Raw genomic sequence first — 72,089 nt, 5'->3', positions numbered from 1 at the left:
GTTTTAACCAGTTGGTGGCGCTACCACTGCGATCAAAAATAAGTTGGCAGCCGTCTTCAGGGCCTGAATATCCTCAAATGTGAAAAATTTCGAGAAGATGGATCATCTGAATCATTTTGCAGGAACTTTTGTTGCCACGGAGAATAATCAGACTCTGCGGCACCGTAATAGCCACGCCCTTCGAAGGAAAGTCACAAAAATAGGGATAGAGTAAGATCAATGTCTTGAGTCTTTTCTAGCCAATTTTCAATCGGATTCGTTAAAAGGGCACCGTGCAGTACGTCAAAATGTAAAAAATGATATTGATTGGCGCAAGGTGTATAACTGAATATAAACATATAGATGTCTTCAGGTACCGACTCTTTATGTACATGTGAAGTTTTGGATTTTTAGCAGCATGTGCAAGAGAGTTATTAAGCATTTTGTCCATTGCGGCGAAGGAAATCTTAAGTGAAAACTTCGAAGCCCCGCCCCCGTCATATAGTATTTCGGAAACAAAAAATTTTAGCCCCAGTGTTTGTCCCAGGTCTTAAGATGCTACAGACAGAATTTTAAGGCAATCAGATGAAGCCTTTAGGATCAGGGTGCAAAAGAATGACCCCTGTAAACATGCAAAAAAGGGCAAAAGTCGGACTTTCAAAAATTCATAACTCACTTCCTGTTCATATTTGACGTTAAAATATCAAATTTTTCGCCATGCCCGATGAGACTGCCAAGTTTGGTGAATTTTTGTGCATGTTTCGGGGGTCAAAAATGCAATCGAACAATCGGAAAAATAATAATAATAATAATTTCTACAAAAACAATAGGGACTTCGCAGCGGTCGCTGCTCAGGCCCTAATAATAATAATAATAATAATAATAATAAAAGTAATAATATTTTCTACAAAAACAGTAGGGACCTCGCAGCCGTCGCAGCTTGGGCCCTAATAACAATTTCTAGAAAAACAATAGGGACCTCGCAGCGGTCACTGCTCGGGCCCTAATAATAATAATAATAAAAATAATAATAATTTCCACAAAAACAATGGGGACCTCGTAGCGGTCGCTGCTCGGGCCCTAATAATAATTTCTACATAAACAATAGGGACCTCGCCGCGGTCGCTGCTCGGGCCCCAATAATAATTTCTACACAAAGTCCATTGTGGTGACCCGCCCCTTTTAAGTAAATTCAAAATGGCCGACTTCCTGTAAAACCTAGCTCATTGCTCCAAGAGACTTTTTTGTAGGTCTTGGTCTTATACATACAGTGAACCCTCGCTACTTCGCGGTTCACCTTTCGCGGGTTCAGTGCTTCGCGGGTATAAAAAATATTCGGGGGCATTGTAGTTTCGCCGAGCGGCACGACGGGCGCTGGAGCGGTTAGACGGCCGGCGTGCGCCGAAGAAGAGCGTGGGCGAAGAGGAGAGTGGACGAAGAAGAGCACGTTCCCCCGGACACGATCGGTGGCGACGTTTCGCGCGGTTCGGACCGTACCAGAGCTCCGGCCGGCGTGCGTGGCAGTTAAGCCGTAGAGGAGCACCTTCCCCGGGCACGGGCGGTTCCAAGCGGCCCCTAAGTTTAACCGAATGGAAGCTCCGGAGGAGGCGGGCATGCTCGCGTCACAGTAAAGCCGAATTGGAACACCTCTTCCGCCCGGGCACGAACGGAGCGCGAAGCTGTCAGTTATGAATGAATAAATGAATAAATAAATAAATAAATAAAGAATGCCACCTTTCATTTCACAGGGCACACCGGACGGCGTACCAGCAGGTAAAAGTCGGAGTAATTAAATAAATACAAAAAGAATGGCTGGGGAATAAAAAAATAATACGTTTTAATAATAATTTGGTTTTTTTGTTATAACATGAATTTCACACTCTCTCTCTGTCTATATATACATATATATATATATATATATATATATATATATATATATATATATATTTATTATATATATTGTATTTTTTTTTAAGCATTTTTGAAGGTGCGCCGCTACTTCGCGGATTTTCAGTTTTCGCGGGTGGTTTCTGTCCCCATTAACCGCGATAACCGAGGGTTCACTGTACTCCATAAAATTTACAAAAAGCAAGGTGAAACACTCAACCAGGGCTGCTTTTTTTAACATTTCTCGAGGGCCATGGCGAGCCATTTCAAAAAAGCTGCACAACTAACGTATAAAATATTGATAAATTTGCTCTGCCTGATGTGTGTGTAAAGTTTCACGAGTTGTCGTTCATATTTAGAACCTCATAATCAGCGTTGTTTTATTGCCGAACAGTGCAATGCCACTCCCACAACTTTTCACGAAAAAGGATGAATTTCGTATTGTGACATCCTCATGGCCGAAACAGTCCTCCGAGCATATATGAGGGCGACCTTGTTGAGTTGCACGGAGAAAAACATCCAAGAAAATAACTTGTATTAGCTTTTACCAGTTGGTGGCGCTACTACTACGATGAAAAATAAGTTGGTAGATGTCTTCAGGGCTGAAGTATCCTCAAATGTGTACAACTTCGAGAAGATAGGATCATCTGAGTCATGTTGCCGGAGCTTTTGTTGCCACAGAGTACAATCTGACTTTTCAGCACCGTAATAGCCACGCCTTTTGCCAAAACGTCACAAAATTCGGCAGAGAGTAAGATCATTGTCTTGAGTCTTTTCTGACTAATTTTCAGTCGGATTCGTCAAAAGGGCACCGTGCAGTATGTGAAAATTAAAATAAAAACACATTTTTGATTCCACTTGGCGGCGCTGTGTGTATAACAAAATAATAACATTAAGATGTCTTCAGGTCGGGACGTTTTATTTACAGGTGAAGGTTTGGATTTTTAGGAGCATGTGCAGGGGAGTTATTAAGCATTCATTTATTTGTATTAGGTTCATTTTGTCTTCTTATTATTGATATTTGACTGATTCATTAAAAGCAGACAATTATGTTTTAGGTTAATTTTTTACCTGACATGTTTCGGCGAGTCTTTCGCCTTCTTCAGAGTGTCGCATGATGGTGTCTTGAGACCCGTCTTTATCAGCTGATGTTCCATGAGGGTGTGACTTACCTGTCAAAAAAATTAAAAATCAGAGCAGTAAAAGAACAAGCACAACATGAACATTACAAATCAGCAATCACTGACCACTGCAAAAGGGAAAACCACATCATGGACCGGGAGAAGGGCAGGGTCATCCGCACCGAAGAGAACAAACAACAGCGCTGGATCAGAGAGGCCATTGAGATCTGCAAGCGAGGCATAAAAACCATGAACAGAGACAAGGGAGCCTTCATCCTCTCTACCACCTAGAGCAGCATCTTGGCGGAGTGAACGGACAGCGGGGGGTGTGACTTGCCTTCATTCTTGTGACAGGTAAGTCACGCCCTCATGGAACATCAGCTGATAAAGACGGGCCACAAGACACCATCATGTGACACTCTGAAGAAGGCGAAAGACTTTCGTATTGTGACATCCTCAAGGCCTAAACACTCATCCGAGCAAATGTAAGGTAGATTTTGTTAACCTGCCCGGAGAAAAACATCAACGAAAATAATTTGTATTTGTTTTAACCAGTTGGTGGCACTACCACTGCGATCAAAAATAAGTTGGCAGCCGTCTTCAGGGCCTGAATATCCTCAAATGTGAAAAATTTCAAGAAGATGGATCATCTGAATCATTTTGCAGGAACTTTTGTTGCCACGGAGATTAATCAGACTCTGCGGCACCGTAATAGCCACGCCCTTCGAAGGAAAGTCACAAAAATAGGGATAGAGTAAGATCAATGTCTTGAGTCTTTTCTAGCCAATTTTCAATCGGATTCGTTAAAAGGGCACCGTGCAGTACGTCAAAATGTAAAAAATGATATTGATTGGCGCAAGGTGTATAACTGAATATAAACATATAGATGTCTTCAGGTACCGACTCTTTATGTACATGTGAAGTTTTGGATTTTTAGCTGCATGTGCAGGAGAGTTATTAAGCATTTTGTCCATTGCGGCGAAGGAAATCTTAAGTGAAAACTTCGAAGCCCCGCCCCCGTTCATATAGTATTTCGGAAACAAAAAATTTTAGCCCCAGTGTTTGTCCCAGGTCTTAAGATGCTACAGACAGAATTTTAAGGCAATCAGATGAAGCCTTTAGGATCAGGGTGCAAAAGAATGACCCCTGTAAACATGCAAAAAAGGGCAAAAGTCGGACTTTCAAAAATTCATAACTCACTTCCTGTTCATATTAGACGTTAAAATATCAAATTTTTCGCCATGCCCGATGAGACTGCCAAGTTTGGTGAATTTTTGTGCATGTTTCGGGGGTCAAAAATGCGATCGAACAATCGGAAAAATAATAATAAGAATAATTTCTACAAAAACAATAGGGACTTCGCAGCGGTCGCTGCTCAGGCCCTAATAATAATAATAATAATAATAATAAAAGTAATAATATTTTCTACAAAAACAATAGGGACCTCGCAGCCGTCGCAGCTCGGGCCCTAATAACAATAGGGACCTCGCAGCGGTCACTGCTCGGGCCCTAATAATAATAATAATAATAATTTCCACAAAAACAATGGGGACCTCGTAGCGGTCGCTGCTCGGGCCCTAATAATAATTTCTACATAAACAATAGGGACCTCGCCGCGGTCGCTGCTCGGGCCCCAATAATAATTTCTACACAAAGTCCATTGTGGTGACCCACCCCCTTTTAAGTAAATTCAAAATGGCCGACTTCCTGTAAAACCTATCTCATTGCTCCAAGAGACTTTTTTGTAGGTCTTGGTCTTATACATACAGTGAACCCTCGCTACTTCGCGGTTCACCTTTCGCGGGTTCAGTGCTTCGCGGGTATAAAAAATATTCGGGGGCATTGTAGTTTCGCCGAGCGGCACGACGGGGCGCTGGAGCGGTTAGACGGCCGGCGTGCGCCGAAGAAGAGCGTGGGCGAAGAGGAGAGTGGACGAAGAAGAGCACGTTCCCCCGGACACGATCGGTGGCGATGTTTCGCGCGGTTCGGACCGTACCAGAGCTCCGGCCAGCGTGCGTGGCAGTTAAGCCGTAGAGGAGCACCTTCCCCGGGCACGGGCGGTTCCAAGCGGCCCCTAAGTTTAACCGAATGGAAGCTCCGGAGGAGGAGGGCATGCTCGCGACACAGTAAGCCGAAGAGGAGCACCTTCCCCGGGCACGGGCGGTTCCAAGCGGCCCCTAAGTTTAACCGAATGGAAGCTCCGGAGGAGGAGGGCATGCTCGCGACACAGTAAGCCGAAGAGGAGCACCTTCCCCGGGCACGGGCGGTGCCAAGCGGCCCCTAAGTTTAACCGAATGGAAGCTCCGGGGGAGGAGGGGGGGCGTGTGTCACAGTTAAGCCGAATTGGAGCACCTCTTCCGCGCACGAGCGGAGCGCGAAGCTGTCAGTTATGAATGAATAAATGAATAAATAAATAAATAAATAAAGAATGGCACCTTTCATTTCACAGGGCACACCGGACGGCGTACCAGCAGGTAAAAGTCAGAGTAATTAAATCAATTAAAAAAGAATGGCTGGGGAATAAAAAAATAATACGTTTGAATAATAATTTGGTTTTTTTGTTATAACATGAATTTCACTCTCTCTCTCTCTCCCCGTATATATATATATATATATATATATATATATATATTTATATATTTATTATATATATTGTATTTTTTTTTAAGCATTTTTGAAGGTGCGCCGCTACTTCGCGGATTTTCAGTTTTCGCGGGTGGTCTCGGTCCCCATTAACCGCGATAACCGAGGGTTCACTGTACTCCATAAAATTTACAAAAAGCGAGGTGAAACACTCAACCAGGGCTGCTTTTTTGAACATTTCTCGAGGGCCATGGCGAGCCATTTCAAAAAAGCTGCACAACTAACGTATAAAATATTGATAAATTTGCTCTGCCTGATGTGTGTGTAAAGTTTCACGAGTTGTCGTTCATATTTAGAACCTCATAAACAGCGTTGTTTTATTGCCGAACAGTGCAATGCCACTCCCACAACTTTTCACGAAAAAGGATGAATTTCGTATTGTGACATCCTCATGGCCGAAACAGTCATCCGAGCATATATGAGGGCGACCTTGTTGAGTTGCACGGAGAAAAACATCCAAGAAAATAACTTGTATTAGCTTTTACCAGTTGGTGGCGCTACTACTACGATGAAAAATAAGTTGGTAGATGTCTTCAGGGCTGAAGTATCCTCAAATGTGTACAACTTCGAGAAGATAGGATCATCTGAGTCATGTTGCCGGAGCTTTTGTTGCCACAAAGTACAATCGGACTTTTCAGCACCGTAATAGCCACGCCTTTTGCCAAAACGTCACAAAATTCGGCAGAGAGTAAGATCATTGTCTTGAGTCTTTTCTGAATAATTTTCAGTCGGATTCGTCAAAAGGGCACTGTGCAGTACGTGAAAATTAAAATAAAAACACATTTTTTATTCCACTTGGCGGCGCTGTGTGTATAACAAAATAATAACATTAAGATGTCTTCAGGTCGGGACGTTTTATTTACAGGTGAAGGTTTGGATTTTTAGGAGCATGTGCAGGGGAGTTATTAAGCATTCATTTATTTGTATTAGGTACATTTTGTCTTCTTATTATTGATATTTGACTGATTCATTAAAAGCAGACAATTATGTTTTAGGTTAATTTTTTACCTGACATGTTTCGGCGAGTCTTTCGCCTTCTTCAGAGTGTCGCATGATGGTGTCTTGAGACCCGTCTTTATCAGCTGATGTTCCATGAGGGTGTGACTTACCTGTCAAAAAAATGAAAAATCAGAGCAGTAAAAGAACAAGCACAACATGAACATTACAAATCAGCAATCACTGACCACTGCAAAAGGGAAAACCACATCATGGACCGGGAGAAGGGCAGGGTCATCCGCACCGAAGAGAACAAACAACAGCGCTGGATCAGAGAGGCCATTGAGATCTGCAAGCGAGGCATAAAAACCATGAACAGAGACAAGGGAGCCTTCATCCTCTCTACCACCTGGAGCAACATCTTGGCGGAGTGAACGGACAGCGGGGGGCGTGACTTGCCTTCATTCTTGTGAATGGTAAGTCACGCCCTCATGGAACATCAGCTGATAAAGACGGGCCACAAGACACCATCATGTGACACTCTGAAGAAGGCGAAAGACTTTCGTATTGTGACATCCTCAAGGCTTAAACACTCATCCGAGCAAATATAAGGTAGATTTTGTTAACCTGCCCGGAGAAAAACATCAACGAAAATAATTTGTATTTGTTTTAACCAGTTGGTGGCGCTACCACTGCGATCAAAAATAAGTTGGCAGCCGTCTTCAGGGCCTGAATATCCTCAAATGTGAAAAATTTCAAGAAGATAGATCATCTGAATCATTTTGCAGGAACTTTTGTTGCCACGGAGAATAATCAGACTCTGTGGCACCGTAATAGCCACGCCCTTCGAAGGAAAGTCACAAAAATAGGGATAGAGTAAGATCAATGTCTTGAGTCTTTTCTAGCCAATTTTCAATCGGATTCGTTAAAAGGGCACCGTGCAGTACGTCAAAATGTAAAAAATGATATTGATTGGCGCAAGGTGTATAACTGAATATAAACATATAGATGTTTTCAGGTACCGACTCTTTATGTACATGTGAAGTTTTGGATTTTTAGCAGCATGTGCAAGAGAGTTATTAAGTATTTTGTCCATTGCGGCGAAGGAAATCTTAAGTGAAAACTTCGAAGCCCCGCCCCCGTCATATAGTATTTCGGAAACAAAAAATTTTAGCCCCAGTGTTTGTCCCAGGTCTTAAGATGCTACAGACAGAATTTTAAGGCAATCAGATGAAGCCTTTAGGATCAGGGTGCAAAAGAATGACCCCTGTAAACATGCAAAAAAGGGCAAAAGTCGGACTTTCAAAAATTCATAACTCACTTCCTATTCATATTAGACATTAAAATATCAAATTTTTCGCCATGCCCGATGAGACTGCCAAGTTTGGTGAATTTTTGTGCATGTTTCGGGGGTCAAAAATGCAATCGAACAATCGGAAAAATAATAATAATAATAATTTCTACAAAAACAATAGGGACTTCGCAGCGGTCGCTGCTCAGGCCCTAATAATAATAATAATAATAAGAGAAGATAAGATAAGATGTCCTTTATTAGTCCCACAATGGGGAAATTTGAAAGTAATAATATTTTCTACAAAAACAATAGGGACCTCGCAGCCGTCGCAGCTCGGGCCCTAATAACAATTTCTAGAAAAACAATAGGGACCTCGCAGCGGTCACTGCTCGGGCCCTAATAATAATAATAATAATAATTTCCACAAAAACAATGGGGACCTCGTAGCGGTCGCTGCTCGGGCCCTAATAATAATTTCTACATAAACAATAGGGACCTCGCCGCGGTCGCTGCTCGGGCCCCAATAATAATTTCTACACAAAGTCCATTGTGGTGACCCGCCCCCTTTTAATAAATTCAAAATGGCCGACTTCCTGTAAAACCTAGCTCATTGCTCCAAGAGACTTTTTTGTAGGTCTTGGTCTTATACATACAGTGAACCCTCGCTACTTCGCGGTTCACCTTTCGCGGGTTCAGTGCTTCGCGGGTATAAAAAATATTCGGGGGCATTGTAGTTTCGCCGAGCGGCACGACGGGGCGCTGGAGCGGTTAGACGGCCGGCGTGCGCCGAAGAAGAGCGTGGGCGAAGAGGAGAGTGGACGAAGAAGAGCACGTTCCCCCGGACACGATCGGTGGCGACGTTTCGCGCGGTTCGGACCGTACCAGAGCTCCGGCCGGCGTGCGTGGCAGTTAAGCCGTAGAGGAGCACCTTCCCCGGGCACGGGCGGTGCCAAGCGGCCCCTAAGTTTAACCGAATGGAAGCTCCGGAGGAGGAGGGCATGCTCGCGTCACAGTAAGCCGAAGAGGAGCACCTTCCCCGGGCACGGGCGGTTCCAAGCGGCCCCTAAGTTTAACCGAATGGAAGCTCCCGGAGGAGGAGGGCATGCTCGCGACACAGTAAGCCGAAGAGGAGCACCTTCCCCGGGCACGGGCGGTGCCAAGCGGCCCCTAAGTTTAACCGAATGGAAGCTCCGGGGGAGGAGGGTGGGCGTGTGTCACAGTTAAGCCGAATTGGAGCACCTCTTCCGCCCGGGCACGAGCGGAGCGCGAAGCTGTCAGTTATGAATGAATAAATGAATAAATAAATAAATAAATAAAGAATGGCACCTTTCATTTCACAGGGCACACCAGACGGCGTACCAGCAGGTAAAAGTCTGAGTAATTAAATAAATACAAAAAGAATGGCTGGGGAATAAAAAAATAATATGTTTTAATAATAATTTGTTTTTTTTGTTATAACATGAATTTCACTCTCTCTCTCCCCGTATATATATATATATATATATATATATATATATATATATATATATATATATATATATATATATTGCATTTTTTTTTAAAGCATTTTTGAAGGTGCGCCGCTACTTCGCGGATTTTCAGTTTTCGCGGGTGGTCTCGGTCCCCATTAACCGCGATAACCGAGGGTTCACTGTACTCCATAAAATTTACAAAAAGCGAGGTGAAATACTCAACCAGGGCTGCTCTGCATGTTGTGTTGGGCCACCTGGAACAACAGCGGAGCTATGCAAGGATGCTCTTTGTGGACTACAGCTCGGCATTCAACACGATCATCCCAGACATCCTCGTCGCCAAACTGGACACTCTCGGCCTCCCTGCCCTCACACGCATCTGGATTAAGGACTTTCTGACCAACAGACCCCAGACTGTGTTGCTCGGCCCCTACACGTCCTCCACCCTCATGCTGAGCACCGGTTCCCCCCAAGGATGCGTGCTGAGCCCTCTCCTGTACGCCCTCTACACCTACGACTGCAGCCCGGCCCACGGCAACAACACCATCGTCAAGTTTGCTGACGACACGACAGTGGTCGGTCTGATCTCGGAAGGTGACGAGACAGCCTACAGAGAGGAGGTAGGGAGACTGACAACTTGGTGCAAGGACAACAGACTGCACCTTAACTCTGCTAAAACAAAGGAGATTGTCGTCGACTTCAGGAGGAACAAGACGCTGCCGCCCCCCCCCCTGCATCGAAGGCGTGTGTGTGGAGAGGGTCCACACGTTCAAGTTCCTGGGAGTACAGATCTCCGATGACCTTTCTTGGAGTCACAACACCACAGCAGTGGTAAAGAAGGTCCGCCAACGTCTGCACTTCCTGAGAGTCCTCAGGAAATTCAACCTGGACAGGAAGCTGCTGCTGGCCTTCTACCACTCGTCCATCGAGAGCCTGCTGACGTACTGTGTCTCCACCTGGTACAGCGGCTGCACTGAGGCGGACAGAGTGAGGCTCCAGAGGACAGTCAAAACAGCGCAAAGGATTATTGGCTGCCCTCTCCCCTCGCTGTCGGACATCTACACCGCCCGGTGCCTCAGAAGGGCTCTCAACATCGTCAAAGACAATACCCACCCAAACTCACACCTGTTCGACCTGTTGCCCTCTGGCAGGCGCTACAGATGCATCAAATCAAGGACCAATAGACTGAGAAACAGTTTCTTTCCGAGAGCCATCTCCATACTGAACTCTCACACACACACGAGACCACCCTAACCTTGCAAAACAGCATTGTGATGTGTTTCTATATGCCCTATTCAGTACTGAATTCCATTGCACTGTCTTATTTATTTATCTAATTTATATATTGTCTGTATTATTGTTGTATTGCACTGGAGAGGGGAGCCCTCTAATCTCGTTGCACACTTGAGTACAATGACAATAAAGGGATTTCTATTTCTATTCTATTCTTTTTTTAACTTTTCTCGAGGGCCATGGCGAGCCATTTAAAAAAAGCTGCACAACTAACGTATAAAATATTGATAAATTTGCTCTGCCTGATGTGTGTGTAAAGTTTCACGAGTTGTCGTTCATATTTAGAACCTCATAATCAGCGTTGTTTTATTGCCGAACAGTGCAATGCCACTCCCACAACTTTTCACGAAAAAGGATGAATTTCGTATTGTGACATCCTCATGGCCGAAACAGTCATCCGAGCATATATGAGGGCGACCTTGTTGAGTTGCACGGAGAAAAACATCCAAGAAAATAACTTGTATTAGCTTTTACCAGTTGGTGGCGCTACTACTACGATGAAAAATAAGTTGGTAGATGTCTTCAGGGCTGAGGTATCCTCAAATGTGTACAACTTCGAGAAGATAGGATCATCTGAGTCATGTTGCCGGAGCTTTTGTTGCCACAAAGTACAATCGGATTTTTCAGCACCGTAATAGCCACGCCTTTTGCCAAAACGTCACAAAATTCGGCAGAGAGTAAGATCATTGTCTTGAGTCTTTTCTGACTAATTTTCAGTCGGATTCGTCAAAAGGGCACCGTGCATAATGTGAAAATTTAAATAAAAACAAATTTTTGATTCCACTTGGCGGCGCTGTGTGTATAACAAAATAATAACATTAAGATGTCTTCAGGTCGGGACGTTTTATTTACAGGTGAAGGTTTGGATTTTTAGGAGCATGTGCAGGGGCGTTATTAAGCATTCATTTATTTGTATTAGGTTCATTTTGTCTTCTTATTATTGATATTTGACTGATTCATTAAAAGCAGACAATTATGTTTTAGGTTAATTTTTTACCTGACATGTTTCGGCGAGTCTTTCGCCTTCTTCAGAGTGTCGCATGATGGTGTCTTGAGACCCGTCTTTATCAGCTGATGTTCCATGAGGGTGTGACTTACCTGTCAAAAAAATGAAAAATCAGAGCAGTAAAAGAACAAGCACAACATGAACATTACAAATCAGCAATCACTGACCACTGCAAAAGGGAAAACCACATCATGGACCGGGAGAAGGGCAGGGTCATCCGCACCGAAGAGAACAAACAACAGCGCTGGATCAGAGAGGCCATTGAGATCTGCAAGCGAGGCATAAAAACCATGAACAGAGACAAGGGAGCCTTCATCCTCTCTACCACCTGGAGCAGCATCTTGGCGGAGTGAACGGACAGCGGGGGGCGTGACTTGCCTTCATTCTTGTGAATGGTAAGTCACGCCCTCATGGAACATCAGCTGATAAAGACGGGCCACAAGACACCATCATGTGACACTCTGAAGAAGGCGAAAGACTTTCGTATTGTGACATCCTCAAGGCTTAAACACTCATCCGAGCAAATTTAAGGTAGATTTTGTTAACCTGCCCGGAGAAAAACATCAACGAAAATAATTTGTATTTGTTTTAACCAGTTGGTGGCGCTACCACTGCGATCAAAAATAAGTTGGCAGCCGTCTTCAGGGCCTGAATATCCTCAAATGTGAAAAATTTCAAGAAGATGGATCATCTGAATCATTTTGCAGGAACTTTTGTTGCCACGGAGAATAATCAGACTCTGCGGCACCGTAATAGCCACGCCCTTCGAAGGAAAGTCACAAAAATAGGGATAGAGTAAGATCAATGTCTTGAGTCTTTTCTAGCCAATTTTCAATCGGATTCGTTAAAAGGGCACCGTGCAGGACGTCAAAATGTAAAAAATGATATTGATTGGCGCAAGGTGTATAACAGAATATAAACATATAGATGTCTTCAGGTACCGACTCTTTATGTACATGTGAAGTTTTGGATTTTTAGCAGCATGTGCAAGAGAGTTATTAAGCATTTTGTCCATTGCGGCGAAGGAAATCTTAAGTGAAAACTTCGAAGCCCCGCCCCCGTCATATAGTATTTTGGAAACAAAAAATTTTAGCCCCAGTGTTTGTCCCAGGTCTTAAGATGCTACAGACAGAATTTTAAGGCAATCAGATGAAGCCTTTAGGATCAGGGTGCAAAAGAATGACCCCTGTAAACATGCAAAAAAGGGCAAAAGTCGGACTTTCAAAAATTCATAACTCACTTCCTGTTCATATTAGACGTTTAAAATATCAAATTTCTCGCCATGCCCGATGAGACTGCCAAGTTTGGTGAGTTTTTGTGCATGTTTCGGGGGTCAAAAATGCAATCGAACAATCGGAAAAATAATAATAATAATAATTTCTACAAAAACAACAGGGACTTCGCAGTGGTCGCTGCTCAGGCCCTAATAATAATAATAATAATAATAATAAAAGTAATAATATTTTCTACAAAAACAATAGGGACCTCGCAGCCGTCGCAGCTCGGGCCCTAATAACAATTTCTAGAAAAACAATAGGGACCTCGCAGCGGTCACTGCTCGGGCCCTAATAATAATAATAATAATAATTTCCACAAAAACAATGGGGACCTCGTAGCGGTCGCTGCTCGGGCCCTAATAATAATTTCTACAAAAACAATAGGGACATCGCCGCGGTCGCTGCTCGGGCCCCAATAATAATTTCTACACAAAGTCCATTGTGGTGACCCGCCCCCTTTTAAGTAAATTCAAAATGGCCGACTTCCTGTAAAACCTAGCTCATTGCTCCAAGAGACTTTTTTGTAGGTCTTGGTCTTATACATACAGTGAACCCTCGCTACTTGGCGGTTCACCTTTCGCGGGTTCAGTGCTTCGCAGGTCTAAAAAATATTCGGGGGCATTATAGTTTCGCCGAGCGGCACGACGGGGCGCTGGAGCGGTTAGACGGCCGGTGTGCGCCGAAGAAGAGCGTGGGCGAAGAGGAGAGTGGACGAAGAAGAGCACGTTCCCCCGGACACGATCGGTGGCGACGTTTCGCGCGGTTCGGACAGTACCAGAGCTCCGGCCGGCGTGCGTGGCAGTTAAGCCGTAGAGGAGAACCTTCCCAGGGCACGGGCGGTGCCAAGCGGCCCCTAAGTTTAACCGAATGGAAGCTCCGGAGGAGGAGGGCATGCTCGCGTCACAGTAAGCCGAAGAGGAGCACCTTCCCCGGGCACGGGCGGTTCCAAGCGGCCCCTAAGTTTAACCGAATGGAAGCTCCGGAGGAGGAGGGCATGCTCGCGTCACAGTAAGCCGAAGAGGAGCACCTTCCCCGGGCACGGGCGGTGCCAAGCGGCCCCTAAGTTTAACCGAATGGAAGCTCCGGGGGAGGAGGGCGGGTGTGTGTCACAGTTAAGCCGAATTGGAGCACCTCTTCCGCCCGGGCACGAGCGGAGCGCGAAGCTGTCAGTTATGAATGTATAGAAGAATAAATAAATAAAGAATGCCACCTTTCATTTCACAGGGCACACCGGACGGCGTACCAGCAGGTAAAAGTCGGAGTAATTAAATAAATACAAAAAGAATGGCTGGGGAATAAAAAAATAATACGTTTTAATAATAATTTGGTTTTTTTATTATAACATGAATTTCACTCTCTCTCTCTCTCTCTCTCTCTCTCTCCCCCCGTATATATATATATATATATATATATATATATATATATATATATATATATATATATATTTATTATATATATTGTATTTTCTTTTAAGCATTTTTGAAGGTGCGCCGCTACTCCGCGGATTTTCAGTTTCCGCGGGTGGTCTCGGTCCCCATTAACCGCGATAACCGAGGGTTCACTGTACTCCATAAAATTTACAAAAAGCGAGGTGAAACACTCAACCAGGGCTGCTTTTTTGAACATTTCTCGAGGGCCATGGCGAGCCATTTCAAAAAAGCTGCACAACTAACGTATAAAATATTGATAAATTTGCTCTGCCTGATGTGTGTGTCAAGTTTCACGAGTTGTCGTTCATATTTAGAACCTCATAATCAGCGTTGTTTTATTGCCAAACAGTGCAATGCCACTCCCACAACTTTTCACGAAAAAGGATGAATTTCGTATTGTGACATCCTCATGGCCGAAACAGTCATCCGAGCATATATGAGGGCGACCTTGTTGAGTTGCACGGAGAAAAACATCCAAGAAAATAACTTGTATTAGCTTTTACCAGTTGGTGGCGCTACTACTACGATGAAAAATAAGTTGGTAGATGTCTTCAGGGCTGAAGTATCCTCAAATGTGTACAACTTCGAGAAGATAGGATCATCTGAGTCATGTTGCCGGAGCTTTTGTTGCCACAAAGTACAATCGGACTTTTCAGCACCGTAATAGCCACGCCTTTTGCCAAAACGTCACAAAACTCGGCAGAGAGTAAGATCATTGTCTTGAGTCTTTTCTGACTAATTTTCAGTCGGATTCGTCAAAAGGGCACGTTGCAGTACGTGAAAATTAAAATAAAAACAAATTTTTGATTCCACTTGGCGGCGCTGTGTGTATAACAAAATAATAACATTAAGATGTCTTCAGGTCGGGACATTTTATTTACAGGTGAAGGTTTGGATTTTTAGGAGCATGTGCAGGGGAGTTATTAAGCATTCATTTATTTGTATTAGGTTCATTTTGTCTTCTTATTATTGATATTTGACAGATTCATTAAAAGCAGACAATTATGTTTTCGGTAAATTTTTTACCTGACATGTTTCGGCGAGTCTTTCGCCTTCTTCAGAGTGTCGCATGATGGTGTCTTGAGACCCGTCTTTATCAGCTGATGTTCCATGAGGGTGTGACTTACCTGTCAAAAAAATGAAAAATCAGAGCAGTAAAAGAACAAGCACAACATGAACATTACAAATCAGCAATCACTGACCACTGCAAAAGGGAAAACCACATCATGGACCGGGAGAAGGGCAGGGTCATCCGCACAGAAGAGAACAAACAACAGCGCTGGATCAGAGAGGCCATTGAGATCTGCAAGCGAGGCATAAAAACCATGAACAGAGACAAGGTTGCCTTCATCCTCTCTACCACCTGGACCAGCATCTTGGCGGAGTTAACGGACAGCGGGGGGCGTGACTTGCCTTCATTCTTGTGACAGGTAAGTCACGCCCTCATGGAACATCAGCTGATAAAGACGGGCCACAAGACACCATCATGTGACACTCTGAAGAAGGCGAAAGACTTTCGTATTGTGACATCCTCAAGGCCTAAACACTCATCCGAGCAAATATAAGGTAGATTTTGTGAACCTGCCCGGAGAAAAACATCAACGAAAATAATTTGTATTTGTTTTAACCAGTTGGTGGCGCTACCACTGCGATCAAAAATAAGTTGGCAGCCGTCTTCAGGGCCTGAATATCCTCAAATGTGAAAAATTTCGAGAAGATGGATCATCTGAATCATTTTGCAGGAACTTTTGTTGCCACGGAGAATAATCAGACTCTGCGGCACCGCAATAGCCACGCCCTTCGAAGGAAAGTCACAAAAATAGGGATAGCGTAAGATCAATGTCTTGAGTCTTTTCTAGCCAATTTTCAATCGGATTCGTTAAAAGGGCACCGTGCAGTACGTCAAAATGTAAAAAATGATATTGATTGGCGCAAGGTGTATAACAGAATATAAACATATAGATGTCTTCAGGTACCGACACTTTATGTACATGTGAAGTTTTGGATTTTTAGCAGCATGTGCATGAGAGTTATTAAGCATTTTGTCCATTGCGGCGAAGGAAATCTTAAGTGAAAACTTTGAAGCCCCGCCCCCGTCATATAGTATTTCGGAAACAAAAGATTTTAGCCCCAGTGTTTGTCCCAGGTCTTAAGATGCTACAGACAGAATTTTAAGGCAATCAGATGAAGCCTTTAGGATCAGGGTGCAAAAGAATGACCCCTGTAAACATGCAAAAAAGGGCAAAAGTCGGACTTTCAAAAATTCATAACTCACTTCCTGTTCATATTAGACGTTAAAATATCAAATTTTTCACCATGCCCGATGAGACTGCCAAGTTTGGTGAGTTTTTGTGCATGTTTCGGGGGTCAAAAATGCGATCGAACAATCGGAAAAATAATAATAATAATAATTTCAACAAAAACAATAGCGACTTCGCAGCGGTCGCTGCTCAGGCCCTAATAATAATAATAATAATAATAATAAAATTAATAATATTTTCTACAAAAACAATAGGGACCTCGCAGCCGTCGCAGCTCGGGCCCTAATAACAATTTCTAGAAAAACGATAGGGACCTCGCAGCGGTCACTGCTCGGGCCCTAATAATAATAATAATAATAATAATTTCCACAAAAACAATGGGGACCTCGTAGCGGTCGCTGCTCGGGCCCTAATAATAATTTCTACATAAACAATAGGGACCTCGCCGCGGTCGCTGCTCGGGCCCCAATAATAATTTCTACACAAAGTCCATTGTGGTGACCCGCCCCCTTTTAAGTAAATTCAAAATGGCCGACTTCCTGTAAAACCTAGCTTATTGCTCCAAGAGACTTTTTTGTAGGTCTTGGTCTTATACATACAGTGAACCCTCGCTACTTCGCGGTTCACCTTTCGCGGGTTCAGTGCTTCGCGGGTATAAAAAATATTCGGGGGCATTGTAGTTTCGCCGAGCGGCACGACGGGCGCTGGAGCGGTTAGACGGCCGGCGTGCGCCGAAGAAGAGCGTGGGCGAAGAGGAGAGTGGACGAAGAAGAGCACGTTCCCCCGGACACGATCGGTGGCGACGTTTCGCGCGGTTCGGACCGTACCAGGGCTCCGGCCGGCGTGCGTGGCAGTTAAGCCGTAGAGGAGCACCATCCCCGGGCACGGGCGGTGCCAAGCGGCCCCTAAGTTTAACCGAATGGAAGCTCTGGAGGAGGAGGGCATGCTCGCGTCACAGTAAGCCGAAGAGGAGCACCTTCCCCGGGCACGGGCGGTTCCAAGCGGCCCCTAAGTTTAACCAAATGGAAGCTCCGGAGGAGGAGGGCATGCTCGCGTCACAGTAAGCCGAAGAGGAGCACCTTCGCCGGGCACGGGCGGTTCCAAGCGGCCCCTAAGTTTAACCGAATGGAAGCTCCGGAGGAGGCGGGCATGCTCGCGTCACAGTAAGCCGAAGAGGAGCACCTTCCCCGGGCACGGGCGGTGCCAAGCGGCCCCTAAGTTTAACCGAATGGAAGCTCCGGGGGAGGAGGGCGGGCGTGTGTCACAGTTAAGCCGAATTGGAACACCTCTTCCGCCCGGGCACGAACGGAGCGCGAAGCTGTCAGTTATGAATGAATAAATGAATAAATAAATAAATAAATAAAGAATGCCACCTTTCATTTCACAGGGAACACCGGACGGCGTACCAGCAGGTAAAAGTCGGAGTAATTAAATAAATACAAAAAGAATGGCTGGGGAATAAAAAAATAATACGTTTTAATAATAATTTGTTTTTTTTGTTATAACATGAATTTCACTCCCTCTCTCTCTCTCTCTCCCCGTATATATATATATACATATATATATATATATATATATATACATATATATATACATATATATATATATATATATATATATATACATATATATATATATATATATATATACATATATATATACATATATATATATATACATATATATATATATATATATATATATATATATATATATATATATATATATATATATATATATATATATATATATTTATTATATATATTGTATTTTCTTTTAAGCATTTTTGAAGGTGCGCCGCTACTTCGCGGATTTTCAGTTTCCGCGGGTGGTCTCGGTCCCCATTAACCGCGATAACTGAGGGTTCACTGTACTCCATAAAATTTACAAAAAGCGAGGTGAAACACTCAACCAGGGCTGCTTTTTTGAACATTTCTCGAGGGCCATGGCGAGCCATTTCAAAAAAGCTGCACAACTAACGTATAAAATATTGATAAATTTGCTCTGCCTGATGTGTGTCTCAAGTTTCACGAGTTGTCGTTCATATTTAGAACCTCATAATCAGCGTTGTTTTATTGCCAAAAAGTGCAATGCCACTCCCACAACTTTTCACGAAAAAGGATGAATTTCGTATTGTGACATCCTCATGGCCGAAACAGTCCTCCGAGCATATATGAGGGCGACCTTGTTGAGTTGCACGGAGAAAAACATCCAAGAAAATAACTTGTATTAGCTTTTACCAGTTGGTGGCGCTACTACTACGATGAAAAATAAGTTGGTAGATGTCTTCAGGGCTGAAGTATCCTCAAATGTGTACAACTTCGAGAAGATAGGATCATCTGAGTCATGTTGCCGGAGCTTTTGTTGCCACAAAGTACAATCGGACTTTTCAGCACCGTAATTGCCACGCCTTTTGCCAAAACGTCACAAAACTCGGCAGAGAGTAAGATCATTGTCTTGAGTCTTTTCTGACTAATTTTCAGTCGGATTCGTCAAAAGGGCACCGTGCAGTACGTGAAAATTAAAATAAAAACAAATTTTTGATTCCACTCTGGCGGCGCTGTGTGTATAACAAAATAATAACATTAAGATGTCTTCAGGTCGGGACATTTTATTTACAGGTGAATGTTTGGATTTTTAGGAGCATGTGCAGGGGAGTTATTAAGCATTCATTTATTTGTATTAGGTTCATTTTGTCTTCTTATTATTGATATTTGACAGATTCACTAAAAGCAGACAATTATGTTTTCGGTAAAATTTTTTACCTGACATGTTTCGGCGAGTCTTTCGCCTTCTTCAGAGTGTCGCATGATGGTGTCTTGAGACCCGTCTTTATCAGCTGATGTTCCATGAGGGTGTGACTTACCTGTCAAAAAAATGAAAAATCAGAGCAGTAAAAGAACAAGCACAACATGAACATTACAAATCAGCAATCACTGACCACTGCAAAAGGGAAAACCACATCATGGACCGGGAGAAGGGCAGGGTCATCGGCACCGAAGAGAACAAACAACAGCGCTGGATCAGAGAGGCCATTGAGATCTGCAAGCGAGGCATAAAAACCATGAACAGAGACAAGGGAGCCTTCATCCTCTCTACCACCTGGAGCAGCATCTTGGCGGAGTTAACGGACAGCGGGGGGCGTGACTTGCCTTCATTCTTGTGACAGGTAAGTCACGCCCTCATGGAACATCAGCTGATAAAGACGGGCCACAAGACACCATCATGTGACACTCTGAAGAAGGCGAAAGACTTTCGTATTGTGACATCCTCAAGGCCTAAACACTCATCCGAGCAAATATAAGGTAGATTTTGTTAACCTGCCCGGAGAAAAACATCAACGAAAATAATTTGTATTTGTTTTAACCAGTTGGTGGCGCTACCACTGCGATCAAAAATAAGTTGGCAGCCGTCTTCAGGGCCTGAATATCCTCAAATGTGAAAAATTTCGAGAAGATGGATCATCTGAATCATTTTGCAGGAACTTTTGTTGCCACGGAGAATAATCAGACTCTGCGGCACCGTAATAGCCACGCCCTTCGAAGGAAAGTCACAAAAATAGGGATAGAGTAAGATCAATGTCTTGAGTCTTTTCTAGCCAATTTTCAATCGGATTCGTTAAAAGGGCACCGTGCAGTACGTCAAAATGTAAAAAATGATATTGATTGGCGCAAGGTGTATAACTGAATATAAACATATAGATGTCTTCAGGTACCGACTCTTTATGTACATGTGAAGTTTTGGATTTTTAGCAGCATGTGCAAGAGAGTTATTAAGCATTTTGTCCATTGCGGCGAAGGAAATCTTAAGTGAAAACTTCGAAGCCCCGCCCCCGTCATATAGTATTTCGGAAACAAAAAATTTTAGTCCCAGTGTTTGTCCCAGGTCTTAAGATGCTACAGACAGAATTTTAAGGCAATCAGATGAAGCCTTTAGGATCAGGGTGCAAAAGAATGACCCCTGTAAACATGCAAAAAAGGGCAAAAGTCGGACTTTCAAAAATTCATAACTCACTTCCTGTTCATATTAGACGTTAAAATATAAAATTTTTCGCCATGCCCGATGAGACTGCCAAGTTTGGTGAATTTTTGTGCATGTTTCGGGGGACAAAAATGCAATCGAACAATCGGAAAAATAATAATAATAATAATTTCTACAAAAACAATAGGGACTTCGCAGCGGTCGCTGCTCAGGCCCTAATAATAATAATAATAATAATAATAAAAGTAATAATATTTTCTACAAAAACAGTAGGGACCTCGCAGCCGTCGCAGCTTGGGCCCTAATAACAATTTCTAGAAAAACAATAGGGACCTCGCAGCGGTCACTGCTCGGGCCCTAATAATAATAATAATAAAAATAATAATAATTTCCACAAAAACAATGGGGACCTCGTAGCGGTCGCTGCTCGGGCCCTAATAATAATTTCTACATAAACAATAGGGACCTCGCCGCGGTCGCTGCTCGGGCCCCAATAATAATTTCTACACAAAGTCCATTGTGGTGACCCGCCCCTTTTAAGTAAATTCAAAATGGCCGACTTCCTGTAAAACCTAGCTCATTGCTCCAAGAGACTTTTTTGTAGGTCTTGGTCTTATACATACGGTGAACCCTCGCTACTTCGCGGTTCACCTTTCGCGGGTTCAGTGCTTCGCGGGTATAAAAAATATTCGGGGGCATTGTAGTTTCGCCGAGCGGCACGACGGGCGCTGGAGCGGTTAGACGGCCGGCGTGCGCCGAAGAAGAGCGTGGGCGAAGAGGAGAGTGGACGAAGAAGAGCACGTTCCCCCGGACACGATCGGTGGCGACGTTTCGCGCGGTTCGGACCGTACCAGAGCTCCGGCCGGCGTGCGTGGCAGTTAAGCCGTAGAGGAGCACCTTCCCCGGGCACGGGCGGTGCCAAGCGGCCCCTAAGTTTAACCGAATGGAAGCTCCGGAGGAGGAGGGCATGCTCGCGTCACAGTAAGCCAAAGAGGAGCACCTTCCCCGGGCACGGGCGGTTCCAAGCGGCCCCTAAGTTTAACCGAATGGAAGCTCCGGAGGAGGCGGGCATGCTCGCGTCACAGTAAGCCGAAGAGGAGCACCTTCCCCGGGCACGGGCGGTGCCAAGCGGCCCCTAAGTTTAACCGAATGGAAGCTCCGGGGCAGGAGGGCGGGCGTGTGTCACAGTAAAGCCGAATTGGAACACCTCTTCCGCCCGGGCACGAACGGAGCGCGAAGCTGTCAGTTATGAATGAATAAATGAATAAATAAATAAATAAATAAAGAATGCCACCTTTCATTTCACAGGGCACACCGGACGGCGTACCAGCAGGTAAAAGTCAGAGTAATTAAATAAATACAAAAAGAATGGCTGGGGAATAAAAAAATAATACGTTTTAATAATAATTTGTTTTTTTTGTTATAACATGAATTTCAGTCTCTCTCTCTCTCTCTCTCCCCGTATATATATATATATATATATATAAATATAAATATTTATATATTTATTATATATATTGTATATTTTTTTAAGCATTTTTGAAGGTGCGCCGCTACTTCGCGGATTTTCAGTTTTCGCGGGTGGTCTCGGTCCCCATTAACCGCGATAACCGAGGGTTCACTGTACTCCATAAAATTTACAAAAAGCGAGGTGAAACACTCAACCAGGGCTGCTTTTTTGAACATTTCTCGAGGGCCATGGCGAGCCATTTCAAAAAAGCTGCACAACTAACGTATAAAATATTGATAAATTTGCTCTGCCTGATGTGTGTGTAAAGTTTCACGAGTTGTCGTTCATATTTAGAACCTCATAAACAGCGTTGTTTTATTGCCGAACAGTGCAATGCCACTCCCACAACTTTTCACGAAAAAGGATGAATTTCGTATTGTGACATCCTCATGGCCGAAACAGTCATCCGAGCATATATGAGGGCGACCTTGTTGAGTTGCACGGAGAAAAACATCCAAGAAAATAACTTGTATTAGCTTTTACCAGTTGGTGGCGCTACTACTACGATGAAAAATAAGTTGGTAGATGTCTTCAGGGCTGAAGTATCCTCAAATGTGTACAACTTCGAGAAGATAGGATCATCTGAGTCATGTTGCCGGAGCTTTTGTTGCCACAAAGTACAATCGGACTTTTCAGCACCGTAATAGCCACGCCTTTTGCCAAAACGTCACAAAATTCGGCAGAGAGTAAGATCATTGTCTTGAGTCTTTTCTGAATAATTTTCAGTCGGATTCGTCAAAAGGGCACTGTGCAGTACGTGAAAATTAAAATAAAAACACATTTTTTATTCCACTTGGCGGCGCTGTGTGTATAACAAAATAATAACATTAAGATGTCTTCAGGTCGGGACGTTTTATTTACAGGTGAAGGTTTGGATTTTTAGGAGCATGTGCAGGGGAGTTATTAAGCATTCATTTATTTGTATTAGGTACATTTTGTCTTCTTATTATTGATATTTGACTGATTCATTAAAAGCAGACAATTATGTTTTAGGTTAATTTTTTACCTGACATGTTTCGGCGAGTCTTTCGCCTTCTTCAGAGTGTCGCATGATGGTGTCTTGAGACCCGTCTTTATCAGCTGATGTTCCATGAGGGTGTGACTTACCTGTCAAAAAAATGAAAAATCAGAGCAGTAAAAGAACAAGCACAACATGAACATTAAAAATCAGCAATCACTGACCACTGCAAAAGGGAAAACCACATCATGGACCGGGAGAAGGGCAGGGTCATCCGCACCGAAGAGAACAAACAACAGCGCTGGATCAGAGAGGCCATTGAGATCTGCAAGCGAGGCATAAAAACCATGAACAGAGACAAGGGAGCCTTCATCCTCTCTACCACCTGGAGCAACATCTTGGCGGAGTGAACGGACAGCGGGGGGCGTGACTTGCCTTCATTCTTGTGAATGGTAAGTCACGCCCTCATGGAACATCAGCTGATAAAGACGGGCCACAAGACACCATCATGTGACACTCTGAAGAAGGCGAAAGACTTTCGTATTGTGACATCCTCAAGGCTTAAACACTCATCCGAGCAAATATAAGGTAGATTTTGTTAACCTGCCCGGAGAAAAACATCAACGAAAATAATTTGTATTTGTTTTAACCAGTTGGTGGCGCTACCACTGCGATCAAAAATAAGTTGGCAGCCGTCTTCAGGGCCTGAATATCCTCAAATGTGAAAAATTTCAAGAAGATAGATCATCTGAATCATTTTGCAGGAACTTTTGTTGCCACGGAGAATAATCAGACTCTGCGGCACCGTAATAGCCACGCCCTTCGAAGGAAAGTCACAAAAATAGGGATAGAGTAAGATCAATGTCTTGAGTCTTTTCTAGCCAATTTTCAATCGGATTCGTTAAAAGGGCACCGTGCAGTACGTCAAAATGTAAAAAATGATATTGATTGGCGCAAGGTGTATAACTGAATATAAACATATAGATGTTTTCAGGTACCGACTCTTTATGTACATGTGAAGTTTTGGATTTTTAGCAGCATGTGCAAGAGAGTTATTAAGTATTTTGTCCATTGCGGCGAAGGAAATCTTAAGTGAAAACTTCGAAGCCCCGCCCCCGTCATATAGTATTTCGGAAACAAAAAATTTTAGCCCCAGTGTTTGTCCCAGGTCTTAAGATGCTACAGACAGAATTTTAAGGCAATCAGATGAAGCCTTTAGGATCAGGGTGCAAAAGAATGACCCCTGTAAACATGCAAAAAAGGGCAAAAGTCGGACTTTCAAAAATTCATAACTCACTTCCTATTCATATTAGACATTAAAATATCAAATTTTTCGCCATGCCCGATGAGACTGCCAAGTTTGGTGAATTTTTGTGCATGTTTCGGGGGTCAAAAATGCAATCGAACAATCGGAAAAATAATAATAATAATAATTTCTACAAAAACAATAGGGACTTCGCAGCGGTCGCTGCTCAGGCCCTAATAATAATAATAATAATAAGAGAAGATAAGATAAGATGTCCTTTATTAGTCCCACAATGGGGAAATTTGAAAGTAATAATATTTTCTACAAAAACAATAGGGACCTCGCAGCCGTCGCAGCTCGGGCCCTAATAACAATTTCTAGAAAAACAATAGGGACCTCGCAGCGGTCACTGCTCGGGCCCTAATAATAATAATAATAATAATTTCCACAAAAACAATGGGGACCTCGTAGCGGTCGCTGCTCGGGCCCTAATAATAATTTCTACATAAACAATAGGGACCTCGCCGCGGTCGCTGCTCGGGCCCCAATAATAATTTCTACACAAAGTCCATTGTGGTGACCCGCCCCCTTTTAATAAATTCAAAATGGCCGACTTCCTGTAAAACCTAGCTCATTGCTCCAAGAGACTTTTTTGTAGGTCTTGGTCTTATACATACAGTGAACCCTCGCTACTTCGCGGTTCACCTTTCGCGGGTTCAGTGCTTCGCGGGTATAAAAAATATTCGGGGGCATTGTAGTTTCGCCGAGCGGCACGACGGGGCGCTGGAGCGGTTAGACGGCCGGCGTGCGCCGAAGAAGAGCGTGGGCGAAGAGGAGAGTGGACGAAGAAGAGCACGTTCCCCCGGACACGATCGGTGGCGACGTTTCGCGCGGTTCGGACCGTACCAGAGCTCCGGCCGGCGTGCGTGGCAGTTAAGCCGTAGAGGAGCACCTTCCCCGGGCACGGGCGGTGCCAAGCGGCCCCTAAGTTTAACCGAATGGAAGCTCCGGAGGAGGAGGGCATGCTCGCGTCACAGTAAGCCGAAGAGGAGCACCTTCCCCGGGCACGGGCGGTTCCAAGCGGCCCCTAAGTTTAACCGAATGGAAGCTCCCGGAGGAGGAGGGCATGCTCGCGACACAGTAAGCCGAAGAGGAGCACCTTCCCCGGGCACGGGCGGTGCCAAGCGGCCCCTAAGTTTAACCGAATGGAAGCTCCGGGGGAGGAGGGTGGGCGTGTGTCACAGTTAAGCCGAATTGGAGCACCTCTTCCGCCCGGGCACGAGCGGAGCGCGAAGCTGTCAGTTATGAATGAATAAATGAATAAATAAATAAATAAATAAAGAATGGCACCTTTCATTTCACAGGGCACACCAGACGGCGTACCAGCAGGTAAAAGTCTGAGTAATTAAATAAATACAAAAAGAATGGCTGGGGAATAAAAAAATAATATGTTCTAATAATAATTTGTTTTTTTTGTTATAACATGAATTTCACTCTCTCTCTCCCCGTATATATATATATATATATATATATGTATATATATATATATATATATATATATATATATATATATATATTGTATTTTTTTTTAAAGCATTTTTGAAGGTGCGCCGCTACTTCGCGGATTTTCAGTTTTCGCGGGTGGTCTCGGTCCCCATTAACCGCGATAACCGAGGGTTCACTGTACTCCATAAAATTTACAAAAAGCGAGGTGAAATACTCAACCAGGGCTGCTCTGCATGTTGTGCTGGGCCACCTGGAACAACAGCGGAGCTATGCAAGGATGCTCTTTGTGGACTACAGCTCGGCATTCAACACGATCATCCCAGACATCCTCGTCGCCAAACTGGACACTCTCTGCCTCCCTGCCCTCACACGCATCTGGATTAAGGACTTTCTGACCAACAGACCCCAGACTGTGTTGCTCGGCCCCTACACGTCCTCCACCCTCATGCTGAGCACCGGTTCCCCCCAAGGATGCGTGCTGAGCCCTCTCCTGTACGCCCTCTACACCTACGACTGCAGCCCGGCCCACGGCAACAACACCATCGTCAAGTTTGCTGACGACACGACAGTGGTCGGTCTGATCTCGGAAGGTGACGAGACAGCCTACAGAGAGGAGGTAGGGAGACTGACAACTTGGTGCAAGGACAACAGACTGCACCTTAACTCTGCTAAAACAAAGGAGATTGTCGTCGACTTCAGGAGGAACAAGACGCTGCCGCCCCCCCCCTGCATCGAAGGCGTGTGTGTGGAGAGGGTCCACACGTTCAAGTTCCTGGGAGTACAGATCTCCGATGACCTTTCTTGGAGTCACAACACCACAGCAGTGGTAAAGAAGGTCCGCCAACGTCTGCACTTCCTGAGAGTCCTCAGGAAATTCAACCTGGACAGGAAGCTGCTGCTGGCCTTCTACCACTCGTCCATCGAGAGCCTGCTGACGTACTGTGTCTCCACCTGGTACAGCGGCTGCACTGAGGCGGACAGAGTGAGGCTCCAGAGGACAGTCAAAACAGCGCAAAGGATTATTGGCTGCCCTCTCCCCTCGCTGTCGGACATCTACACCGCCCGGTGCCTCAGAAGGGCTCTCAACATCGTCAAAGACAATACCCACCCAAACTCACACCTGTTCGACCTGTTGCCCTCTGGCAGGCGCTACAGATGCATCAAATCAAGGACCAATAGACTGAGAAACAGTTTCTTTCCGAGAGCCATCTCCATACTGAACTCTCACACACACACGAGACCACCCTAACCTTGCAAAACAGCATTGTGATGTGTTTCTATATGCCCTATTCAGTACTGAATTCCATTGCACTGTCTTATTTATTTATCTAATTTATATATTGTCTGTATTATTGTTGTATTGCACTGGAGAGGGGAGCCCTCTAATCTCGTTGCACACTTGAGTACAATGACAATAAAGGGATTTCTATTTCTATTCTATTCTTTTTTTAACTTTTCTCGAGGGCCATGGCGAGCCATTTAAAAAAAGCTGCACAACTAACGTATAAAATATTGATAAATTTGCTCTGCCTGATGTGTGTGTAAAGTTTCACGAGTTGTCGTTCATATTTAGAACCTCATAATCAGCGTTGTTTTATTGCCGAACAGTGCAATGCCACTCCCACAACTTTTCACGAAAAAGGATGAATTTCGTATTGTGACATCCTCATGGCCGAAACAGTCATCCGAGCATATATGAGGGCGACCTTGTTGAGTTGCACGGAGAAAAACATCCAAGAAAATAACTTGTATTAGCTTTTACCAGTTGGTGGCGCTACTACTACGATGAAAAATAAGTTGGTAGATGTCTTCAGGGCTGAGGTATCCTCAAATGTGTACAACTTCGAGAAGATAGGATCATCTGAGTCATGTTGCCGGAGCTTTTGTTGCCACAAAGTACAATCGGATTTTTCAGCACCGTAATAGCCACGCCTTTTGCCAAAACGTCACAAAATTCGGCAGAGAGTAAGATCATTGTCTTGAGTCTTTTCTGACTAATTTTCAGTCGGATTCGTCAAAAGGGCACCGTGCAGTACGTGAAAATTAAAATAAAAACAAATTTTTGATTCCACTTGGCGGCGCTGTGTGTATAACAAAATAATAACATTAAGATGTCTTCAGGTCGGGACGTTTTATTTACAGGTGAAGGTTTGGATTTTTAGGAGCATGTGCAGGGGCGTTATTAAGCATTCATTTATTTGTATTAGGTTCATTTTGTCTTCTTATTATTGATATTTGACTGATTCATTAAAAGCAGACAATTATGTTTTAGGTTAATTTTTTACCTGACATGTTTCGGCGAGTCTTTCGCCTTCTTCAGAGTGTCGCATGATGGTGTCTTGAGACCCGTCTTTATCAGCTGATGTTCCATGAGGGTGTGACTTACCTGTCAAAAAAATGAAAAATCAGAGCAGTAAAAGAACAAGCACAACATGAACATTACAAATCAGCAATCACTGACCACTGCAAAAGGGAAAACCACATCATGGACCGGGAGAAGGGCAGGGTCATCCGCACCGAAGAGAACAAACAACAGCGCTGGATCAGAGAGGCCATTGAGATCTGCAAGCGAGGCATAAAAACCATGAACAGAGACAAGGGAGCCTTCATCCTCTCTACCACCTGGAGCAGCATCTTGGCGGAGTGAACGGACAGCGGGGGGCGTGACTTGCCTTCATTCTTGTGACAGGTAAGTCACGCCCTCATGGAACATCAGCTGATAAAGACGGGCCACAAGACACCATCATGTGACACTCTGAAGAAGGCGAAAGACTTTCGTATTGTGACATCCTCAAGGCCTAAACACTCATCCGATCAAAAATAAGTTGGCAGCCGTCTTCAGGGCCTGAATATCCTCAAATGTGAAAAATTTCGAGAAGATGGATCATCTGAATCATTTTGCAGGAACTTTTGTTGCCACGGAGATTAATCAGACTCTGCGGCACCGTAATAGCCACGCCCTTCGAAGGAAAGTCACAAAAATAGGGATAGAGTAAGATCAATGTCTTGAGTCTTTTCTAGCCAATTTTCAATCGGATTCGTTAAAAGGGCACCGTGCAGTACGTCAAAATGTAAAAAATGATATTGATTGGCGCAAGGTGTATAACTGAATATAAACATATAGATGTCTTCAGGTACCGACTCTTTATGTACATGTGAAGTTTTGGATTTTTAGCAGCATGTGCAGGAGAGTTATTAAGCATTTTGTCCATTGTGGCGAAGGAAATCTTAAGTGAAAACTTCGAAGCCCCGCCCCCGTTCATATAGTATTTCGGAAACAAAAAATTTTAGCCCCAGTGTTTGTCCCAGGTCTTAAGATGCTACAGACAGAATTTTAAGGCAATCAGATGAAGCCTTTAGGATCAGGGTGCAAAAGAATGACCCCTGTAAACATGCAAAAAAGGGCAAAAGTCGGACTTTCAAAAATTCATAACTCACTTCCTGTTCATATTAGACGTTAAAATATCAAATTTTTCGCCATGCCCGATGAGACTGCCAAGTTTGGTGAATTTTTGTGCATGTTTCGGGGGTCAAAAATGCGATCGAACAATCGGAAAAATAATAATAATAATAATTTCTACAAAAACAATAGGGACTTCGCAGCGGTCGCTGCTCAGGCCCTAATAATAATAATAATAATAAAAGTAATAATATTTTCTACAAAAACAATAGGGACCTCGCAGCCGTCGCAGCTCGGGCCCTAATAACAATTTCTAGAAAAACAATAGGGACCTCGCAGCGGTCACTGCTCGGGCCCTAATAATAATAATAATAATAATTTCCACAAAAACAATGGGGACCTCGTAGCGGTCGCTGCTCGGGCCCTAATAATAATTTCTACAAAAACAATAGGGACCTCTCCGCGGTCGCTGCTCGGGCCCCAATAATAATTTCTACACAAAGTCCATTGTGGTGACCCGCCCCCTTTTAAGTAAATTCAAAATGGCCGACTTCCTGTAAAACCTAGCTCATTGCTCCAAGAGACTTTTTTGTAGGTCTTGGTCTTATACATACAGTGAACCCTCGCTACTTGGCGGTTCACCTTTCGCGGGTTCAGTGTTTCGCGGGTCTAAAAAATATTCGGGGGCATTGTAGTTTCGCCGAGCGGCACGACGGGGTGCTGGAGCGGTTAGACGGCCGGCGTGCGCCGAAGAAGAGCGTGGGCGAAGAGGAGAGTGGACGAAGAAGAGCACGTTCCCCCGGACACGATGGGTGGCGACGTTTCGCGCGGTTCGGACAGTACCAGAGCTCCGGCCGGCGTGCGTGGCAGTTAAGCCGTAGAGGAGCACCTTCCCCGGGCACGGGCGGTGCCAAGCGGCCCCTAAGTTTAACCAAATGGAAGCTCCGGAGGAGGAGGGCATGCTCGCGTCACAGTAAGCCGAAGAGGAGCACCTTCCCCGGGCACAGGCGGTTCCAAGCGGCCCCTAAGTTTAACCGAATGGAAGCTCCGGAGGAGGAGGGCATGCTCGCGTCACAGTAAGCCGAAGAGGAGCACCTTCCCCGGGCACGGGCGGTTCCAAGCGGCCCCTAAGTTTAACCGAATGGAAGCTCCGGAGGAGGAGGGCATGCTCGCGTCACAGTAAGCCGAAGAGGAGCACCTTCCCCGGGCACGGGCGGTGCCAAGCGGCCCCTAAGTTTAACCGAATGGAAGCTCCGGGGGAGGAGGGCGGGTGTGTGTCACAGTTAAGCCGAATTGGAGCACCTCTTCCGCCCGGGCACGAGCGGAGCGCGAAGCTGTCAGTTATGAATGTATAAAAGAATAAATAAATAAATAAATAAAGAATGCCACCTTTCATTTCACAGGGCACACCGGACGGCGTACCAGCAGGTAAAAGTCGGAGTAATTAAATAAATACAAAAAGAATGGCTGGGGAATAAAAAAATAATACGTTTTAATAATAATTTGTTTTTTTTGTTATAACATGAATTTCACTCTCTCTCTCCCCGTATATATATATATATATATATATATATATATATATATTTATTATATATATTGTATATTTTTTTAAGCATTTTTGAAGGTGCGCCGCTACTTCGCGGATTTTCAGTTTTCGCGGGTGGTCTCTGTCCCCATTAACCGCGATAACCGAGGATTCACTGTACTCCATAAAATTTACAAAAAGCGAGGTGAAACACTCAACCAGGGCTGCTTTTTTGAACATTTCTCGAGGGCCATGGCGAGCCATTTAAAAAAAGCTGCACAACTAACGTATAAAATATTGATAAATTTGCTCGGCCTGATGTGTGTGTAAAGTTTCACGAGTTGTCGTTCATATTTAGAACCTCATAATCAGCGTTGTTTTATTGCCGAACAGTGCAATGCCACTCCCACAACTTTACAAGAAAAAGGACGAATTTCGTATTGTGACATCCTCATGGCCGAAACAGTCATCCGAGCATATATGAGGGCGACCTTGTTGAGTTGCACGGAGAAAAACATCCAAGAAAATAACTTGTATTAGCTTTTACCAGTTGGTGGCGCTACTACTACGATGAAAAATAAGTTGGTAGATGTCTTCAGGGCTGAAGTATCCTCAAATGTGTACAACTTCGAGAAGATAGGATCATCTGAGTCATGTTGCCGGAGCTTTTGTTGCCACAAAGTACAATCGGACTTTTCAGCACCGTAATAGCCACGCCTTTTGCCAAAACGTCACAAAATTCGGCAGAGAGTAAGATCATTGTCTTGAGTCTTTTCTGAATAATTTTCAGTCGGATTCGTCAAAAGGGCACTGTGCAGTACGTGAAAATTAAAATAAAAACACATTTTTTATTCCACTTGGCGGCGCTGTGTGTATAACAAAATAATAACATTAAGATGTCTTCAGGTCGGGACGTTTTATTTACAGGTGAAGGTTTGGATTTTTAGGAGCATGTGCAGGGGAGTTATTAAGCATTCATTTATTTGTATTAGGTTCATTTTGTCTTCTTATTATTGATATTTGACTGATTCATTAAAAGCAGACAATTATGTTTTCGGTAAAATTTTTTACCTGACATGTATCGGCGAGTCTTTCGCCTTCTTCAGAGTGTCGCATGATGGTGTCTTGAGACCCGTCTTTATCAGCTGATGTTCCATGAGGGTGTGACTTACCTGTCAAAAAAATGAAAAATCAGAGCAGTAAAAGAACAAGCACAACATGAACATTACAAATCAGCAATCACTGACCACTGCAAAAGGGAAAACCACATCATGGACCGGGAGAAGGGCAGGGTCATCGGCACCGAAGAGAACAAACAACAGCGCTGGATCAGAGAGGCCATTGAGATCTGCAAGCGAGGCATAAAAACCATGAACAGAGACAAGGGAGCCTTCATCCTCTCTACCACCTGGAGCAGCATCTTGGCGGAGTTAACGGACAGCGGGGGGCGTGACTTGCCTTCATTCTTGTGACAGGTAAGTCACGCCCTCATGGAACATCAGCTGATAAAGACGGGCCACAAGACACCATCATGTGACACTCTGAAGAAGGCGAAAGACTTTCGTATTGTGACATCCTCAAGGCCTAAACACTCATCCGAGCAAATATAAGGTAGATTTTGTTAACCTGCCCGGAGAAAAACATCAACGAAAATAATTTGTATTTGTTTTAACCAGTTGGTGGCGCTACCACTGCGATCAAAAATAAGTTGGCAGCCGTCTTCAGGGCCTGAATATCCTCAAATGTGAAAAATTTCGAGAAGATGGATCATCTGAATCATTTTGCAGGAACTTTTGTTGCCACGGAGAATAATCAGACTCTGCGGCACCGTAATAGCCACGCCCTTCGAAGGAAAGTCACAAAAATAGGGATAGAGTAAGATCAATGTCTTGAGTCTTTTCTAGCCAATTTTCAATCGGATTCGTTAAAAGGGCACCGTGCAGTACGTCAAAATGTAAAAAATGATATTGATTGGCGCAAGGTGTATAACTGAATATAAACATATAGATGTCTTCAGGTACCGACTCTTTATGTACATGTGAAGTTTTGGATTTTTAGCAGCATGTGCAAGAGAGTTATTAAGCATTTTGTCCATTGCGGCGAAGGAAATCTTAAGTGAAAACTTCGAAGCCCCGCCCCCGTCATATAGTATTTCGGAAACAAAAAATTTTAGTCCCAGTGTTTGTCCCAGGTCTTAAGATGCTACAGACAGAATTTTAAGGCAATCAGATGAAGCCTTTAGGATCAGGGTGCAAAAGAATGACCCCTGTAAACATGCAAAAAAGGGCAAAAGTCGGACTTTCAAAAATTCATAACTCACTTCCTGTTCATATTAGACGTTAAAATATCAAATTTTTCGCCATGCCCGATGAGACTGCCAAATTTGGTGAATTTTTGTGCATGTTTCGGGGGACAAAAATGCAATCGAACAATCGGAAAAATAATAATAATAATAATTTCTACAAAAACAATAGGGACTTCGCAGCGGTCGCTGCTCAGGCCCTAATAATAATAATAATAATAATAATAATAAAAGTAATAATATTTTCTACAAAAACAGTAGGGACCTCGCAGCCGTCGCAGCTTGGGCCCTAATAACAATTTCTAGAAAAACAATAGGGACCTCGCAGCGGTCACTGCTCGGGCCCTAATAATAATAATAATAAAAATACTAATAATTTCCACAAAAACAATGGGGACCTCGTAGCGGTCGCTGCTCGGGCCCTAATAATAATTTCTACATAAACAATCGGGACCTCGCCGCGGTCGCTGCTCGGGCCCCAATAATAATTTCTACACAAAGTCCATTGTGGTGACCCGCCCCTTTTAAGTAAATTCAAAATGGCCGACTTCCTGTAAAACCTAGCTCATTGCTCCAAGAGACTTTTTTGTAGGTCTTGGTCTTATACATACGGTGAACCCTCGCTACTTCGCGGTTCACCTTTCGCGGGTTCAGTGCTTCGCGGGTATAAAAAATATTCGGGGGCATTGTAGTTTCGCCGAGCGGCACGACGGGCGCTGGAGCGGTTAGACGGCCGGCGTGCGCCGAAGAAGAGCGTGGGCGAAGAGGAGAGTGGACGAAGAAGAGCACGTTCCCCCGGACACGATCGGTGGCGACGTTTCGCGCGGTTCGGACCGTACCAGAGCTCCGGCCGGCGTGCGTGGCAGTTAAGCCGTAGAGGAGCACCTTCCCCGGGCACGGGCGGTGCCAAGCGGCCCCTAAGTTTAACCGAATGGAAGCTCCGGAGGAGGAGGGCATGCTCGCGTCACAGTAAGCCAAAGAGGAGCACCTTCCCCGGGCACGGGCGGTTCCAAGCGGCCCCTAAGTTTAACCGAATGGAAGCTCCGGAGGAGGCGGGCATGCTCGCGTCACAGTAAGCCGAAGAGGAGCACCTTCCCCGGGCACGGGCGGTGCCAAGCGGCCCCTAAGTTTAACCGAATGGAAGCTCCGGGGCAGGAGGGCGGGCGTGTGTCACAGTAAAGCCGAATTGGAACACCTCTTCCGCCCGGGCACGAACGGAGCGCGAAGCTGTCAGTTATGAATGAATAAATGAATAAATGAATAAATGAATAAATAAATAAATAAATAAAGAATGCCACCTTTCATTTCACAGGGCACACCGGACGGCGTACCAGCAGGTAAAAGTCGGAGTAATTAAATAAATACAAAAAGAATGGCTGGGGAATAAAAAAATAATACGTTTTAATAATAATTTGGTTTTTTTGTTATAACATGAATTTCACTCTCTCTCTCTGTCTATATATATTTATATATATATATATATATATATATATATATATATATATATATTTATTATATATATTGTATTTTTTTTTAAGCATTTTTGAAGGTGCGCCGCTACTTCGCGGATTTTCAGTTTTCGCGGGTGGTCTCTGTCCCCATTAACCGCGATAACCGAGGGTTCACTGTACTCCATAAAATTTACAAAAAGCAAGGTGAAACACTCAACCAGGGCTGCTTTTTTTAACATTTCTCGAGGGCCATGGCGAGCCATTTCAAAAAAGCTGCACAACTAACGTATAAAATATTGATAAATTTGCTCTGCCTGATGTGTGTGTAAAGTTTCACGAGTTGTCGTTCATATTTAGAACCTCATAATCAGCGTTGTTTTATTGCCGAACAGTGCAATGCCACTCCCACAACTTTTCACGAAAAAGGATGAATTTCGTATTGTGACATCCTCATGGCCGAAACAGTCATCCGAGCATATATGAGGGCGACCTTGTTGAGTTGCACGGAGAAAAACATCCAAGAAAATAACTTGTATTAGCTTTTACCAGTTGGTGGCGCTACTACTACGATGAAAAATAAGTTGGTAGATGTCTTCAGGGCTGAAGTATCCTCAAATGTGTACAACTTCGAGAAGATAGGATCATCTGAGTCATGTTGCCGGAGCTTTTGTTGCCACAAAGTACAATCGGATTTTTCAGCACCGTAATAGCCACGCCTTTTGCCAAAACGTCACAAAATTCGGCAGAGAGTAAGATCATTGTCTTGAGTCTTTTCTGACTAATTTTCAGTCGGATTCGTCAAAAGGGCACCGTGCAGTACGTGAAAATTAAAATAAAAACACATTTTTGATTCCACTTGGCGGCGCTGTGTGTATAACAAAATAATAACATTAAGATGTCTTCAGGTCGGGACATTTTATTTACAGGTGAATGTTTGGATTTTTAGGAGCATGTGCAGGGGAGTTATTAAGCATTCATTTATTTGTATTAGGTTCATTTTGTCTTCTTATTATTGATATTTGACAGATTCATTAAAAGCAGACAATTATGTTTTCGGTAAAATTTTTTACCTGACATGTTTCGGCGAGTCTTTCGCCTTCTTCAGAGTGTCGCATGATGGTGTCTTGAGACCCGTCTTTATCAGCTGATGTTCCATGAGGGTGTGACTTACCTGTCAAAAAAATGAAAAATCAGAGCAGTAAAAGAACAAGCACAACATGAACATTACAAATCAGCAATCACTGACCACTGCAAAAGGGAAAACCACATCATGGACCGGGAGAAGGGCAGGGTCATCGGCACCGAAGAGAACAAACAACAGCGCTGGATCAGAGAGGCCATTGAGATCTGCAAGCGAGGCATAAAAACCATGAACAGAGACAAGGGAGCCTTCATCCTCTCTACCACCTGGAGCAGCATCTTGGCGGAGTTAACGGACAGCGGGGGGCGTGACTTGCCTTCATTCTTGTGACAGGTAAGTCACGCCCTCATGGAACATCAGCTGATAAAGACGGGCCACAAGACACCATCATGTGACACTCTGAAGAAGGCGAAAGACTTTCGTATTGTGACATCCTCAAGGCCTAAACACTCATCCGAGCAAATATAAGGTAGATTTTGTTAACCTGCCCGGAGAAAAACATCAACGAAAATAATTTGTATTTGTTTTAACCAGTTGGTGGCGCTACCACTGCGATCAAAAATAAGTTGGCAGCCGTCTTCAGGGCCTGAATATCCTCAAATGTGAAAGATTTCGAGAAGATGGATCATCTGAATCATTTTGCAGGAACTTTTGTTGCCACGGAGAATAATCAGACTCTGCGGCACCGTAATAGCCACGCCCTTCGAAGGAAAGTCACAAAAATAGGGATAGAGTAAGATCAATGTCTTGAGTCTTTTCTAGCCAATTTTCAATCGGATTCGTTAAAAGGGCACCGTGCAGTACGTCAAAATGTAAAAAATGATATTGATTGGCGCAAGGTGTATAACTGAATATAAACATATAGATGTCTTCAGGTACCGACTCTTTATGTACATGTGAAGTTTTGGATTTTTAGCAGCATGTGCAAGAGAGTTATTAAGCATTTTGTCCATTGCGGCGAAGGAAATCTTAAGTGAAAACTTCGAAGCCCCGCCCCCGTCATATAGTATTTCGGAAACAAAAAATTTTAGTCCCAGTGTTTGTCCCAGGTCTTAAGATGCTACAGACAGAATTTTAAGGCAATCAGATGAAGCCTTTAGGATCAGGGTGCAAAAGAATGACCCCTGTAAACATGCAAAAAAGGGCAAAAGTCGGACTTTCAAAAATTCATAACTCACTTCCTGTTCATATTAGACGTTAAAATATCAAATTTTTCGCCATGCCCGATGAGACTGCCAAGTTTGGTGAATTTTTGTGCATGTTTCGGGGGACAAAAATGCAATCGAACAATCGGAAAAATAATAATAATAATAATTTCTACAAAAACAATAGGGACTTCGCAGCGGTCGCTGCTCAGGCCCTAATAATAATAATAATAATAATAATAATAAAAGTAATAATATTTTCTACAAAAACAATAGGGACCTCGCAGCCGTCGCAGCTTGGGCCCTAATAACAATTTCTAGAAAAACAATAGGGACCTCGCAGCGGTCACTGCTCGGGCCCTAATAATAATAATAATAAAAATAATAATAATTTCTACAAAAACAATGGGGACCTCGTAGCGGTCGCTGCTCGGGCCCTAATAATAATTTCTACAAAAACAATAGGGACCTCGCCGCGGTCGCTGCTCGGGCCCCAATAATAATTTCTACACAAAGTCCATTGTGGTGACCCGCCCCCTTTTAAGTAAATTCAAAATGGCCGACTTCCTGTAAAACCTAGCTCATTGCTCCAAGAGACTTTTTTGTAGGTCTTGGTCTTATACATACAGTGAACCCTCGCTACTTGGCGGTTCACCTTTCGCGGGTTCAGTGTTTCGCGGGTCTAAAAAATATTCGGGGGCATTGTAGTTTCGCCGAGCGGCACGACGGGGTGCTGGAGCGGTTAGACGGCCGGCGTGCGCCGAAGAAGAGCGTGGGCGAAGAGGAGAGTGGACGAAGAAGAGCACGTTCCCCCGGACACGATCGGTGGCGACGTTTCGCGCGGTTCGGACAGTACCAGAGCTCCGGCCGGCGTGCGTGGCAGTTAAGCCGTAGAGGAGCACCTTCCCCGGGCACGGGCGGTGCCAAGCGGCCCCTAAGTTTAACCGAATGGAAGCTCCGGAGGAGGAGGGCATGCTCGCGTCACAGTAAGCCGAAGAGGAGCACCTTCCCCGGGCACGGGCGGTTCCAAGCGGCCCCTAAGTTTAACCGAATGGAAGCTCCGGAGGAGGAGGGCATGCTCGCGTCACAGTAAGCCGAAGAGGAGCACCTTCCCCGGGCACGGGCGGTGCCAAGCGGCCCCTAAGTTTAACCGAATGGAAGCTCCGGGGGAGGAGGGCGGGTGTGTGTCACAGTTAAGCCGAATTGGAGCACCTCTTCCGCCCGGGCACGAGCGGAGCGCGAAGCTGTCAGTTATGAATGTATAAAAGAATAAATAAATAAAGAATGCCACCTTTCATTTCACAGGGCACACCGGACGGCGTACCAGCAGGTAAAAGTCGGAGTAATTAAATAAATACAAAAAGAATGGCTGGGGAATAAAAAAATAATACGTTTTAATAATAATTTGGTTTTTTTGTTATAACATGAATTTCACTCTCTCTCTCCCCGTATATATGTATATATATATATATATATATATATATATATATAGATATATATATATATATCTATATTTATTATATATATTGTATATTTTTTTAAGCATTTTTGAAGGTGCGCCGCTACTTCGCGGATTTTCAGTTTTCGCGGGTGGTCTCTGTCCCCATTAACCGCGATAACCGAGGGTTCACTGTACTCCATAAAATTTACAAAAAGCGAGGTGAAACACTCAACCAGGGCTGCTTTTTTTAACATTTCTCGAGGGCCATGGCGAGCCATTTCAAAAAAGCTGCACAACTAACGTATAAAATATTGATAAATTTGCTCGGCCTGATGTGTGTGTAAAGTTTCACGAGTTGTCGTTCATATTTAGAACCTCATAATCAGCGTTGTTTTATTGCCGAACAGTGCAATGCCACTCCCACAACTTTACACGAAAAAGGACGAATTTCGTATTGTGACATCCTCATGGCCGAAACAGTCATCCGAGCATATATGAGGGCGACCTTGTTGAGTTGCACGGAGAAAAACATCCAAGAAAATAACTTGTATTAGCTTTTACCAGTTGGTGGCGAGAGATAATAGAATTACGCTTTTTTAAATTTTGATGACGTCATAGCCCCGCCTACAGAATTACGCTTTTGTCTCGTTGTCCCCGCCTACAGAATTACGCTTTTGTCCAAAATGGCCGCTATCCCCGCCCCTGTGTTAAAACTATCCAATCTCCAGCCACCTATTTCAAAATATTTACATATTCCCTGCCCCTTGAAGGTTTAATACCACGCCTACAGAATTACGCTTTTGTCGAAGTGGGCCCCGCCTACAGAATTACGCTTTTGTCGAAGTGGGCCCCGCCTACAGAATTACGCTTTTTGTCATTGTGATGACGTTGTATGTGTGTGTGTGTGTGTGTGTGGGCCAAGGGCCCCGCCTACAGAATTACGCTTTTTGTCTCGTTGTGATGACGTTGTGTGTGTGATTGGGCGGGGGGCTTGGCCCCCCCCCCTCCCAAACTGTATGCTTCTTATGTTAAAAACAATGTGTTCCCTGCGTGCGTGCGTCCCCAACCCAAACTGTACTTATGTTATTCATATTTTAATATCTGAAGTATATAAAGCATCCAATGAAATGAGCTATATCTAATTAAATAAAATTAAATTAAACGAGTGAAATAATATGAGTTGAGAAGAGCAGGCGTTGTTTTTACCTTTGAATAAGATGTTTATTCGGTGGATATAGGTCATCCATATTTAAATATCTGAAGTATATAAAGCATCCAATGAAATGAGCTATATCTAATTAAATAATGTAGATGTATAAAATTAAATTAAACGAGTGAAATAATACGAGTTGAGAAGAGCAGGCGTTGTTATTACCTTTGAATAATATGTTTATTCGGTTGATATTTGCCCTTTTTGCAAACATGTCTGGACATATTCCCAGCGACATAAGTTTAAACATGGTATTGTGCAGGCTTGGGGGTTTGTCCGGGCAAGACGCCGGACAACCCTCCAAGCCTGCAGCAGCCTCAAGGTGTTTCAAAAGATAGTGAGTGGCGACATCCTGTCGATCGATGGGCAGCCGTGGGCATCCGGGCGACCACCCTCCTCCTTCTTACCTTTTTGTAAAATCTGCCGAGTCATGTTTACTTGTCTGGACATGTATCTGTTGGCTACATTTGGCCAATCGAACCACGCCATTTAACCCTCCCCCGGTCTCAAACCAGTATAAGTAAAGCCCAAGTCACGCTCTGCACAGACAAGACAATTTTTCCAGCTCGTGAAAGAAATGAAGACGTGTAGACCAAGACGTCATCTGGGTGTGAACAGCAAGGCCCGAAGGGTGACAACCATCGCCGCACCTGATCATATTGACAACAACATTGCAGAAATCTCTTCAGGTAAACGATGCAATTAATCTTTAACTATATAGCTTTCTAATATTTAATCATGGTATCTTTGTATTACAGATAGCGGTGTGGATGAACCTACATGCGATCAAGATCTGAATATGGATGTTGTGGAAACCTTTACAACTACAAACATGGAACAGGTTGAGACCTCTACAAATGTAGACCAGGATGGACCCTCTACAAAAACAGGCGAGGACCAGACTGTGCCATCATACTCCTTGTGGATGGGGGGCCCAGGAATCTTAGCAAGACCTGTTGCACCCTCGTACAACAACGGCGAGCCAACGTATTCAGGGTGGAGTCGTCCCGTTTCGCCGACACCGTCGTCGACACCTCCGATGACCCCCACCTCGTCGGCCGAATCTTCACAAAACGAGAAGGTACAACTGTCCAGTTGGTCCGACCAGGCTGATTCTCCACAAACCACGGAGATCAAGGTTCAGACCGTCAACGACCCTGACCACGGACCAGCACCTATTTCCGAAGATGAGGCAAAACATATGTCATGGGATAATCCTCCTAAGGGTTGGATTGATATGGATGTCGTATTAGTTGTTAAGGCGGCTATTATTTACATGGTCAGACGTTTTTTGATAAAGTATCACAAAAAAAGGGGTTGTTTGCATAGCTATAGATACCTATGCAATTGTTATTATCTAAGACTGCACTATGACCGCATCATGCCCATCCTTTGCGGTAAAAAGTTTTTACCATGTATTCACTACTTGTTGGATTTGTGTTCTGTAAAAGCGGATAAAGAAACAGTCAAGCGAATTGCAGAGATCTTAATGGTGGATTTAGCACTCGTAAAGGACTTACCGGACCGCCTTAAAGCGGATGAGCCCATATGTTTTATGATATATCGTGATCAACTTGATACTTTCGAAGAATATCTTATAGAAAATATTAACTTTGAATAAAAAATGGGTAATGTCTTCAGAAAATTATCGTTTTTTGGCTATAGAAGCCAAGGGTGGGCAGATATAATAAATAGAGCAATTACATATAACCCCGATGATAAAGACCCTTTCATTGAAAATTTTTTATTGTTTATGCAAAAAGTGCGTGCCATGTCTTTAACAATTTTTCAGGAGCCTTGGGAATTGTTTGTGCAACATGTCATATTTTTGAGTCGCTCGGGATTGATCGACACGTTTCAAAATATTTTGGAAAATTGGGAAAATGCGATAAGTGTAGGACATGTACTTACCATACTCACGCTGTTTAACGATGTGATAAGATACCGTCTCCGTCATCAACAACCTGTGGATCTCGCGCACGAATTGAAGCTGTTTGAAGACCTGTTAGAATCAAAAGTTAATCCATCTGTTTTAACCCTGACCTATAGACTTTTTACATCTTAGAGAATCCTTATCACGTGTAACCATACTTAACCTTCTTTCAATAAAAATGGATGTTTTTAAAAAGATGCTTTTGTGTCTGTCTGTGTGTTTAGATAAATAGCGATGTGATGTTTGTCACTAAATCATAAACCGTCATGAGCGTTAAGCGGTGGTTGAAAAAACTGTACTACGACCCCGCTCATCCAGCCAGCTTTGGAGGTGTAGAACGCCTTCATTTAGCTGCGTCGGAGAAAATGGGTCAAAAAGTGACGCGTCATAAAGTCAAGGATTTTTTATCTTCGCAAGATGCATACACCTTGCACAAACCAGCACGAATTCATTTCCCTAGGAACAGAGTTTTTGTGTCCAGTCCTATGAATCAATTCCAAGCCGATCTATGTGATATGCAAGCTCTGACCGAGTACAACGATGGTTTTAAATACCTACTCACAATCATCGATGTGTTCTCAAAACGAGCGTATGCCCGTGTGCTGATGAACAAGACGGGGCCAGAAGTTGTTCGAGCCTTTGAGTCGGTCTTATCCTTTAGCGGCATCCCTAAAAAGTTACAAACAGACAAGGGGAAGGAGTTCTTCAACACGCAATTTCAGAGGTTGATGAAAAAACACAATATTAATCATTTTGCAACAGCCAGTGATTTGAAAGCCTCGGTGGTCGAAAGGTTTAATCGAACTTTAAAAACTCGAATGTGGCGATATTTCACCGCCAACAACACACGTCGTTATATCGACGTATTACAAGATTTAATCGATAGTTACAATGAAAGTTATCATACAAGTATAAAAATGAAACCTAACCAAGTCACACCAGATAACACATGGCTTGTCTTCCAAAACTTGTACGGCAACATACCCTCTGGGGGTAGTGATAGAATAAAAATGATATTTAAACAAGGAGATCTCGTTAGAATATCAAAAGTGCGAGGTGTGTTTGACAAGAAATATGAACAGAGTTTTACAGACGAGTTATTTACGATAGCGGAGTGTGTACCGCGTTTTCCACCTGTTTACAAGCTTAAAGACTACGACGGTGAAATAGTGCAAGGAACTTTTTATGCACACGAGCTCCAGAAAGTCACGATATCCAAGGATCAAATCTTTCAAGTGGAGAAGATTATCAAACGGCGTAAAGTCGGCGGACAGAAACAGTTTCTCATACGTTGGAAGGGCTGGCCTGTGAAATATGACAGTTGGGTCCCCGCTACACAAGTCGTCGACGTATAAATAAGAAGCTTTACAACGAATCTCGACATTTACCAACATGGATCCGAATCTTGAAGGGGGGTTTTACGTCACCTTACCCTCCAATGCAAGTTCTGATGTGTATGTAGACAATACGATAGCTGAATACAGAGTGAATCTGGCTCATCATATCAATCTCGAAGGTAATTGGGAAGTAGCTCTGAGTGAAATATCCTACCCCCATACATGGTTCAACGTGCCTGAAGATCAAGCATCTTTTGACTATGTAGATGCATGGGAAAACGGTGAACCAACACCAGGTGCTTTGGCACCTCTTTACTATGATGAAAACAAATTCACCATCAAATCCTTAAGCCTGTCGGCTGGGTACTACGATAATATTAAGAAAATAGGACAAGATGTGGAAGCGCTCCTCAAAAAGATCCATCCGGAAATCCATGTTGTATACCATTATTTAAAGGAGAGATTTTTCTGGGCAGGGAATGGTCATTACAAGATACGCTTTCGTCCCGCGTTAGCCTACATTTTTGGGGCGTTACCCGATGAATGGGTTACCTGCGGACCCCAGTGGACAGCGAGCCAACATCCTGCGGATATAAAAGCGGGGATGTACCATCTATATGTTTATACAGACGTGGTGTATCATCAGGCTGTGGGTGACGCTTTCGCTCCGCTCTTGAGAACGATACCCATCGATGATAATCACGGTGACATTGTATTTAAAGCCTTTAATCCTCTTTATTACATGCCTGTTAGTAGGAAGCATATTGAGGATATAAGAATCGAAGTTAAGACGGATCAGAATCAACCCGTGGGATTTACACGCGGTAAAGTTATCGCTACTCTGCACTTTAGACCCAGATAGAAAAATGGTTGTATTGGATACGCATCATGATCTTTACCGTTTTGTCGATTATTACGAAAACCAAGCGGGTGGGTCGTTATCAGGTTTTCATGGATTACCGGTCCAATATGGGCGTGGATTGGGTTCAATCTTTGCCAAATTATTTCGTTTTGTGAGTCCATTAATCAAAAGAGGGTTCAGCGTTGCCAGACCTCACCTGCAAACGGCTGCGAAAAACATTGCAACAGATGTAGCCGGTCGGGTGTTAGAACGAATAAACCGTAAGGCGGAGCCTCAAGAAGGTTCGGGTTTAATGGTTCTGGCACGAAGACCTGCAAAAAGACCCATCGGACAAAGGTTGAGAGAGCCTAAAAAACGCAAACGCGTGTCCAAGAAGAAATCAGTCAAGAAAAGGAGACGGCGAAGAAACACCGGGGATATTTTCTCTTAACCAAAATTGACCATTAGGGTTATTCATCATGGCTCTTTTGCATCACAAGTCAGCAGAGTGCACCCTAACTGAACTGGATTTATTTAGTCCACCCATGACACAACTATCAATCGAACAAAGTCAATATGTGGAAATGTTACCTATCTCGGCTCTCACCGATGATGGTCCTGTGGAGTTTTTCATACCTGGAGAAGGATCCAAATATCTCGACCTCTCAGACACCCTGCTTCAGCTGCACCTGAGGGTACTCAACAGAGATGGTGGCATTTTACCCACAGATCAACGAGTCGGTATTATTAATTATCCTTTGAATACAATCTTCTCACAAGTGGATGTAACATTAGGCGACAGGTTGATCTCGCAATCTAGCGCAACCCATCCATACAGAGCTATGATAGAGACGTTGTTAAACTTTTCAGAAGCCTCTCTAAGAAGCCAATTCACAGCGGCTATGTTTTACAAAGATACATCAGGGCATATGGATTCAACAGTCTTAACGGGGGATGCTGTTAACAAAGGATTACTGCGCAGAGCAGAATATGTGTTGGGTTCCCGAACATTCACCGTGATAGGACCTCTACACGCCGACATATTTTTTTGTGAGAGACATCTTCTCAATAACGTGGATCTACGAGTGAAACTCATCAAAGCCAACGACCAATTTTGTTTTATGAGCCCTCCCGATGTGAACTACCATCTGAAAATCGTGGGCGCTTCCCTCTTTGTGAAAAGAGTCGCCGTTTCACCAGCCATCTCTATCGGTCATGCTGCGGCTCTCAACAAAGAAAATGCTTTGTATCCGTTATCAAGAATTAATGTGAAAACTTATTCCATCCCGCAACATTCCAGAACCTGTCAACAAGATAATCTTTTCCTCGGTCATACACCTCGATATGTGGTGTTAGGTCTTGTAAATCACAACGCCTTTGTGGGCAGAAAAGATTTGAATCCCTTTAATTTCGCTCATCATCATTTGGAATATTTAGCGCTCTGCCAAGAGGGGAGACAGATACCAGCCAAAGCTTTCCAGCCCCAATTTAATGCAGGAAACGCCGTTCGAGAATTTCATAACCTGTTTACATCGACAGGAAGACATTTGAAAGATTTACCTCTTTGCATCAACAGGGAGGATTTTTCCGGTGGATATGCGCTGTATGTTTTTAACTTAAACCCCAACGATGATTCAGGAGCTCTCGCACCTGTCTCCAGCGGAAGTTTGAGGTTAGAAATGAGATTTAGACTCCCACTCCCTCACACAACCACACTTATTGTATACGCCTGCTACGATTCCATCCTGGAAATAAATTCAAAACGACAGGTATTAGTGGATTATTACTGATGAACGGGAAAGAGCTGGAACAACTCATGAAACGTCTACAAGGGCGTTTATTTGGAGGTGTTTACGCTTCGGATGAAATAAATTCGCTGCAGCCTAACCCCCCAATCTTCTACATCGTCAACACACATCCTCGACACTTACCCGGTGAACACTGGCTGGCTCTGACGTTGGAAAAAGATGGAACCAGTACTTTTTTTGACGCTTTTGGATTTCCTCCTGAATTTCAATATTATCCGCAAAACATTAACTCTTTTTTGAAAAAACATTCCGATCGTATTTTGTATCATAACAGACGTCTACAACACGAGCTATCAATCACCTGTGGTCAACATTGCGTCTATTATTTAACACATAGAGGCTGTGGTTTGAGTTATCAGGATGTGTTAACATGCTATAAGGATGATGTGTTAAAGAATGATGCCATGGTAACTAGTTTTGTAAAGCATTATCAAACCTGTGCGGAAAAGACATGTGCCGGTCAAGCGGCGTGTTCTTTTAAAAAATTTCAAACCTGTCATTGTCTGTAATCATTTAAAATGTATTTTATTGAATAAAAACACATGTATAAACATACAAAGGTTTTAGATTTTTCATTAAAACTTATGAAGAGGAATACCCCACCCACTTTACAGGGGCGGGTCTTTTTCTATTAGTTTTTTTCTTCTTCCTAATGGATGTCCTCTTGTTTGTGTCATCATCAGAGCTTAACGAACCTCGGAGTTTCAACCGTCTGAATTCGTCACGGGCGTGAGGGTTGACGATGGTGGTCTCCGGAATATTGAGTTCGTGTAGAGTGTGAAGAAACTCCTTCCAGCCTCTAGGGGTTCGAGTCGCGATGTTTTTACTCGTCAAAGTAATCTGCCTGAGTAAATCGGTCATGTGAGATCCTTTTATAGGCTTATCTTGAAACATGAATTCATGACGAGGGGTCCAGCTTCTATCAGCATCCTTAAGTTTTCTCAAAACATAGTCTGCGTTTTTCCGATAACGCGTTGGAATGTTATGCAGAATATCGAACCAGGGTTCGATTTCATTCCCCACCATTTTGTCTTGTACCTCAACATTCGAAATCTTTGAAGGGTTCAAAACCTCAGGGGTTAGAGACACGGTCAGAGGTCGTTCTTCCTTTTCACCTTGTTTGAGAAGGCTTAAATAACGATGAAGTAAAGACTGATACCTTGTTATTTTTTCATGAGGGGACAAGGATTGATCTTCCAAAACTGCCTTCATCTTCACATCCATGTCCTGTTCGGCAGTTTGTCTGATGGTAGGTTCGGGTTTTTTCAGACGTTCCAGTTGTTGTGGTGTGAGAAGAAACATTTTCTGGGCTGTTTTCAAACTCATGATGGCTAGTTTTTGTTGATTAACCCACCCAAAAGATTACCTAGGAAGGGTACAACTGTTCCCAACAGAGGAAGAATAAATCCACCCCTTTGAGTCAAAAAGGCGCGTTTTTTCTTAAGACTTGTTTTTTTACGTGCCAATAGTCTAATAATTTTCTTTTGTTTTTTTAATTTCTTAAACTGTGAAGGTGAAAGCGGTATATGACCCTTTAATAGATTGAAAGCAATTTCACAGAGGACCTTGATCAAAGAAGGTGGACCTCTGGTTAGTATGTCTTTACGTCTCTTAGCCGTGGCTTGAAACAGGTTCCTGAGTTGCGGAGCGTTTGTTTTTAAAAGCTTGGACATGTCAATTTTTGGAAATGTAGACGGTAGGCCACTGATCAGGAAGTACACCCGTTCTCAAACGGTATTGTTCTGGACATGTGGGTGTTAAATCCACCAATAAATACCCATGAGCGTCTTTGGTGGCATCTTCAAAACTTTCTAAAAAATAATTTTTCTTCGTAGGGAATATCTGATTAGCCAAAATACTGGTTTGTAATTTATCCCGAGGATTTTTGAACAAGACCATGTAATTACTATTTAGACTAATAGTACGACTGTATTTACCTTGGTGGAATACATTCTGAGTTAACAATATGACGCTCATATTTCTATGATGCCTATATTGGGTAAAGATTTTCACCACTTCAGGATGGTCCGATGCTTGGAAGATCAGATCATCAAGGATGATTAGATGAGTCTGGTGTAACGGGAACAAGGCTTCGTCATCAAAAGATTCTGGGAGACCTTTTAGGAATTTTATGTTTTTAATCAACTTTTGTAATTGGTTGTACAAGGGTTGATATGAGGTATAAATCCATACAATATTGTCAGGTACATTTCTCATAACATGTTGACAGTCTTCCAAAACACGTTTCACAAAATATGTTTTCCCACAACCGCTAGGCCCTGAGATCAAACATGAAAAAGGCACTTGGAGACGCGGATCGAATTCGACCTGTGATAATTCCATTTTCCCCTTAATAACCAAAAGGCACACTACGTCCGTCCGGCAAAAGTCTTCGTTTGTCGTAGACCACCCTAAACTTTTTGACGAATGAAGTATTTCTGACGCGAAACCCTTTTTTATCACGGACGATGCTGTGTTGTGGTGTCTTAAGCGAGTGCGTGTCGGGTTCGTTGCCATGCGTCGTGCTGGATATGTATCCCTCCACTAAGTCTTTGACACTGTCAAAGTTGATGTTTAGACCGCTTTCGTGCGTCTGTGTGATACCTTTAACCTTCATCACCGTTTTTTTAGTATCTCGAGTTTGATAGGCATAGCTTTTAGGACCGGCCGAAACAAATTCCTGAATGCTGTCACCGTCCAATTCATCAGTCAGATCACCGAGATACTGGCCTAGTTTTAGAGCCGTTTCCCCATCCCTGACCACGTAGATGAGGCTGTCTGTGTCAGTGTATAGAACCCTGTCTTGTAACTGCTCCAAAAATCTGTACATGAACAATCTTGCATGGGCTGTTGTAAAGCAAGCCACAAAGATGTTTGAGGTGTCGGAGGGTCGTGAAAGAATGTTCTTTTTGTCGCTGTATTGAATCATCGCGGTGTCTGATTTGATGAAACCGAAGTAATCGATGTCATACAACTGGACATTTTTTGTATCTATCGCAAAAGCTGCCAACTTTTCCACCGGTTATTTGATGCTTGGCATAGCAGACAGCGTTTCGACATGATTTATTACAGCCCTTGCAAAGGATGGGTTTCAGAGGCCGAGTTTTACAGGTCGGGTCTATGCAAACATGACAATGTCCGGGGCATTGATGTAGATTCTTATTATTGTAACCCTTGTAACAATAACAACAGAAATAACTACATCCCATCAAACCAACTGGACTTTTCACGCCGTAAAAGTGTTGATTTTGTAAAAACATCACCAAGGGATCTGCGGTTTTGGGGTATTCTGTCTCGAAATGAATCAATGGTCCAAACTCTCCTTCTTTTCTATATAGAACCACAATCTTACGACCCAAAAGCGTCTCGAATTTATTGATATCATTAAATCCAACAGGGGTCGTCTCATCCATCCCAACAGCTCTTTGATACTCGAGTGCTTGTCGATAGATCTCTTGCTCCGTCAATGAGTTATCCATTAAAAGCGCTAACGATGTAGCAAAGCATAGTTGTGTATCACCCGGATTGTTCGGCACCAGTAAATGCTTTCTTTTTTTAACAAGTATTTCATGATCCAAAAGACTGCCTATTCGACGTTTTTGACCCATACCTCCGCGAATATCACTTACAATTTGGATGACAAACTCTAGTTGTCTATCAAACAGGACTTGTGCGTTAGACTGTACGAGTCGATCGAGCAGATTTTGAACAGCGTTTTCACATACGTCGGGGTCGTCTGACATGCGAACCGTCTCATGTATATTTACATTTTCCCCCACCACTTCCAATTGAACCATATCCCCAGGCAATACGTTCGATAATGCGTGATCCATCTGTTCATTTATCGAGCCCATGATAGCGGTGTAAAATGCTGGAAAATCAGTGTTATCAACGGGTTCTGGTATGTTTAACGGGATCCTGAGTTCTGTATTATTGAAACGATCTCGTATGATTACCCGATGTCCACCTCTCTGTTCAACTGAATCCTCTAACGATTGGTTGTTTAAATGGTCACCTGAAGTTTGAGTTTGACCGTTTGATGTGGCTGGTGCGTTTGTGAATTCAGCAATCTGCATGGGTTCATGTTCATTTGGATCGGCCGGTGCTTTTGTGATTTCATCTGATGTGGATAGGGCGTTTGTGATTTCATTTGGATCGGCCGGTGCTTTTGTGATTTCATCTGATGTGGATAGGGCGTTTGTGATTTCATCTGACGACGCAGGTGCATTTGTGACATCCTCAGGCTGCGAGTTGTCCTCATCTGGCGTGGCAGGTGCGTTTGTGAAATCAACATCATCAGTTGTCATTGGTTCGTGTTCATTTGATGTGTTCTGCGCGCTTGGTAAATCAAGAACTGAGTTTAATAATGTTAGTTCGATAGGTAGCGTTTGTACGCGATCGTTTGGGGGTATATGACCATCTGATGTCTGTGTTCCCCCCGGCTGATTTAATGAGGGGACTGATAAATGAACATCCGCTGTTTGTCCATTATTGTTTGATGTGAGTAATGCTAGGTCTAGTGGTTGTGATTGCGTGTGTATCTGGTCCCTTTCTGATGTTTGTATTTGATCGTTTAACGCGAATATTGTTAGATCGAGCGGTTGTGATTGCGTGTGTATGCGATCATCTGTTGTTAAATCAAGCGGTTGTGATTGTGTGTGTATTTGACCGTTTAATGCTAGTATTGTTAGGTCTAGAGGTTGTGTTTGATCATTTGATGTGTGTCTTGTTAGATCGAGCAGTTGTGTATTATCGTTCGCCATATCGCTGTTTTGGGTCTGTTAGGTCTAAAGGATTATAAATCGCCGATTTGTCTTATCGCCGCGAATGGATCGTTAGGTATGCTTGTACTAGCGTCTGACACCATAAACAAAAGCAATGATTTCTGTAATCTAGTGGAAATGTATATGGTATACTACACAATAACAAACACACACGGATTATATATCAGAGAAATGTTACAAGAGATAAAAATGAAAATACAACATCACCATGGATTTGTGAGCTTCTCAGCCAGATCTACCAGTTTGTTGTAAGTACGTAGAACTTCTGTTAGAACCTCATGACGTTCTCTCTGAAGCCTGACTCGCTCATTACCTGGGATAGGACTTCTAGGTCTGATTGGTTGCTCATTTCGACGAGACGATGTGGTTGATCCTGGATTACCGATGGCACCTTCTTCCATGTGACGTGCCCTTGATGGGTTCCCGTTGGAGCCTCCTTCCATGCGACGGCCCTCTGATGGATTCTCGTTGGCGCCTCCTTCCATGCGACGGCCCTCTGATGGGTTCTCATTGACACCTCCCTCCCTATAACGTGCTAGATATGACACACGAGAAATATGTAAGATCTTCAATCATCTCAAAACAGGAAAAAAATATAAATAGAAACTTAATAATAAATTTAAAAAAATAAAAATTTTTACATGATTAAAAGTTATTACGGTGGAAAAATAAAAAAATTTAAAAAGTTGAAAAATAATCAAAACTGTTAATTAAAAGACATACTAAATTAGAAAATTTAAAAATATTTAAAAAATAAATACTTCATTAAATGTAAATAAAAATTGTATTAATAGTTAAACGATTAATCAAATCAATAATATAATTATTATCTCAAAAAACCGTTTATATAGCTACACATTATATAGCTACACTTCAAATAGGACAAGTCTAATAACACATTCAAGATCCTTCGAAGAAGGCCGATCGGTAAACACAAGATGCTTCCATAAGCCCTTACAAGATGACCATCCGCTAACCATAGTCCACATATCGTTACACAATATATAGCTACATCTCAAAGACGATAACGCCTCGGAACACATAGCAAATGCCGACTACAGGTCATACACAACAGCAACATATCATCTGGTTAGCAACACATTGGAAGCTTAGCATACGGCAATAACTCGGAACACATGTCACCAACAACAGCTATCAAACATATCGTTACACAATATATAGCTACATCTCAAAGACGATAACGCCTCGGAACACATAGCAAATGCCGACTACAGGTCATACACAACAGCAACATAGCATCTGGTTAGCAACACATTGGAAGCTTAGCATACGGCAATAACTCGGAACACATGTCACCAACAACAGCTATCAAACATATCGTTACACAATATATAGCTACATCTCAAAGACGATAACGCCTCGGAACACATAGCAAATGCCGACTACAGGTCATACACAGCAGCAACATAGCATCTGGTTAGCAACACATTGGAAGCTTAGCATTACGGCAATAACTCGGAACACATGTCACCAACAACAGCTATCAAACATATCGTTACACAATATATAGCTACATCTCAAAGACGATAACGCCTCGGAACACATAGCAAATGCCTACAACAGGTCATACACAGCAGCAACATAGCATCTGGTTAGCAACACATTGGAAGCTTAGCTTACGGCAGCGGCTACCGCTACACCAAGCCAAACAAATGTAGCGAGTATCCGTTATCAAACACGTGTTACACGTTACATGTGGTCGCATACGATTTTTTGAAAAACGCTCTCGTGCACACATTCAAAACATCTCTGCCCTTGTTCACACACAACCGAACAGATATGTTATAAACATTAAGAATCTATTTATATATTATGAGACTTTAGACACTTACAAAAAAGTTGGAAAATGTTTGTGTCCTCCTCCGGCGTATTCGACGGGAAAGACGTATTCACCCGGAAGCGCACTGTTGTACTTCCGGATGTCGCTGGAACAGAGAGAGAGAGAGAGAGTGTGGGATAGCGGTCTAGGGGTATTTTAAATCTGTTTGCAACTATATTCACCTTGTTCTGGTGGTGTTTCAAGTTTCACAGTTACTTGCGTGAAAGCGGATTGGTGTGTCTGTGTGTCTGTCATAAAATAGATAAGACATCGAGTCAGTTTATAAGAACTTTTGAATCATAAATATAATAACATTAGACTTACAGGCTGATCTACGTTGATCATTCAGATGATCCTCTGTAAAACAGCATTTCTGAGTATATATAAAGGTATGGTTTAAACAATATTGTTTAGCAAACAAGCATTGTTAAAAATAGATGAAATTATAAGTATTTACTTACGCTCCATTGTTAGGCACTCCTTCGTTTGTTCACGACGTCCTCAAAGATCAAAGTGTTATCCTTACGATCCAATGTTAAGCTTTTCCAGCGCTCGCTCTAGACGTCCTCATCAGAGTTTGAGAAAATTTCTGTCTCTGGTCAAACACAACCATCTATTTAACCCTCCAACCCGAAAAGAAACTCGTGAGCGAGTCGCTATCTTTTTGAAACACCTGAGGGATTAGTCTTTTTCGGTTCAGCGGGAAGTTGAACAAATAATCTCGTGATCTGATAAAACCTGCTGGTTTATGCACAACTCCATACATTTCAGGAACTCCTTGAAAAGGAAATTTTTTTTTCAATTTAATATATAAACTTTTCACTAGGTACATAATTGTGATGTGCTGTGTTTCTTTGTGCCCTATTCAGTACTAAATTCCATTGCACTGTCTTATTTATTTATTTATCTAATTTATATATTTGTCTGTATTATTGTTGTATTGCACTGGAGAGGGGAGCCCTCTAATCTCGTTGCACACTTGAGTACAATGACAATAAAGGGATTTCTATTTCTATTTCTATTTCTATAATTCCATACATTTCAGGACCTCCTTATTACAGATTATTTTTTTGTCAATCCCTTGAAAAGGAAAACTTTTGTTCAATTTAATATATAAACGTTTCACTAGGTAAGTACATGTTCCTGTTATATTTATATAAACGTTTCACTAGGTACATAATTCCATACAATTCAGGACCTCCTTATTACAGATTATTTTTTGTCAATCCCTTGAAAAGGAAAACTTTTGTTCAATTTAATATATAAACGTTTCACTAGGTAAGTACATGTTCCTGTTATATTACCTTTAAACATTAAACGTTTCATACTTTGATTATTCAGAGTGAAATTGAGGCTTCTGCTATATTACCCTTAAGGCACTAGATGGCAATATTGAGCTATGTTTTCAAACACCTTGAGAAGTAATGTCGTGAGCTACTCACTATCGTTTCAAACACCTTATGTTCGTAATCAGAACAAGTAAACATGACTCGGCAGATTTTACAAAAAGGTAAGAAGGAGGAGGGTGGTCGCCCGGATGCCCACGGCTGCCCATCGATCGACAGGATGTCGCCACTCACTATCTTTTGAAACACCTTGAGGCTGCTGCAGGCTTGGAGGGTTGTCCGGCGTCTTGCCCGGACAAACCCCCAAGCCTGCACAATACCATGTTTAAACTTATGTCGCTGGGAATATGTCCAGACATGTTTGCAAAAAGGGCAAATATCAACCGAATAAACATATTATTCAAAGGTAATAACAACGCCTGCTCTTCTCAACTCGTATTATTTCACTCGTTTAATTTAATTTTATACATCTACATTATTTAATTAGATATAGCTCATTTCATTGGATGCTTTATATACTTCAGATATTTAAATATGGATGACCTATATCCACCGAATAAACATCTTATTCAAAGGTAAAAACAACGCCTGCTCTTCTCAACTCATATTATTTCACTCGTTTAATTTAATTTTATTTAATTAGATATAGCTCATTTCATTGGATGCTTTATATACTTCAGATATTAAAATATGAATAACATAAGTACAGTTTGGGTTGGGGACGCACGCACGCAGGGAACACATTGTTTTTAACATAAGAAGCATACAGTTTGGGAGGGGGGGGGGCCAAGCCCCCCGCCCAATCACACACACAACGTCATCACAACGAGACAAAAAGCGTAATTCTGTAGGCGGGGCCCTTGGCCCACACACACACACACACACACACATACAACGTCATCACAATGACAAAAAGCGTAATTCTGTAGGCGGGGCCCACTTCGACAAAAGCGTAATTCTGTAGGCGTGGTATTAAACCTTCAAGGGGCAGGGAATATGTAAATATTTTGAAATAGGTGGCTGGAGATTGGATAGTTTTAACACAGGGGCGGGGATAGCGGCCATTTTGGACAAAAGCGTAATTCTGTAGGCGGGGACAACGAGACAAAAGCGTAATTCTGTAGGCGGGGCTATGACGTCATCAAAATTTAAAAAAGCGTAATTCTATTATCTCTGTGGCGGTACTACTACGATGAAAAATAAGTTGGTAGATGTCTTCAGGGCTGAAGTATCCTCAAATGTGTACGACTTCGAGAAGATAGGATCATCTGAGTCATGTTGCCGGAGCTTTTGTTGCCACAGAGTACAATCTGACTTTTCAGCACCGTAATAGCCACGCCTTTTGCCAAAACGTCACAAAATTCGGCAGAGAGTAAGATCATTGTCTTGAGTCTTTTCTGACTAATTTTCAGTCGGATTTGTCAAAAGGGCACCGTGCAGGATGTGAAAATTAAAATAAAAACACATTTTTGATTCCACTTGGCGGCGCTGTGTGTATAACAAAATAATAACATTAAGATGTCTTCAGGTCGGGACGTTTTATTTACAGGTGAAGGTTTGGATTTTTAGGAGCATGTGCAGGGGAGTTATTAAGCATTCATTTATTTGTATTAGGTTCATTTTGTCTTCTTATTATTGATATTTGACTGATTCATTAAAAGCAGACAATTATGTTTTAGGTTAATTTTTTACCTGACATGTTTCGGCGAGTCTTTCGCCTTCTTCAGAGTGTCGCATGATGGTGTCTTGAGACCCGTCTTTATCAGCTGATGTTCCATGAGGGTGTGACTTACCTGTCAAAAAAATGAAAAATCAGAGCAGGAAAAGAACAAGCACAACATGAACATTACAAATCAGCAATCACTGACCACTGCAAAAGGGAAAACCACATCATGGACCGGGAGAAGGGCAGGGTCATCCGCACCGAAGAGAACAAACAACAGCGCTGGATCAGAGAGGCCATTGAGATCTGCAAGCGAGGCATAAAAACCATGAACAGAGACAAGGGAGCCTTCATCCTCTCTACCACCTAGAGCAGCATCTTGGCGGAGTGAACGGACAGCGGGGGGTGTGACTTGCCTTCATTCTTGTGACAGGTAAGTCACGCCCTCATGGAACATCAGCTGATAAAGACGGGTCACAAGACACCATCATGTGACACTCTGAAGAAGGCGAAAGACTTTCGTATTGTGACATCCTCAAGGCCTAAACACTCATCCGAGCAAATATAAGGTAGATTTTGTGAACCTGCCAGGAGAAAAACATCAACGAAAATAATTTGTATTTGTTTTAACCAGTTGGTGGCGCTACCACTGCGATCAAAAATAAGTTGGCAGCCGTCTTCAGGGCCTGAATATCCTCAAATGTGAAAAATTTCGAGAAGATGGATCATCTGAATCATTTTGCAGGAACTTTTGTTGCCACGGAGAATAATCAGACTCTGCGGCACCGCAATAGCCACGCCCTTCGAAGGAAAGTCACAAAAATAGGGATAGAGTAAGATCAATGTCTTGAGTCTTTTCTAGCCAATTTTCAATCGGATTCGTTAAAAGGGCACCGTGCAGTACGTCAAAATGTAAAAAATTATATTGATTGGCGCAAGGTGTATAACAGAATATAAACATATAGATGTCTTCAGGTACCGACTCTTTATGTACATGTGAAGTTTTGGATTTTTAGCAGCATGTGCAGGAGAGTTATTAAGCATTTTGTCCACTGCGGCGAAGGAAATCTTAAGTGAAAACTTTGAAGCCCCGCCCCCGTCATATAGTATTTCGGAAACAAAAGATTTTAGCCCCAGTGTTTGTCCCAGGTCTTAAGATGCTACAGACAGAATTTTAAGGCAATCAGATGAAGCCTTTAGGATCAGGGTGCAAAAGAATGACCCCTGTAAACATGCAAAAAAGGGCAAAAGTCGGACTTTCAAAAATTCATAACTCACTTCCTGTTCATATTAGACGTTTAAAATATCAAATTTCTCGCTATGCCCGATGAGACTGCCAAGTTTGGTGAGTTTTTGTGCATATTTCGGGGGTCAAAAATGCGATCGTACAATCGGAAAAATAATAATAATAATAATTTCTACAAAAACAACAGGGACTTCGCAGCGGTCGCTGCTCAGGCCCTAATAATAATAATAATAATAATAATAATAATAAAAGTAATAATATTTTCTACAAAAACAATAGGGACCTCGCAGCCGTCGCAGCTCGGGCCCTAATAACAATTTCTAGAAAAACAATAGGGACCTCGCAGCGGTCACTGCTCGGGCCCTAATAATAATAATAATAATAATTTCCACAAAAACAATGGGGACCTCGTAGCGGTCGCTGCTCGGGCCCTAATAATAATTTCTACATAAACAATAGGAACCTCGCCGCGGTCGCTGCTCGGGCCCCAATAATAATTTCTACACAAAGTCCATTGTGGTGACCCGCCCCTTTTAAGTAAATTCAAAATGGCCGACTTCCTGTAAAACCTAGCTCATTGCTCCAAGAGACTTTTTTGTAGGTCTTGGTCTTATACATACAGTGAACCCTCGCTACTTCGCGGTTCACCTTTCGCGGGTTCAGTGCTTCGCGGGTATAAAAAATATTCGGGGGCATTGTAGTTTCGCCGAGCGGCACGACGGGGCGCTGGAGCGGTTAGACGGCCGGCGTGCGCCGAAGAAGAGCGTGGGCGAAGAGGAGAGTGGACGAAGAAGAGCACGTTCCCCCGGACACGATCGGTGGCGACGTTTCGCGCGGTTCGGACCGTACCAGGGCTCCGGCCGGCGTGCGTGGCAGTTAAGCCGTAGAGGAGCACCGTCCCCGGGCACGGGCGGTGCCAAGCGGCCCCTAAGTTTAACCGAATGGAAGCTCCGGAGGAGGAGGGCATGCTCGCGTCACAGTAAGCCGAAGAGGAGCACCTTCCCCGGGCACGGGCGGTTCCAAGCGGCCCCTAAGTTTAACCAAATGGAAGCTCCGGAGGAGGAGGGCATGCTCGCGTCACAGTAAGCCGAAGAGGAGCACCTTTGCCGGGCACGGGCGGTTCCAAGCGGCCCCTAAGTTTAACCGAATGGAAGCTCCAGAGGAGGAGGGCATGCTCGCGTCACAGTAAGCCGAAGAGGAGCACCTTTGCCGGGCACGGGCGGTGCCAAGCGGCCCCTAAGTTTAACCGAATGGAAGCTCCGGGGGAGGAGGGCGGGTGTGTGTCACAGTTAAGCCGAATTGGAGCACCTCTTCCGCCCGGGCACGAGCGGAGCGCGAAGCTGTCAGTTATGAATGTATAAAAGAATAAATAAATAAAGAATGCCACCTTTCATTTCACAGGGCACACCGGACGGCGTACCAGCAGGTAAAAGTCGGAGTAATTAAATAAATACAAAAAGAATGGCTGGGGAATAAAAAAATAATACGTTTTAATAATAATTTGGTTTTTTTGTTATAACATGAATTTCACTCTCTCTCTCCCCGTATATATGTATATATATATATATATATATATATATATATATATATATATATATATATATATATATATATTTCTATATTTATTATATATATTGTATATTTTTTTAAGCATTTTTGAAGGTGCGCCGCTACTTCGCGGATTTTCAGTTTTCGCGGGTGGTCTCTGTCCCCATTAACCGCGATAACCGAGGGTTCACTGTACTCCATAAAATTTACAAAAAGCGAGGTGAAACACTCAACCAGGGCTGCTTTTTTTAACATTTCTCGAGGGCCATGGCGAGCCATTTCAAAAAAGCTGCACAACTAACGTATAAAATATTGATAAATTTGCTCGGCCTGATGTGTGTGTAAAGTTTCACGAGTTGTCGTTCATATTTAGAACCTCATAATCAGCGTTGTTTTATTGCCGAACAGTGCAATGCCACTCCCACAACTTTACACGAAAAAGGACGAATTTCGTATTGTGACATCCTCATGGCCGAAACAGTCATCCGAGCATATATGAGGGCGACCTTGTTGAGTTGCACGGAGAAAAACATCCAAGAAAATAACTTGTATTAGCTTTTACCAGTTGGTGGCGGTACTACTACGATGAAAAATAAGTTGGTAGATGTCTTCAGGGCTGAAGTATCCTCAAATGTGTACGACTTCGAGAAGATAGGATCATCTGAGTCATGTTGCCGGAGCTTTTGTTGCCACAGAGTACAATCTGACTTTTCAGCACCGTAATAGCCACGCCTTTTGCCAAAACGTCACAAAATTCGGCAGAGAGTAAGATCATTGTCTTGAGTCTTTTCTGACTAATTTTCAGTCGGATTTGTCAAAAGGGCACCGTGCAGGATGTGAAAATTAAAATAAAAACACATTTTTGATTCCACTTGGCGGCGCTGTGTGTATAACAAAATAATAACATTAAGATGTCTTCAGGTCGGGACGTTTTATTTACAGGTGAAGGTTTGGATTTTTAGGAGCATGTGCAGGGGAGTTATTAAGCATTCATTTATTTGTATTAGGTTCATTTTGTCTTCTTATTATTGATATTTGACTGATTCATTAAAAGCAGACAATTATGTTTTAGGTTAATTTTTTACCTGACATGTTTCGGCGAGTCTTTCGCCTTCTTCAGAGTGTCGCATGATGGTGTCTTGAGACCCGTCTTTATCAGCTGATGTTCCATGAGGGTGTGACTTACCTGTCAAAAAAATGAAAAATCAGAGCAGGAAAAGAACAAGCACAACATGAACATTACAAATCAGCAATCACTGACCACTGCAAAAGGGAAAACCACATCATGGACCGGGAGAAGGGCAGGGTCATCCGCACCGAAGAGAACAAACAACAGCGCTGGATCAGAGAGGCCATTGAGATCTGCAAGCGAGGCATAAAAACCATGAACAGAGACAAGGGAGCCTTCATCCTCTCTACCACCTAGAGCAGCATCTTGGCGGAGTGAACGGACAGCGGGGGGTGTGACTTGCCTTCATTCTTGTGACAGGTAAGTCACGCCCTCATGGAACATCAGCTGATAAAGACGGGTCACAAGACACCATCATGTGACACTCTGAAGAAGGCGAAAGACTTTCGTATTGTGACATCCTCAAGGCCTAAACACTCATCCGAGCAAATATAAGGTAGATTTTGTGAACCTGCCCGGAGAAAAACATCAACGAAAATAATTTGTATTTGTTTTAACCAGTTGGTGGCACTACCACTGCGATCAAAAATAAGTTGGCAGCCGTCTTCAGGGCCTGAATATCCTCAAATGTGAAAAATTTCGAGAAGATGGATCATCTGAATCATTTTGCAGGAACTTTTGTTGCCACGGAGAATAATCAGACTCTGCGGCACCGCAATAGCCACGCCCTTCGAAGGAAAGTCACAAAAATAGGGATAGAGTAAGATCAATGTCTTGAGTCTTTTCTAGCCAATTTTCAATCGGATTCGTTAAAAGGGCACCGTGCAGTACGTCAAAATGTAAAAAATTATATTGATTGGCGCAAGGTAGGGCTGGGCGATATGACCTAAAATCAATATCGCGATAAATTGGGCAATTTTACCTCGATAACGATAAATGCACGATAAATTCCCCCTGAGGACCAAAATCAAAATAAATGCAGAAAATGCATATTAACTGCTTTTTTTTATTGACCAACTGGTACACATTACTTTCAATGAAAAATAGAAGTACAAAAATCATTTGAATAAACATTCAAAATAGCTTGCTTTGCATGACTTGAACAATGTCACAAAGAACAGGAAAAAAAAGGGTACCGCTCACAAAATCTTTTCCTGCAAATAGATTGTGCCGAGATGGTGTAATGCCATTTGCAAATGCTTAGATTTGTGTAAAGGTATCTTGTAAACAATATAAATAATGCCATGTGCAAAGGCACTAGTCGCCTGTAAACAAAATGCTAAATAAAATGAAAAAAAAAAAATCAATGGAATGCCAGTGCCAAACAAACGCGTGTGCTTCATCAGTAAAATGTGCCGTCTCGAGTAGTCCGGTGCGCAGTCGCCACTTGTCGTCTATGTACTGCACATTCAGGCTCAAACAGGGATGCATGTTGCGACTCGACCACAAGTCGGATGTGGATGCAAAATGCTCGACATGTCTCCGCTCCCGTCCCGATGTTGTCCATATCGGGAAGTGCTGTTTGCGGCAAATATTTTCGTACCTCTTGTCGGCTACGTTCCTGAGGCGTTTAAATCCTGTGCGCTCCACTGTAACTTCAGGAGCTCTATCTTTAGCTATGTGCTAGGCTATCCCGTCCACCACTGAGACGTTCTCTCGTATGGTTTCGCCTCCGTTAGTGGGCTGTTGTCACTTGTCCAACCTTGCTTCTCACTTTGAACTTTTAGCACAAGCTCCAAGTCAACAGCATGGTTGTGTTGTGGGTGGTGAAAAAGAAAAGGTTGGACGCGCTGTTTCAGGTGCTTACGACGCACTTTGTAGTTCATGTTCTTTTGCGCAAACATCGTCTTTATGGAACCCAAAACATATCCAAACGACAGATGTCGAATTTCTTTTTGGGACAAGCGCGACAAGACCAATTTCAACTAACGTTACTTCGTCTTTAGCCGTGTCAGCCGCTTCTGAATTTGAATCGCCAGCTACGAACGCGTCTTGTGTTTACATTCTTCTACAGCGCCTGAGTCACGTGACTACATGCGCTGGAGCAGACTTAAAGAGGCATGAACATTGCCGCAGACAGAAAAGACTTTCCTTTTTCATTTTTTTTTTAGACACCGAATTTACCGACATGGGCAAAATGATGTCGGTCATTCTCATAAATTTCGGTAACGGTAAATTTTCGGTTAATCGCCCAGCCCTAGCGCAAGGTGTATAACAGAATATAAACATATAGATGTCTTCAGGTACCGACTCTTTATGTACATGTGAAGTTTTGGATTTTTAGCAGCATGTGCAGGAGAGTTATTAAGCATTTTGTCCACTGCGGCGAAGGAAATCTTAAGTGAAAACTTTGAAGCCCCGCCCCCGTCATATAGTATTTCGGAAACAAAAGATTTTAGCCCCAGTGTTTGTCCCAGGTCTTAAGATGCTACAGACAGAATTTTAAGGCAATCAGATGAAGCCTTTAGGATCAGGGTGCAAAAGAATGACCCCTGTAAACATGCAAAAAAGGGCAAAAGTCGGACTTTCAAAAATTCATAACTCACTTCCTGTTCATATTAGACGTTTAAAATATCAAATTTCTCGCTATGCCCGATGAGACTGCCAAGTTTGGTGAGTTTTTGTGCATGTTTCGGGGGTCAAAAATGCGATCGTACAATCGGAAAAATAATAATAATAATAATTTCTACAAAAACAACAGGGACTTCGCAGCGGTCGCTGCTCAGGCCCTAATAATAATAATAATAATAATAATAAAAGTAATAATATTTTCTACAAAAACAATAGGGACCTCGCAGCCGTCGCAGCTCGGGCCCTAATAACAATTTCTAGAAAAACAATAGGGACCTCGCAGCGGTCACTGCTCGGGCCCTAATAATAATAATAATAATAATTTCCACAAAAACAATGGGGACCTCGTAGCGGTCGCTGCTCGGGCCCTAATAATAATTTCTACATAAACAATAGGAACCTCGCCGCGGTCGCTGCTCGGGCCCCAATAATAATTTCTACACAAAGTCCATTGTGGTGACCCGCCCCTTTTAAGTAAATTCAAAATGGCCGACTTCCTGTAAAACCTAGCTCATTGCTCCAAGAGACTTTTTTGTAGGTCTTGGTCTTATACATACAGTGAACCCTCGCTACTTCGCGGTTCACCTTTCGCGGGTTCAGTGCTTCGCGGGTATAAAAAATATTCGGGGGCATTGTAGTTTCGCCGAGCGGCACGACGGGGCGCTGGAGCGGTTAGACGGCCGGCGTGCGCCGAAGAAGAGCGTGGGCGAAGAGGAGAGTGGACGAAGAAGAGCACGTTCCCCCGGACACGATCGGTGGCGACGTTTCGCGCGGTTCGGACCGTACCAGGGCTCCGGCCGGCGTGCGTGGCAGTTAAGCCGTAGAGGAGCACCGTCCCCGGGCACGGGCGGTGCCAAGCGGCCCCTAAGTTTAACCGAATGGAAGCTCCGGAGGAGGAGGGCATGCTCGCGTCACAGTAAGCCGAAGAGGAGCACCTTCCCCGGGCACGGGCGGTTCCAAGCGGCCCCTAAGTTTAACCAAATGGAAGCTCCGGAGGAGGAGGGCATGCTCGCGTCACAGTAAGCCGAAGAGGAGCACCTTTGCCGGGCACGGGCGGTTCCAAGCGGCCCCTAAGTTTAACTGAATGGAAGCTCCGGAGGAGGCGGGCATGCTCGCGTCACAGTAAGCCGAAGAGGAGCACCTTTCCCGGGCACGGGCGGTGCCAAGCGGCCCCTAAGTTTAACCGAATGGAAGCTCCGGGGGAGGAGGGCGGGCGTGTGTCACAGTTAAGCCGAATTGGAACACCTCTTCCGCCCGGGCACGAACGGAGCGCGAAGCTGTCAGTTATGAATGAATAAATGAATAAATAAATAAATAATTAAAGAATGCCACCTTTCATTTCACAGGGAACACCGGACGGCGTACCAGCAGGTAAAAGTCGGATTAATTAAATAAATACAAAAAGAATGGCTGGGGAATAAAAAAATAATACGTTTTAATAATAATTTGTTTTTTTTGTTATAACATGAATTTCACTCTCTCTCTCTCTCTCTCTCTCTCTCCCCGTATATATATATATATATATATATATACATATATATATATATATATATATATATATTTATTATATATATTGTATTTTCTTTTAAGCATTTTTGAAGGTGCGCCGCTACTTCGCGGATTTTCAGTTTCCGCGGGTGGTCTCGGTCCCCATTAACCGCGATAACCGAGGGTTCACTGTACTCCATAAAATTTACAAAAAGCGAGGTGAAACACTCAACCAGGGCTGCTTTTTTGAATATTTCTCGAGGGCCATGGCGAGCCATTTCAAAAAAGCTGCACAACTAACGTATAAAATATTGATAAATTTGCTCTGCCTGATGTGTGTGTCAAGTTTCACGAGTTGTCGTTCATATTTAGAACCTCATAATCAGCGTTGTTTTATTGCCAAACAGTGCAATGCCACTCCCACAACTTTTCACGAAAAAGGATGAATTTCGTATTGTGACATCCTCATGGCCGAAACAGTCCTCCGAGCATATATGAGGGCGACCTTGTTGAGTTGCACGGAGAAAAACATCCAAGAAAATAACTTGTATTAGCTTTTACCAGTTGGTGGCGCTACTACTACGATGAAAAATAAGTTGGTAGATGTCTTCAGGGCTGAAGTATCCTCAAATGTGTACAACTTCGAGAAGATAGGATCATCTGAGTCATGTTGGCGGAGCTTTTGTTGCCACAAAGTACAATCGGACTTTTCAGCACCGTAATAGCCACGCCTTTTGCCAAAACGTCACAAAACTCGGCAGAGAGTAAGATCATTGTCTTGAGTCTTTTCTGACTAATTTTCAGTCGGATTCGTCAAAAGGGCACGGTGCAGTACGTGAAAATTAAAATAAAAACAAATTTTTGATTCCACTTGGCGGCGCTGTGTGTATAACAAAATAATAACATTAAGATGTCTTCAGGTCGGGACATTTTATTTACAGGTGAAGGTTTGGATTTTTAGGAGCATGTGCAGGGGAGTTATTAAGCATTCATTTATTTGTATTAGGTTCATTTTGTCTTCTTATGATTGATATTTGACAGATTCATTAAAAGCAGACAATTATGTTTTCGGTAAATTTTTTACCTGACATGTTTCGGCGAGTCTTTCGCCTTCTTCAGAGTGTCGCATGATGGTGTCTTGAGACCCGTCTTTATCAGCTGATGTTCCATGAGGGTGTGACTTACCTGTCAAAAAAATGAAAAATCAGAGCAGTAAAAGAACAAGCACAACATGAACATTACAAATCAGCAATCACTGACCACTGCAAAAGGGAAAACCACATCCTGGACCGGGAGAAGGGCAGGGTCATCCGCACAGAAGAGAACAAACAACAGCGCTGGATCAGAGAGGCCATTGAGATCTGCAAGCGAGGCATAAAAACCATGAACAGAGACAAGGGAGCCTTCATCCTCTCTACCACCTGGACCAGCATCTTGGCGGAGTTAACGGACAGCGGGGGGCGTGACTTGCCTTCATTCTTGTGACAGGTAAGTCACGCCCTCATGGAACATCAGCTGATAAAGACGGGCCACAAGACACCATCATGTGACACTCTGAAGAAGGCGAAAGACTTTCGTATTGTGACATCCTCAAGGCTGAAACACTCATCCGAGCAAATATAAAGTAGATTTTGTTAACCTGCCCGGAGAAAAACATCAACGAAAATAATTTGTATTTGTTTTAACCAGTTGGTGGCGCTACCACTGCGATCAAAAATAAGTTGGCAGCCGTCTTCAGGGCCTGAATATCCTCAAATGTGAAAAATTTCGAGAAGATGGATCATCTGAATCATTTTGCAGGAACTTTTGTTGCCACGGAGAATAATCAGACTCTGCGGCACCGTAATAGCCACGCCCTTCGAAGGAAAGTCACAAAAATAGGGATAGAGTAAGATCAATGTCTTGAGTCTTTTCTAGCCAATTTTCAATCGGATTCGTTAACAGGGCACCGTGCAGTACGTCAAAATGTAAAAAATGATATTGATTGGCGCAAGGTGTATAACTGAATATAAACATATAGATGTCTTCAGGTACCGACTCTTTATGTACATGTGAAGTTTTGGATTTTTAGCAGCATGTGCAAGAGAGTTATTAAGCATTTTGTCCATTGCGGCGAAGGAAATCTTAAGTGAAAACTTCGAAGCCCCGCCCCCGTCATATAGTATTTCGGAAACAAAAAATTTTAGCCCCAGTGTTTGTCCCAGGTCTTAAGATGCTACAGACAGAATTTTAAGGCAATCAGATGAAGCCTTTAGGATCAGGGTGCAAAAGAATGACCCCTGTAAACATGCAAAAAAGGGCAAAAGTCGGACTTTCAAAAATTCATAACTCACTTCCTGTTCATATTAGACGTTAAAATATAAAATTTTTCGCCATGCCCGATGAGACTGCCAAGTTTGGTGAATTTTTGTGCATGTTTCGGGGGTCAAAAATGCAATCGAACAATCGGAAAAATAATAATAATAATAATTTCTACAAAAACAATAGGGACTTCGCAGCAGTCGCTGCTCAGGCCCTAATAATAATAATAATAATAATAAGAGAAGAGAAGATAAGATGTCCTTTATTAGTCCCACAATGGGGAAATTTGAAAGTAATAATATTTTCTACAAAAACAATAGGGACCTCGCAGCCGTCGCAGCTCGGGCCCTAATAACAATTTCTAGAAAAACAATAGGGACCTCGCAGCGGTCACTGCTCGGGCCCTAATAATAATAATAATAATAATTTCCACAAAAACAATGGGGACCTCGTAGCGGTCGCTGCTCGGGCCCTAATAATAATTTCTACATAAACAATAGGGACCTCGCCGCGGTCGCTGCTCGGGCCCCAATAATAATTTCTACACAAAGTCCATTGTGGTGACCCGCCCCCTTTTAATAAATTCAAAATGGCCGACTTCCTGTAAAACCTAGCTCATTGCTCCAAGAGACTTTTTTGTAGGTCTTGGTCTTATACATACAGTGAACCCTCGCTACTTCGCGGTTCACCTTTCGCGGATTCAGTGCTTCGCGGGTATAAAAAATATTCGGGGGCATTGTAGTTTCGCCGAGCGGCACGACGGGGCGCTGGAGCGGTTAGACGGCCGGCGTGCGCCGAAGAAGAGCGTGGGCGAAGAGGAGAGTGGACGAAGAAGAGCACGTTCCCCCGGACACGATCGGTGGCGACGTTTCGCGCGGTTCGGACCGTACCAGAGCTCCGGCCAGCGTGCGTGGCAGTTAAGCCGTAGAGGAGCACCTTCCCCGGGCACGGGCGGTGCCAAGCGGCCCCTAAGTTTAACCGAATGGAAGCTCCGGAGGAGGAGGGCATGCTCGCGTCACAGTAAGCCGAAGAGGAGCACCTTCCCCGGGCACGGGCGGTTCCAAGCGGCCCCTAAGTTTAACCGAATGGAAGCTCCGGAGGAGGAGGGCATGCTCGCGACACAGTAAGCCGAAGAGGAGCACCTTCCCCGGGCACGGGCGGTGCCAAGCGGCCCCTAAGTTTAACCGAATGGAAGCTCCGGGGGAGGAGGGTGGGCGTGTGTCACAGTTAAGCCGAATTGGAGCACCTCTTCCGCCCGGGCACGAGCGGAGCGCGAAGCTGTCAGTTATGAATGAATAAATGAATAAATAAATAAATAAATAAAGAATGGCACCTTTCATTTCACAGGGCACACCAGACGGCGTACCAGCAGGTAAAAGTCTGAGTAATTAAATAAATACAAAAAGAATGGCTGGGGAATAAAAAAATAATACGTTTTAATAATAATTTGTTTTTTTTGTTATAACATGAATTTCACTCTCTCTCTCCCCGTATATATATATATATATATATATATATATATATATATTGTATTTTTTTTTTAAGCATTTTTGAAGGTGCGCCGCTACTTCGCGGATTTTCAGTTTTCGCGGGTGGTCTCGGTCCCCATTAACCGCGATAACCGAGGGTTCACTGTACTCCATAAAATTTACAAAAAGCGAGGTGAAATACTCAACCAGGGCTGCTCTGCATGTTGTGTTGGGCCACCTGGAACAACAGCGGAGCTATGCAAGGATGCTCTTTGTGGACTACAGCTCGGCATTCAACACGATCATCCCAGACATCCTCGTCGCCAAACTGGACACTCTCGGCCTCCCTGCCCTCACACGCATCTGGATTAAGGACTTTCTGACCAACAGACCCCAGACTGTGTTGCTCGGCCCCTACACGTCCTCCACCCTCATGCTGAGCACCGGTTCCCCCCAAGGATGCGTGCTGAGCCCTCTCCTGTACGCCCTCTAAACCTACGACTGCAGCCCGGCCCACGGCAACAACACCATCGTCAAGTTTGCTGACGACACGACAGTGGTCGGTCTGATCTCGGAAGGTGACGAGACAGCCTACAGAGAGGAGGTAGGGAGACTGACAACTTGGTGCAAGGACAACAGACTGCACCTTAACTCTGCTAAAACAAAGGAGATTGTCGTCGACTTCAGGAGGAACAAGACGCTGCCGCCCCCCCCCTGCATCGAAGGCGTGTGTGTGGAGAGGGTCCACACGTTCAAGTTCCTGGGAGTACAGATCTCCGATGACCTTTCTTGGAGTCACAACACCACAGCAGTGGTAAAGAAGGTCCGCCAACGTCTGCACTTCCTGAGAGTCCTCAGGAAATTCAACCTGGACAGGAAGCTGCTGCTGGCCTTCTACCACTCGTCCATCGAGAGCCTGCTGACGTACTGTGTCTCCACCTGGTACAGCGGCTGCACTGAGGCGGACAGAGTGAGGCTCCAGAGGACAGTCAAAACAGCGCAAAGGATTATTGGCTGCCCTCTCCCCTCGCTGTCGGACATCTACACCGCCCGGTGCCTCAGAAGGGCTCTCAACATCGTCAAAGACAATACCCACCCAAACTCACACCTGTTCGACCTGTTGCCCTCTGGCAGGCGCTACAGATGCATCAAATCAAGGACCAATAGACTGAGAAACAGTTTCTTTCCGAGAGCCATCTCCATACTGAACTCTCACACACACACGAGACCACCCTAACCTTGCAAAACAGCATTGTGATGTGTTTCTATATGCCCTATTCAGTACTGAATTCCATTGCACTGTCTTATTTATTTATCTAATTTATATATTGTCTGTATTATTGTTGTATTGCACTGGAGAGGGGAGCCCTCTAATCTCGTTGCACACTTGAGTACAATGACAATAAAGGGATTTCTATTTCTATTCTATTCTTTTTTTAACTTTTCTCGAGGGCCATGGCGAGCCATTTAAAAAAAGCTGCACAACTAACGTATAAAATATTGATAAATTTGCTCTGCCTGATGTGTGTGTAAAGTTTCACGAGTTGTCGTTCATATTTAGAACCTCATAATCAGCGTTGTTTTATTGCCGAACAGTGCAATGCCACTCCCACAACTTTTCACGAAAAAGGATGAATTTCGTATTGTGACATCCTCATGGCCGAAACAGTCATCCGAGCATATATGAGGGCGACCTTGTTGAGTTGCACGGAGAAAAACATCCAAGAAAATAACTTGTATTAGCTTTTACCAGTTGGTGGCGCTACTACTACGATGAAAAATAAGTTGGTAGATGTCTTCAGGGCTGAGGTATCCTCAAATGTGTACAACTTCGAGAAGATAGGATCATCTGAGTCATGTTGCCGGAGCTTTTGTTGCCACAAAGTACAATCGGATTTTTCAGCACCGTAATAGCCACGCCTTTTGCCAAAACGTCACAAAATTCGGCAGAGAGTAAGATCATTGTCTTGAGTCTTTTCTGACTAATTTTCAGTCGGATTCGTCAAAAGGGCACCGTGCAGTACGTGAAAATTAAAATAAAAACAAATTTTTGATTCCACTTGGCGGCGCTGTGTGTATAACAAAATAATAACATTAAGATGTCTTCAGGTCGGGACGTTTTATTTACAGGTGAAGGTTTGGATTTTTAGGAGCATGTGCAGGGGCGTTATTAAGCATTCATTTATTTGTATTAGGTTCATTTTGTCTTCTTATTATTGATATTTGACTGATTCATTAAAAGCAGACAATTATGTTTTAGGTTAATTTTTTACCTGACATGTTTCGGCGAGTCTTTCGCCTTCTTCAGAGTGTCGCATGATGGTGTCTTGAGACCCGTCTTTATCAGCTGATGTTCCATGAGGGTGTGACTTACCTGTCAAAAAAATGAAAAATCAGAGCAGTAAAAGAACAAGCACAACATGAACATTACAAATCAGCAATCACTGACCACTGCAAAAGGGAAAACCACATCATGGACCGGGAGAAGGGCAGGGTCATCCGCACCGAAGAGAACAAACAACAGCGCTGGATCAGAGAGGCCATTGAGATCTGCAAGCGAGGCATAAAAACCATGAACAGAGACAAGGGAGCCTTCATCCTCTCTACCACCTGGAGCAGCATCTTGGCGGAGTGAACGGACAGCGGGGGGCGTGACTTGCCTTCATTCTTGTGACAGGTAAGTCACGCCCTCATGGAACATCAGCTGATAAAGACGGGCCACAAGACACCATCATGTGACACTCTGAAGAAGGCGAAAGACTTTCGTATTGTGACATCCTCAAGGCCTAAACACTCATCCGATCAAAAATAAGTTGGCAGCCGTCTTCAGGGCCTGAATATCCTCAAATGTGAAAAATTTCGAGAAGATGGATCATCTGAATCATTTTGCAGGAACTTTTGTTGCCACGGAGATTAATCAGACTCTGCGGCACCGTAATAGCCACGCCCTTCGAAGGAAAGTCACAAAAATAGGGATAGAGTAAGATCAATGTCTTGAGTCTTTTCTAGCCAATTTTCAATCGGATTCGTTAAAAGGGCACCGTGCAGTACGTCAAAATGTAAAAAATGATATTGATTGGCGCAAGGTGTATAACTGAATATAAACATATAGATGTTTTCAGGTACCGACTCTTTATGTACATGTGAAGTTTTGGATTTTTAGCAGCATGTGCAGAGAGTTATTAAGCATTTTGTCCATTGCGGCGAAGGAAATCTTAAGTGAAAACTTCGAAGCCCCGCCCCCGTCATATAGTATTTCGGAAACAAAAGATTTTAGCCCCAGTGTTGGTCCCAGGTCTTAAGATGCTACAGACAGAATTTTAAGGCAATCAGATGAAGCCTTTAGGATCAGGGTGCAAAAGAATGACCCCTGTAAACATGCAAAAAAGGGCAAAAGTCGGACTTTCAAAAATTCATAACTCACTTCCTATTCATATTAGACATTAAAATATCACATTTTTCGCCATGCCCGATGAGACTGCCAAGTTTGGTGAATTTTTGTGCATGTTTCGGGGGTCAAAAATGCAATCGAACAATCGGAAAAATAATAATAATAATAATTTCTACAAAAACAATAGGGACTTCGCAGCGGTCGCTGCTCAGGCCCTAATAATAATAATAATAATAAGAGAAGATAAGATAAGATGTCCTTTATTAGTCCCACAATGGGGAAATTTGAAAGTAATAATATTTTCTACAAAAACAATAGGGACCTCGCAGCCGTCGCAGCTCGGGCCCTAATAACAATTTCTAGAAAAACAATAGGGACCTCGCAGCGGTCACTGCTCGGGCCCTAATAATAATAATAATAATAATTTCCACAAAAACAATGGGGACCTCGTAGCGGTCGCTGCTCGGGCCCTAATAATAATTTCTACATAAACAATAGGGACCTCGCCGCGGTCGCTGCTCGGGCCCCAATAATAATTTCTACACAAAGTCCATTGTGGTGACCCGCCCCTTTTAAGTAAATTCAAAATGGCCGACTTCCTGTAAAACCTAGCTCATTGCTCCAAGAGACTTTTTTGTAGGTCTTGGTCTTATACATACAGTGAACCCTCGATACTTCGCGGTTCACCTTTCGCGGGTTCAGTGCTTCGCGGGTATAAAAAATATTCGGGGGCATTGTAGTTTCGCCGAGCGGCACGACGGGCGCTGGAGCGGTTAGACGGCCGGCGTGCGCCGAAGAAGAGCGTGGGCGAAGAAGAGCGTGGGCGAAGAGGAGAGTGGACGAAGAAGAGCACGTTCCCCCGGACACGATCGGTGGCGACGTTTCGCGCGGTTCGGACCGTACCAGAGCTCCGGCCGGCGTGCGTGGCAGTTAAGCCGTAGAGGAGCACCTTCCCCGGGCACGGGCGGTGCCAAGCGGCCCCTAAGTTTAACCGAATGGAAGCTCCGGAGGAGGAGGGCATGCTCGCGTCACAGTAAGCCGAAGAGGAGCACCTTCCCCGGGCACGGGCGGTTCCAAGCGGCCCCTAAGTTTAACCAAATGGAAGCTCCGGAGGAGGAGGGCATGCTCGCGTCACAGTAAGCCGAAGAGGAGCACCTTTGCCGGGCACGGGCGGTTCCAAGCGGCCCCTAAGTTTAACCGAATGGAAGCTCCGGAGGAGGCGGGCATGCTCGCGTCACAGTAAGCCGAAGAGGAGCACCTTCCCCGGGCACGGGCGGTGCCAAGCGGCCCCTAAGTTTAACCGAATGGAAGCTCCGGGGGAGGAGGGCGGGCGTGTGTCACAGTTAAGCCGAATTGGAACACCTCTTCCGCCCGGGCACGAACGGAGCGCGAAGCTGTCAGTTATGAATGAATAAATGAATAAATAAATAAATAAATAAAGAATGCCACCTTTCATTTCACAGGGCACACCGGACGGCGTACCAGCAGGTAAAAGTCGGAGTAATTAAATAAATACAAAAAGAATGGCTGGGGAATAAAAAAATAACAAGTTTTAATAATAATTTGGTTTTTTTGTTATAACATGAATTTCTGTGGGGGTTCGGGTTAGGGGGCCTGCCAAGCCTTTTCCCTTTTCCCTAGGTTCCGGTTGTTTTCCGCCAGGCACGCCTCCGACCGGAGAGGGCGTCGGCTCCTGCGCACCTGCTGCCCATCATCAGCAATCACCGCGGGGGTTTAAAGCTCAGCGCTGCCAGGAGCCAGACGCCGGATTATTCCGTGACCTACCTCGGTACCCGGTCCACGTCGACGTTCGCCTCGTGCACGTCCGCGCTTTATGTTATGCAACCCGAGTTAACCATTGTCTTTCCTCGCTCTCCCTCCAGCCGCCCAGCGCCAGCCCGAGCCCGATCCTCCGCCGCCAGCCGCCGAGCCCCGGAGCGTCGATCGCACCGCGTACGCCCGTACGCCGCCTGCCTGCC

At 43.7% G+C, this 72,089-nt stretch overlaps 2 protein-coding genes across 6 annotated transcripts; one reads left to right on the top strand and one right to left on the bottom strand.

The window, feature by feature from the left end:
• The first annotated feature begins 39,693 nt into the window (after positions 1–39,693).
• Positions 39,694–41,511, top strand: LOC148315672 (uncharacterized). Its single transcript, XM_088287420.1, has 2 exons — positions 39,694–40,104; positions 40,174–41,511. The coding sequence occupies exons 1-2, from the start codon at positions 39,993–39,995 to the stop codon at positions 41,034–41,036; spliced, it is 975 nt and encodes a 324-aa protein (XP_088143546.1). The 5' UTR covers positions 39,694–39,992; the 3' UTR covers positions 41,037–41,511.
• LOC148315671 (uncharacterized) lies at positions 40,413–52,665 on the bottom strand. Of its 5 annotated transcripts, XM_088287417.1 has the most exons (11): positions 52,420–52,665; positions 52,283–52,315; positions 52,141–52,206; positions 51,972–52,064; positions 50,432–50,653; positions 45,087–45,176; positions 44,163–44,224; positions 43,744–43,858; positions 41,911–42,017; positions 41,327–41,417; positions 40,413–40,590 (listed from the first exon to the last, which is right to left on the bottom strand). In XM_088287417.1, the coding sequence occupies exons 1-11, from the start codon at positions 52,424–52,426 to the stop codon at positions 40,556–40,558; spliced, it is 921 nt and encodes a 306-aa protein (XP_088143543.1). In that variant the 5' UTR covers positions 52,427–52,665; the 3' UTR covers positions 40,413–40,555. The 5 variants fall into 5 exon arrangements, 4 of the variants coding, with proteins under 4 accessions (XP_088143543.1, XP_088143544.1, XP_088143541.1 ...); XM_088287418.1 differs by lacking the exon at positions 40,413–40,590 and having other exon boundaries at positions 40,651–41,417; positions 52,283–52,331; XM_088287415.1 differs by lacking the exon at positions 40,413–40,590 and having other exon boundaries at positions 40,651–41,417.
• Positions 52,666–72,089: the final 19,424 nt, after the last annotated feature.

This window comes from Idiotropiscis lumnitzeri, unplaced genomic scaffold, assembly GCF_059441095.1.
Source record: "Idiotropiscis lumnitzeri isolate Australia: NSW breed Sydney's pygmy pipehorse unplaced genomic scaffold, RoL_Ilum_1.0 HiC_scaffold_62, whole genome shotgun sequence".
Taxonomy (NCBI): Eukaryota; Metazoa; Chordata; class Actinopteri; order Syngnathiformes; family Syngnathidae; genus Idiotropiscis; species Idiotropiscis lumnitzeri.
This window is presented reverse-complemented; position numbering and strand designations above follow the sequence as displayed.

Excerpts from the sequence above, each read along its gene's own strand:
- LOC148315672 (XM_088287420.1), top strand. The coding sequence starts at position 39,993 with ATGAAGACGTGTAGACCAAGACGTCATCTGGGTGTGAACAGCAAGGCC. Across the intron at positions 40,105-40,173 it reads CATTGCAGAAATCTCTTCAG|ATAGCGGTGTGGATGAACCT; the intron begins GTAAACGATGCA and ends TTTGTATTACAG.
- LOC148315671 (XM_088287415.1), bottom strand. Across the intron at positions 45,177-50,431 it reads ACCTAGAAGTCCTATCCCAG|GTGCGAGAGCTCCTGAATCA; the intron begins GTAATGAGCGAG and ends CGCTGGAGACAG. Across the intron at positions 44,225-45,086 it reads CTCCCTGTTGATGCAAAGAG|TACCCTCAGGTGCAGCTGAA; the intron begins GTAAATCTTTCA and ends ATCTCTGTTGAG.